Below are 72,089 nucleotides of genomic sequence, written 5' to 3' on the forward strand. Positions count from 1 at the left end.
CCTGCAAGGGACTGCTCCTGTTCACCTTCTGCCACCGGAGTCTCTGTCGCCGTCGCCTTGCCCCTGGGAGGTCCTGGTGATCATGAAATAATGAAACACAACATGGATGATTGTTTTTTGGGAAATATTTGATTTCTTTGTACTCAATCTAAAATTATGTCAGGGAAACAAATTGCATCTGATCTGGTCAAGTCCCCCATTCACACCTTCATTCATACTACCGTGCTTCCCATTAGACTCACAGACATTCCGCACCCCGCTCCAGATAGGGGCGGTGCCAGAGTTCTTGGAGCGAAAGGCAAAATTCAATTTGCCTGCAAAGAGAACCCCAGGAATTGCTATTAAAAGTTGTTTACTGCAACTACACGGAACCTCATAAGGCCTTCCCACACCTTATGGAAAGCTCCGTCCCCCCCCCACCTCAAAGTGCATCTCTCTGGTGGTCTGCGAGGTGCTGCCTGTTTTCTCCCACTGAACAACCAAACAACACATGGCAGAGGCCTTGAGAGGCAGAACTGCCGCGGCCATCCTGTAAGTCTGATGTTAGCTCAGTGCCCCCAAGTCCCCCATTCACACCTTCATTCATACTACCGTGCTTCCCATTAGACCCACAGACATTCCGCACCCAGCTCCAGATAGGGGCGGTGCCAAAGTTCCTGGCGCTCAAGGCAAAATTCAATTCACCTGCAAAGAGAACCCCAGGAATTGCTATTAAAAGCTGTTTACTGCAACGACAAGGAACCTCATAAGCCCTTACCACACCTTATGGAAGGCTCCGCCCCCACCTCAAAGTGCATCTCTCTGGCGGTCTGCGAGGTGCTGCCTGTTTTCTCCCACTGAACGACCAAACAACACATGGCAGAGGCCACGAGAAGCAAAACTGCCGCGGCCATCCTGTGAGTCTGATGTTAGCTCGGTGCCCCCAAGTCCCCCATTCACCCCTCTTTCACACCATTCATAGCCCAGTCCACAGACTGCACACACACTGCAGGCATCCCCGACTATGCCTCTATATATAGCAAAGAGGTGAATGATGTCATAAAGCCTGCGAGACCCAGGGGTGTGATGTAGTACATGATGTCACAAACCTGCCAGGGTCAGGGGTGTGGTGTAGGAGATGACATCACAACCGATTGATGGGAAATGCTGATAACACTCAAGGCTGCCTTTGGGGACCAGTGATACATTATGTTGGTAGATATAGGTCCATCTTTCGCATAACATCACGGAAGCAGAAGATTGAGCGAAGGAAGTCAGTTACAATAATCGTATTATTAAGGTTTCCTGTTTTCTCTTTATTGCATACATGTTAACAGAATCTGTAAAATCGATGGTGAGATGGGCCTAGTGTACTGCACAGGAATGCACAGCTTGTCATTCTGTTTCTTCCTATCTGCTCTGCCCATTTCACAGGTGTGATTCAGGTATTCAAATGGCAGGGTGGCATCTAAGGGTTAGAAGACACCTTACATCAGTCTTCTGCACTGACTAGCAGAGCCTGGCAGCGGTCTTATGGCTGGGCTCTGAGTCTTCGTCTGTGTTAGCCTGTCTGCTGGCCTGGCCTCCCATAGACTCCTTCTTGTGTAACTATGCACGGCTTCAAGAGCATTGCACACACACATGCATTCAATAGAAGGTAGTTCTGGATACCCTGGGGGGTCAAGGTGCACAAGGAATATGTAGTCTTGGGATGTACTGTTTTCTACTCCCAAAATCAAGATACCACACAAAGCTGCTGGCTGCTTCAACCTTAAAAAAATGAATGTTTTGTGCAAGAGGCATTCCAAATGTAGAATTTGCATTCCATACATAGTTCGAACGTTCCAAATTAGAAGCGCTGTTCCAATCTACATTCTAAAGGAATTCTTTCAATTCCAAATTAGAACTCTCATTCCAAACTTAGAACATCCTTTACAAAATAGAACTGTCAATCTTAGAACTCAAATGTTATTTGAGCAAAAAGCCTGGACATTACATCATGCCTTCATTGTGACACCAAAAACACCTTCATTAACTCTATATATACCAAAGAGGTGAATGATGTCATAAAGCCTGCCAGACCCAGGGGTGTGATGTAGTACATGATGTCACAAACCTGCCAGGGTCAGGGGTGTGGTGTAGGAGATGACATCACAACCGATTGATGGGAAATGCTGATAACACTCAAGGCTGCCTTTGGGGACCAGTGATACATTATGTTGGTAGATATAGGTCCATCTTTCGCATAACATCACGGAAGCAGAAGATTGAGCGAAGGAAGTCAGTTACAATAATCTTATTATTAAGGTTTCCTGTTTTCTCTTTATTGCATACATGTTAACAGAATCTGTAAAGGCGATGGTGAGATGGGCCTAGTGTACTGCATAGGAATGCACAGCTTGTCATTCTGTTTCTTCCTATCTGCTCTGCCCATTTCACAGGTGTGATTCAGGTATTCAAATGGCAGGGTGGCATCTAAGGGTTAGAAGACACCTTACATCAGTCTTCTGCACAGACTAGCAGAGCCTGGCAACGGTCTTATGGCTGGGCTCTGAGTCTTCGTCTGTGTTAGCCTTTCTGCTGGCCTGGCCTCCCATAGACTCCTTCTTGTGTAACTACACACGGCTTCAAGAGCATTGCACACACACATCCATTCAATAGAAGGTAGTTCTGGGTACCCTGGGGGGTCATGGTGCCCAAGGAATATGTAGTCTTGGGATGTACTGTTTCCTACTCCCAAAATTAAGATATCACACATAGCTGCTGGCTGCTTCAACCTTAAAAAAACATGTATGTTTTGTGCAAGAGGCATTCCAAATGTAGAATTTGCATTCCACACATAGTTCGAACGTTCCAAATTAGAAGCGGTGTTCCAATCTACATTCTAAAGGAATTCTTTCAATTCTAAATTAGAACTCTCATTCCAAACTTAGAACATCCTTTACAAAATAGAACTGTCAATCTTAGAACTCAAATGTTATTTGAGCAAAAAGCCTTGACATTACATCATGCCTTCATTGTGATACCAAAAACACCTTCATTACAAGTTTGTAAATTCGATTTTGCGCAGAAACTGGAGTTTCTGATCTAAGGGGTGTTGCAAAAAGAGTAACAGTACTGCACTTTGTGGGTTTCTCATGGACACATTTGGTCAGGTAAAACCTTATGAAACTTGTCCATGGAAAACAGCTCTGTGCTTGGGAAAAACCCAACAAAATCTGGGCAGAAAGGTGGACATCAGCTATAATTCTCCCGTGCTGAGAGGTAATTGCCTAGCAGTGCAATATTCTGCAACGTTGAATGTTTAAACACTACAGTATCGTCGATTGAAGTTATGACATTTCTGATGAGCTGGGCCTTCCTGCGTGCTGTCTGGGCAAGACTGGTCTAGAGCCAGGCATGAGCACCAACATCATATTTAACCTTGACAGCCTCCATGCTCAATAATGGACCCCATAATATATCTCAGATTATATAAGAAGAGTGGCTAGGGCTCATTTCCAGCCTCCAGGTACATGTCTGACTCCTATTTGTGACATTTTGAGGTGTTTGGTGTCAAATTCTTTTTTTTCCATTATAGCTTCTAGATATCAGAGTCACATCAGATTTCTAGTTCTGGACCCAAGAAGACCATAGTATACCTCAGATGACATACCAAGAGTGTCTAAGACCCATTTCTGGCCTCCAGGGGTGACTTTTTGAAGTTTTTGGGTTTAAGGGGGCAAAGTGACTTTTTCCACCCAGCCCAATGTTCTCAAAATCGGGTACGATATCAGGTGTTTCCCTTGGCTGGTAGCGGAAAAAAAACTTTATATAATATCAAAGTTATATATATCACATGAAAGCATCAGAGCTGACCTTTCTAACAAGTGTATTCGTATCTTGCGCACTCAAACAGTGTCTCTGATATCCATTCTGAGCTATTTGGAAAATTTGCAAATCTTGTCAAAAAAATGTTTTGGACGATTTTTGCTAATTTTCAGTATCAACCCACCTGACTGTTTTTGGGTCCCTGTGGCCACCAGGACCCTATATTATATCTCAGGTGATATAGCAAGAGTGTCTAGGGCTCATTTCCAGCCTCCAGGTACATGTCTGAGTCCTATTTCAGACATTTTGAGGTGTTTGGTGTCAAATTCATTTTTTCCATTATAGGCCTTAGATATCAGAGTCACATCACATTTCTAGTTCTGGACCCAAGAACACCATAGTATACCTCAGATGACATACCAAGAGTGTCTAAGACCCGTTTCTGGCCTCCAGGGGTGACTTTTTGAAGTTTTTGGGTTTAAGGGGGCAAAGTCACTTTTTCCACCCGAGGTCGTGGAACTCGGAGCTGGGTAAAAGTTTAGCTTGAGTGCCCTCCCCATGGAGGTCAAAAATGTTATTGCATCAAAATCATTTAAAAACTATATAGGTGTAATTGTAGTGCCCTGAATTCTATATGGCTGCATTTGCACCGTTCTAGGTATTTACAAAATGAATTTCTAACACTTTTGAAGTCTCCATGAAGTGAAAAATGACCAAGTCCTAAAACTTCACTGGTGCATCAAAGTGGTCAAAAAAGGTCAACATTGGGTTAAAATTAACAAAACATAGTGCTGCAGTGGTCCAATAGCAGGCTAAAGACATAACGAATGACACAGAATGAACAGTTTTACTAAACACTTTGAAAATTCGATTTTCAATTTCAGGGGGACAAGGTCATGGAAGTCATGGAACTCCGAGCTGGGTAAAAGTTCAGCTTAAGGGCCCTCCCCATGGAGGTCAAAAATGTTATTACATCAAAATCTTTTAAAAACTATATAGGTGTAATTGCAGTGTCCTGAATGCTATGTAACTGCATTTGCACTGTTCTGTGTGCCTCCAAAATGAATTTCTAACACTTTTGAAGTCTCCATGAAGTGAAAAATGACGAAGTACAAAGACATCATTGGTGCATGAAAGTGTTTAAAAACGGTCACAAATGCATAAAAATGAAAAAAACAAAGTGCTACACTGGCCCAATAGCAAGCTAAACACACAATGAATGACCCAGAATGAATATATTTACAAATTACTTGGAAAATGCTATTTTAAATTTCAGGGGGACGAGGTCACAGAAGTCATGGAACTCCGAGCGGTGTAAAAGTTCAAACTTTCCACCCCTCATGGAGGTCAAAATTTTTAATCCATCAAAATCATTTAAAAACTATATAGGTGTGATTGGAGTGTCCTGATTGCTATATAGGTGCATTTGCACTGTCCTGTGTGCCTCCAAAGTGACTTTCTAACACTTTTGAAGTCTCCATGAAGCAAAAAGTGACTAAGTCCAAAGACCATTTGGAGCATCAAAGTGTTCAAAAACGGTCAAAAATGCATAAAAACGAAAAAAAACAAGTGCTACAGTGGCCCAATAGCATGCTAAACACACAATGAATGACACAGAATGAATAGTTGTACACATTACTTTGAAAATGCAATTTTAAATTTCAGGGGGACAAGGTCACGAAAGTCATGGAACTCCGAGCGGGGTAAAAGTTCAACCTTTCCCCCCTTAAGGAGGTCAAAATTTTAATACATCAAAATCATTTAAAAACTATATAGGTGTGATTGCAGTGTCTTGGATACATCCCACATGAATTTTAAACACATTAGGAGCATCTCTGATCAAAATAACCATAAAAATCCCAAAGCTGCATCAGTGCTTCAAAGTGCTCCAAAACGGTCAAAAATGGACGAAAATGAAAAATATTCTCCATATCTGAGTTTTTATAACATTCCTTAGATAATGTATATCTTGAATTAGTTTTAAATCCTTTTATTAAAAAGTTTCTTTTCTATGCTGCACTGGTGCAACGCCTCAAGTCTGAGAAGCTGCACCAGTGCAGCCGAAGTACAAGTACGATTCGTACCGGGTTGTCAGCATACGATTTGTATGGATAATGGCCTGTATACGGGGAATGACTCGTACCGGGCAACGAAGCCAACCCATATACGCCTCGTACCCTGGTATGACTCGTTCTGGGGGTATGACTCATACCGGGGTACGGGTCGTATAGGGGTATGAGGCGTACAGGGGTCCCCCCACATAAGAGGCGTGTGTATGGTGCGTACCCGAACATCGCGCATGTACGCACCGTACGTATGCGATTTTGGGGTATGGTGCGTACATATGCGATTTTGGGGTACGGTGCGTACATACGTGATTTTGGGGTACGGTGCGTACATACACGATTTTAGGGTACATACACGATTTTGGGGTACGGTGCGTACATACTCGATTTTGGGGTATGGTGCATACAGATGCGATTTTGGGGTACACGCGATTTTGGGGTACGGTGCGTACATACGTGATTTTGGGGTACAGTGCGAACATATACGATTTTGGGGTACATACGCGATTTTGGGGTACGGTACGTACATACGCAATTTTGGGGTACGGTGCGTACTAACGGGATTTTGGGGTACGGTGGGTACATACGCGATTTGGGGGTACATACGTGATTTTGGGGTACGGTGCGTACATGCACGATTTTGGGGTACGGTGCATACATACGCGATTTTGGGTTAAGGTGCTTGTACGGTGCGTGCACGACCAGTACCCCTCCATCGCGTATGTACGCACCGTACCCCACTTTCCGTGTCATCCGTACGCACCGTACATACACACCGTACCCCTGTATTCATGGGGTGTATGACGCGTACATGAGGGGGTCTGTCTCGTACTGTTTTCGGGGCATACAAGGTTTTTCCGGCACTTTTTGGCTCTTGTAAAAAAATTAGCCGTACGGAGTGCCGTTTGTACGAATCGTACTTGCCGGGTTGTAAACTGCTGCCGGGAATACATGGGAACGCCGCGTACAGAGCAATCCGAATCGGAATCGCTTGTATATACGAGTTGTATGTTTTTTTTACAATTTGTATGGAGTGCGTCTATTTGTACGGATCGTACTTCCTAGGTTGTAGGGGCCTCCTTACAAGTACGAGTTGTATGGGGAAAACGCTCCATACCACGATTTGTACAGCGTTTTTCCAGGATCGGAATCGGCCTCAAGGTTTTCCATCAGTATGGAGTCGCTTATGGTTAGTGAGGCTGTGCCTATCAAATAGGAATTTCTGGCATTCACAGCATTGGTAATGTTTTACCCCTGTGTGCGTCTGCTCATGTAGAGTGAGATTGAGTTTAAAATGTATGCTTTTCTGGCATTCGGAGAACTGATTATTTTGATGGTGTGTTTGGCGCTTGTAACCATCTCTACCCCTGAATCTTTTCTGACATTTAGATCACTGATAATTTTTTTCACCAGTATGGATTCCCACATGTTCAGTGAGATGAGATTTTTGGCTGAAACATTTTTGGCATTCGGAGCACTGATAAGGTTTTTCCCCAGTGTGGATTCTTATATGGTAAGTGAGACTGCGTTTTTCACTGAAACATTTCTGGCATTCAGAGCACTGAAAAGGTTTTTCCCCAGTGTGGGTTCTTATATGATGAGCGAGACTGTTTTTTCCAATGAAACATTTGTGGCATTCAGAGCACTGATAAGGTTTTTCCCCAGTGTGGGTTCTTTTATGCTGAGTGAGACTTCTTTTTTTAATGAAACATATCTGGCATTCAGAGCACTGATAAGGTTTTTCTCCAGTGTGGGTTCTTATATGATGAATGAGACTGTTTTTTTGACTGAAACCTTTGTGGCATTCAGAGCACTGATAAGGTTTTTCCCCAGTGTGGGTTCTTATATGCTGAGTGAGACTGCTTTTTTCACTGAAACATTTGTCGCATTCAGTGCACTGATAACGTTTTACCCAAGTGTGAATCCTTGTATGTTTAGTGAGTCTCATTTTGTCACTGAAACATCTCTGGCATTCAGAGCACTGATAAGGTTTTTCCCCAGTGTGGAATCGCACATGTGCCGTTAGAAGTGATTTAACTTTGAAATCTTTTGGGCATTCAGAGCACTGATAAGGTTTTTCCCCAGTGTGGAATCTCACATGTGCATTTAGAAGTGATTTAAGTTTGAAATCTTTTGGGCATTCAGAGCACTGATAAGGTTTTTCCCCAGTGTGGGTTCTTATATGCTGAGTGAGACTGTGTTTGTTTATGAAACATTTCTGACATTCAGAGCATGGATAAGGTTTTTCCCCAGTGTGGGCTATTGTATGTCGAGAAAGACTTCTTTTGTCACTGAAACATTTCTGGCATTCAGGGCACTGATAGGGTTTTTCCCCAGTGTGGGTTTTTATATGCAGCGTGAGATGTCTTTTTTCATTGAAACATTCCTGGCACTCAGAGCACTGATAAGGTTTTTCCCCAGTGTGGGTTCTTGTATGCCGAGTGAGGCGGTCTTTTTGACTGAAACATTTGTGGCATTCAGTGCACTGATAACGGTTTTCCCCAGTGTGGATTCTTATGTGCCGTGTGAGAGTACTTTTTACACTGAAACCTTTTTGGCATTCAGAGCACTGATAAGGTTGTTCCACAGAATGGGTCATTGCATGTTGAGAAAGACTTTGCTTGTTACAAAACCTTTCTTGGCATTCAGAGCACTGATAAGGTTTTTCCCCAGTGTGGAATCTCAAATGTGCAGTTAGAAGTGATTTAAGTTTGAAATGCTGTGGGCATTCAGAGCACTGATAAGGGTTTTCCCCAGTGTGGATTCTTGTATGTTCAGTGAGTCTGCTTTTGCAACTGAAACATTTCTGGCATTCAGAGCACTGAAAAGGTTTTTCCCCAGTGTGTGTTCTTCTATGCCGAGTGAAACTGTTTTTGTCAATGAAACATTTCTGGCAATCCGTGCACTGATAAGGTTTATCCCCAGTGTGGGTTCTTCTATGCCGAGTGAGCATGTTTTTGTCATTGAAACATTTCTGGCAATCCGTGCACTGATACGGTTTTTCTCCAGTGTGGGTCCTTGTATGTAGAGTGAGTCCTCTTTTGTCACTGAAATATTTCTGGCATTCCGAGCACTGGTAAGGTTTTTCCACAGAGTGGGTTAATACATGTCGAGAAAGATTTTGTTTGTTACAAAACCTTTTCTGGCATTCAGAGCACTGATAAGGTTTTTCCCCAGAGTGGATTCTCATATGGTCAGTGAAATAAGATTTACGGCTGAAACTTTTTTGGCATTCAAAGCACTGGTAAGGGTTTTCTGCAGAGTGGGTTAATGCATGTTGATATAGACTCGGTTTGTTACGAAACCTTTTCTGGCATTCAGAGCACTGATAAGGTTTTTCCCCAGTGTGGATTCTCATATGCTCAGTGAGATAAGATTTACGCCTGAAACTTTTTTGGCATACTTTGCACGGAGAGTTTTTCCCCCAGTGTGGATTCTCATATGCTCAGTGAGATAAGATTTACGCCTGAAACTTTTTTGGCATACTTTGCACTGAGAGAGGTTTTTCCCAGTGTGCATTCTCTCAAATTCAGTGAGATGAGATTTATGGCTGAATCTTTCTTGGCACAGGTAACTTTTTTCTCCAACTTGGGTTATTTTGCTTTGATTAAGGTGGGTTTGAACACTGAATTTGTTCTCACAGCCCGTGTTTTTATAAGGTGTATTCCTTGAGTTACATTTAATTTTCTCTTCCTTATATGCCACGGTAAGAGTGAACCCGATTTTAGAGTCGGGCTTGTTTAGATAATGTTCAGTATTTATCTCTAAAGAAATTGTGTGTTTTACACTTGAACTGAGCAAAATATGTCTAGAAGCAGCCCTGTAACACCTGTCGAAATGTTTCTAGCAGATAATAGTCTTTTGGTTATAGCCTCTCCGGCAGCAACTTATTTTGTGACTGAAGTTTTTCTCAAATCTATTTGTATAGGTTCTTAGCAATACAGTAATAAGGTGTTAGTCTGATATTTAATTATTAAACTGAGAAGTACCTTTTTGCACTGATGTAATGGCAGTAACTGAGAACATTAGAAAATGCACAGTACTATTGTGGATCACGAGTCAAAGAGCATCAGTTCCTTTTACCCTTTTTATGTTTGGTGTAAGGTGTAGTTCTGAAGACGAGAATTTATTTACATTAGATATAGCGCAATGGTGCTCATTTAATCAGTTTTTACACATCACTCCTGCACAACAGATAATGTCGAGGCGATTTACATAGAATTACAGAACAGAATACATTAAAAAGGAAACATTCTGAGATGGTCATGAACACAATAAAGTGGTGGATTTTTAGGTTTTCGCCAGAGTGAGCAGAGTGGGTCGTGGTGTTCTATTCAGAGGCAGATAGTCTCAAACTTGCGTAACTGGTTAAAAACGGTTGTTAAACAAAGGTGATTTTCCAATATTTTGATTGTTTGCTTGTCAGCTTTGGAGTCTTCTTTTAGCGTCTTTTCTTTGATGGTCTGCAGAAGAAACCTTTTGTTACAACTTTCTTTTTTGCAGTGTCTGGAATTAGATGATGCTTTAGATGAACGTTATTCCGTCATGCTGCAGCAATTTGTCTTTCTGATAATATTTCAGATGAGGATGCTGTGATTGGTCTTTCTGGCATTATTCCTGATGCTGTGTGCACAGATATGACTTTGCTCTGGGTTAATGAAATGCAAAATTAGAGACTTCACTTACAGGTATAGTACTTTCCTCAGCTCCCACTTCCTCGCCACACCTAGGTTTTGGAAATTGTTTAAACTTAGAATGCTGGATGTCCATCAGTTTTTCCAAATAATCCTTCTTATGGCACTAACATTCAGTTGCCTGGTGCTAAATCTTGCTTTCTTCATGCGTAATTTCAATCACCTATAGTATTAAAATTAAATAGTTAATACATGTAGATTTCAACAAAAATAATTTACAAGCCAAATCAATGCAGAATTGCAGAATTTTGAAAATGTTGAGCTGTTCTTCAGACAGAGCAGAGTGTAGAATGGTAGCTTGAGAGTACTTGGATGAGTGAGGATTTGTAGAATTTATTAAGCTCAAAAGGATACATGTACCCTATGGACTTGTAACATAGAATCCCAAAGGCAGACATTAAAGTCATATGGACTGGCACCAAACAGATATTTAAAAAAGAATACTATTAATTAAGTTTTAATGTAGATTTCTGGGATGGGAATTTCTCCTCCACGGACAACAGGCGTTTTCCCCTGCCCTGAGTTACCACCTACTTGTAGCTGGTTTCCTGACTTTTGAGTTCTGTCCTCTGCCGGACGCAAATCTATTGTGTATTGCGAGGACTATGCCTAGACCTATCCCTCAACTATGGTCCAGAGTATGAATCAAGGGCAATGAAATTAAGGCATACTTTCATGTGTTCATTTTATTCCATCTGATTATCATTTGTTAGGTTTTTCTGCACCTGGATGTACCGGGTGCAAAAAAAAATAGGACACACTTTTTTTCCAGACAGAAAATCTTTACTGAAATGACGCAGCCAAGACTTATGCTGTTTTTTTACTAACTGGGGGAAACACACAATTCTTCCCTCTGTTAGAAAATGCTTTCCTCTTCCCTCCCCTGCTTCACCCATCTCCCCCCAACCAACCACATGCATATATATACCACCTGCTTAAAACAAGTGGTAAATAAAAGCAGGAAAACACTATGAAATAGTGAAGGGCATGTGGTTGAAGAGTCTGTTCCTCGTGGCAACTCCCCAGTCCTTGGCGTTAAACTTGTAACTGCACGTTACTGGGGTAAATGTACCACAAAACAATTACATGAGATTTGTCTGCCACTGCAGTACTGTGCAACTTCTAACAAGGGACTATGAGAGGTCTTGGACAGGTCCTGTGACCTGGAGGGTCACACCAAGTGTGCTCTTATTTAAGGCAGAGGACTGTCATGGGTTTAACAGCTAGAGCGGTGGTGGCAATGCACCCTGTTGTAAGGATCAATAGCCTGATGAGATCTTTGCATCATGTTCAGTGAAGTGGCTTCCTACTGACACAACCATGTAATGCTCCATTTATATACCTGTGCCCAGACTTTGCGCTAACATCAAGTGCATGTTTAGGGTGTCGGTGTGCGTAGCATAAATGTAATGTGAGAGTGCGACAGAGTAAACTGCATCTCCTGCCTGCCAGTTGTGTATACAAGTGGGACCATCTATCCCTCTTTTATACCCTAGTTCGAAGTCCTCTGTTACCAAGGAATAATGTGCTCTACAAAGTACCCAGGTGCCTGCTGTGACACCAGGGATGGTGTCAGCCTGACAGTCTATCTAAGTTGAAGGGACATCACCTGCAGGCTGACTTACTTAATGGAGAGCCTAAAAGTCTGCCTAGAAGCCTGCCTGTTTGGTAAGAAAGGGAAGGGAGTTTGACTGTCCAGCAGGAGGACAAGGCTATCTGTAGGGCGGGCCGGAAAGCCATCCAGCAGGACCAGCTAGTCTGAGGGATGCCCCCCCCCGCCCCAAGACTCTCCCAACAGTTCAAGGCAGAAAATAAAACTCTACAACAACATGATTGTTGAGGCCCAGTAGGACGATTGTGTGCTGCCAACAGGCCCATTCAAGGTTGCATTTGCCAAATTCCTAACACAACAGAGTCTGACTCTACTGACTTCCTGGAGAGCCTGTGTTGGGCTTTTAGCTGCTGAATTTCTGACTACTCTGTGTCAGAGGCCCATGAGGGACTACCACTACTCCAGTGTCGAACACCCTGTCTGAGCTTACGCCTGTGGTCCAGCCAGCCACAGTGTGGCCTCGATTGCCGACGGTCGGGCCTCCAGAGGGGGCTGCACTTACAGACAGGTCAGGTGTGAATGCTACCTTGGGACTAATGATCTTCAGGCAACTGCAATGAAAAGACAGAGTGGGTGCCCTACTGAATGCAGCACTATATCCAGGACAAAACCGCTCCACAAAAGCCTGCTGGTGGGTCACTGCTCTCTCGAGTCTTCGGGCGTGCCATTCAAGTGTCGGGAAACAGGAAAGAGACCCAGATAAGACTGACTCATCCTGTGAAAGGGTAAGACACTTACGACTGAGCATACACGCATTGGGGTGACTGGACTGACAGAACTGACCCTATACTATATTCATGATACTCCTAAATGCCCCTAGAGGGGAAGAGGGTATCAGAACCGGACGCACCTGTCTTCAGCACATGGTAGTCTGGCATGCCTGCACTATCTTTTCACCCACACTGTCCATAAAGTTGATTTTAGAGCCGCTACACACATAGCAGGGGGAATCTCAGACCGTTCGCTGGTGGAGGTGCAACTCGATGGTCCGGTTATGGACTTCATGCTACCCCCAAGGGTTGGTCCGTGATATTTAAAAGACAAGACGGTCAAAGCTCGTATGAGAGATAGAGCAGAATTCTATTTTAAGGAGAACAGGCGGCCTGTTGAATCAGCTTGCGTGCTATAGGATGAATTCAAACCAGTGATCCTTGAGGACACTGACTACAAGGGGACAGAAATAATGGGAGAGACTTCCTGAAAGACCTGACCCTGCCAATGCTAACGAATGAGGACCGAGACGCACTAGACCAAGACTTGACATTAGACTAAATAAATAAGACAATAAGAACCTTGCAAGCAGGGCAAGCGACGGGGCCTAATGAGCTCCCCATAGAATTATATAAAAGCATGATGGATAAAATCAAGGAGTACCTCCAGAGGAGGTTTCAGACTGCCTGAAAATAAGGGTGTCTCCCAGAGGACCAAAGAATGTCTGAGGTGGTGGTCATCCCAAACAAGCATTGAAAATGCAATAGGTCTCGCATTAGGAAAGTTTGAGCTATTGGTCTTATAAATTAAATTCTTTTTTATTTATGTGTTTGTTAAAATAGCTAAATTAATAGCTCTGTCATTTACAATGCTAATAGTAATAACTTTTGCAAATGTGACACCTATAACATTTGTAATGCAACATGTTTTTTATTTACGTGACTTAGATGTATTAATATTACAAATAACAATGGCTTTTATTTTTTTTGTTAAATTAATTGTTAAATAATTTATTTAATTTGTAATGGCAATATCTTAAACTTTTGTAAATAACTTTTGTGAAGATTATATTCAGTGTTTTTTATTGTGACGAAAATCCAAGAACAGAAGTGAAATATTAACATCTTTTTTGTGATTTGTAATAAAGCTTGAAAGCTTGAAAACAGCTTGAAACAGTGTCGCCTGTCGTGAACTGAGGGCTGTAACTCACTGTGTAATGCACTATGTAAAGGCGACCACAAAATACAGAAACTGTGAATTGAACTTTACAGGAAATGGGAGCCGAACAATGGGGAGAGGGAGGGCGGGGTGATTTATGCTTCCAGATTATGAGGTGGAAGTGCTCTGGCGAATACACCGCCCCCTCCCCACAGTTGCAAGTCAAACTTGAGCGAAGAGAAGAACATGCAGTGTTGCAGATCCTGAGCTAACTTTTGTTTACCTTTGTCAGTGGCAGTGTAATCCCTGTCAAAGATTACATGTTGTTTTTTATTTATTATTTACTTTGTGTTTCAGCCTGCCGCTAGTTGTGCTAGTTGTGTGCGTGTGTGTCTGAGTGGGAGTATTTACTCCCTCGCTCATCTTACATGAAACCGAGCTGCATAAAGCCTTGGGGAGTCCTCAATACTTAGGAACCTCCGCTGTCCCAATACTAAGGAAACAAGCTTGGCAATGAAGCCAGCTGGTTTAAAAGGGGGAAGGCTGTCGTTTCTCTGACATCCAAGATAACATAAAGCACAGAGTGATGTTACCATAGTGTAGCCCACTTCTTGGTAAAGTTAGTGGCAAGTAACAAGACGGTTGATGCATCATAATCCTGGTCATGGGCAAAAGCTGGATCAAGGTTATCCAGGCAAAGAACTGGTCACGGGCCACTAGTGCGTGATCGCTCATTTTAATGAACCAAAAATAGCTCCCCTTAATATACTGCTGCCAGGTGAGGCTTGCTACCTTCTTTTTGTAGCCTTTCCTGCCTGTCTCCTGACTTACGGAGACTTTTTTTTCAAATTAATTGTGAATCGGCAGCAGCTATTTGGCCATTTGTGTGGGTGCATAGCGGCAAAGAAGAAACACATTTAACTGCTCCTGGAAAAGGCAGAGAATGTCCTTGTCAAAGCTCTAGGGGAGCTAAGTATTTAATTACTCTTCTATTCTCTGAGTACTTTAGCATACAAAATTACATAAAAATACATCCTACGCAAGAGTTTGTGATATTTCTCGTATGTGGCAGAAAATATGCTGCACATGCTTTGCTTGTGATGGGAAAACATAACACTCCTTGGATGCCGCTAGTTGTGCTAGTTGTGTGTGTGTGTCTGAGTGGGAGTATTCATGTGAGTGTGAGTGTGTGTGCATGTGTGTGTGTGTGTGTGTCTGAGTGTGCATGTGGGAGTGCATGCATGTGAGTCTGTTTGCAAGTGCATGCGTGTGTGTGTCTGTGTGTGAGTGTGTGCGTGTGTGTCTGTGTGTGTGAAGAATTCTCTCATGCTGTATTTCGAGAAAGCTTTTGTGTATGCTGTCTATGTTCGTAAGCGCTGCTTTTAAAAAACAAGACGGAGGGAAGGCAGAGAAGGGGAGGGGGGAGGAGAAATGCGACACGGCGGGCAGGGGAGGATGCCGCTAGTTGTGCTAGTTGTGTGCGTGTGTGTCTGAGTGGGAGTATTCATGTGAGTGTGAGTGTATGTGCATGTGTGTGTGTGTGTGTGTGTCTAGGTGTGCATGTGGGTGTGTGTATGTGAGTGCATGCATGTGAGTCTGTTTGCAAGTGCATGGGTGTGTGTGTCTGTGTGTGAGTGCGTGTGTGTGTCTGTGTGTGTGAAGAATTCTCTCATGCTGTATTTTGAGAAAGCTTTTGTGTATGCTGTCTATGTTTGTAAGCGCTGCGTTTAAAAAACAAGATGGAGGGTAGGCAGAGAAGGGGAGGGGGAGGAGAAATGCAACACGGTGGGCAGGGGAGGGGGCGGAGCGGGTAAAAAAAAACAAGACGGAGGGAAGGCAGAGAAGGGGGGGAGGAGAAATGCAATGACAGACTGCTATAGCGCGATCACTTGCTTCAATGAGATCTTATCACTTCAGTTAATTTGCAGGAAATAAAAAGTCCAAGAAATCTACTACCACTAATCAAAGTAATCTTACAGGAAAAGGTGAAACAAAAGCATATTTGTTTGAACAAGACGGAGGGAAGACAGAGAAGGGGAGGGGGGAGGAGAAATGCGACACGGCGGGCAGGGGAGGGGGCAGAGCGGGGAGAGCGGTGATGAGGGTGTGAAGCAGCAGGGGCCTTTGAAGTGAAGCTAAGCTTCACTTCAAAGGTGTGGGAGGAGTGCTGCTGGGGAACAGATGGCGATTTGATAATATGCACGCGCATTTTAGGTCAATGCGCTTGCGCATTGACCTAAAATGCATGTGAATGTGATTCATTCATAAGCCTGGCTCTTTCGCCAGGCTTATGAATGAATCACTTAGGGGCAGGATTCCCTTGTCCGCAGCACCCTGAAACCTTGTGGTGTGCGTGCGCTTTATAAGTATTTTTAACATAACGTAACATTTAACATCGTCTAAATGGGACAACCTGGAAAGTCCATCTGCATTGGCAGTCCCAGGTCTCTGTTTCACTTCAAAGTCTATTCCCTGTAGGGAGATGGACTACTTTAGCCATTTGGGATTTTCACCTTTCATTTGTATTAACCATCAGAGAGGCCTGTGGAAGGTTTGAATTTGGAAGTGAGAGCCATACAGGTTTGAATTAAACTTCTCAAGGGACCAAACCACAGCAAAGGCACCCATCTAAATGGCACTTCGACGCTGATCCCTGGGGATTAGCCTTCTACTGATGAAAGCCAGTGGCTGATTTTGACCTTGTGGTACAAAAGGGGGTGGTGATGGACGGAGCATCTGAACCAATCAAACACTCACACCCAGTCAACAGATCTGGGTTTAATCCATCACCGTTCTTTAGCCCACTCTGCCACCCCAATTCAGACATGGCCATATGCAAATCAGTCTGAACCTGTGCCTCATGGGAACAGTCCAGCCCGAACTGCCAAGCCATGCCTTCCGTGGACCGGAATCAAGCTTCATAGGACCAGTTTCTGGCATTCCAGCCGTCTTCAGCCAGGCTGGCTTGAATCCAGTGGCAAAGTGAGCAAGGGACTCAACGTCTGAGCATACCCTGCCACACTTATGGCGGCCAAAAGCAGTTAAAAAGGGGGTGGTGATGGACGGAGCATCTGAACCAATCAAACACTCACACCCAGTCAACAGATCTGGGTTTAATCCATCACCGTTCTTTAGCCCACTCTGCCACCCCAGTTCAGATATGGCCATATGCAAATCAGTCTGACCCTGTGCCTCATGGGAACAGTCCATAGTCTGATAGGAGCTACTACAAGAAGAGCAGAGAAACAGGACCACAGACCGCCACAGAGTGACAACTGCCCAGAAGCTGAAGAAAGAACTCTGGAACAGCAAACCTACTGCACCCTGGAGATTCTCCAGGGTAAGCAAATGATGGTAATGAAATGCAAACTGCAGCATTAAGGTCACACACTACAACATCATTCCCTTTAAACAAAAGGTAACAGCCTACAAGAAAAAACGAAACAAAAAGCCACAAAAATAGAAAATGCATTTCCAAATGTTGCAAAAGAGAAACAGTTAATACAATTGAAAAATATTAAACTTTGTTGGTACCTTAGTAATGTGCTTTCTTCTGGGCTCCACTCCATCTGCAGCAATAACGCTCTGAAAGGAGAAATTACAGCTGTGAGTCTCAAAGTCTTCAGTATTACTGGTCTCAGTCACGAAGACTGTGGTGTCGGAAGATAACTTTCTTTTATTTGGCTTTATAGTTCCACCAGTCACGCCATCGCTTTTAGCAGACACGCTGCTGTCGGCAGCATCATAACTTCAGGCAGACCTGCAATGCGGACCTCACCACACACATTGGGTGAATATTCAACAAGCATGGTCTCAGCTTCCCAAGTAGAACAAAAGAATCGGGTCTCACAACATATACAGAGCCACAGTTAGCTCTGCCGCCACTTGAGCACACCCAAACACCTCAGCACTTAAGCACCAGTCCCAGGGGAGACCATCTGTGAAGTCCTTCTGAACTGGCACCACTCCTGGGTCAGCACAAGCAGCATCATGGACAGCGTCTAACAACGCTGCCACAAACATTCATGAACATCCAAATCCTCGTGACCAAACTACCCAAAAGTGGCTTTCTAGATAAGCAGCCAGCCCTGTAGTGTCTGTCTCTGTGTACTAATTTGATGCCAAAGTTGTAATTTTAAAAACAGCCTTAGCAACCTTACAGGGGCCTTACTGACACCATTAAGGGTTCAAACCAAAGGGCTGTGGTCGGTGAACTTTAAAAGATGCATGCCCCCAGACCTCTTCTGGACAATAAAAACTGATGAAACCATTCAGAGGACTTGGTATCATAAATCATGTAAGAGTTCGTAACCTCAGAAAAACATAGCGCACTCTATGAATGAGAGGTACTGCCTGAGCTTTAAGTTTGATACAATGCTCAAACCATTCACTGCACCCACTCGGGAAACATCAGGAGAATGTAGTAAAGTATTCTTAATGTCATTGGCATCAAAATCTACATTCGATACAGGCATGTCACTCAACACCGCTGGATTATCAGGAACCGGCCTCATAGCGAAACCAACTTAGTCTGATTCTGCCATTCCATCCCTTACCTTCCATTGATAGATACATACATTTTTGAGTGAATCTTTTTACCCAATCATTCCAGCAGACTAACAAAGTAATCCAGTATATATCGATAATCTGCTCACCTAAGGTGTGGGGATTTATACTGGAGCTGGCGAGCTGTTTCTCACGGCTCTAGTTTTATCAAAGGCTACATCACACAAAATCTTGATGGGTAGTCCTGAATCCGCCATTTCATTTAACAGCACCGCACCAGCATGAATGATACACAAGGGACACATTACCTGTCGCATGAAGGTGGAACGAACTATGGAATCAATGGCTAAAACTAAGTTATTCCCTCTGGGGACATTCTTCCTCATTAACATCAATTGTGCAGACTTTTACAGTAGTGCATACACTCATACTGCTTGAAAATGCCCCAACACTGCAACACTGTCCTTGATCCGGGCATTTCCCATTACTTCCCACGTGTGCCTTAAACCCACACCTGTAACTGAATTGCTTTTTTCTCCCCTGAGGCGGAAGCCGGGGGCTCTTTATGCTATCCCTGTTGCCCACTGGCATTTAATAAATTGATTTGCTGAAAATATTTTTAAAACATTATATTTTAATCGCTCATTTTTATCAGCACTCATCCCTAACCCCTCGTGGGAGAATTACGTCGTACCGAGGCCCCTCGCAGCCGTTCCTTGACCGGTAGAGCCGATTCAGGTGCTGACGCCGGAAGGCTAGGAGGGGGGACGCCATCTTGGTGGGAGGAATAGGGTAGCGGTCCAGCATTAGGACGCTTCCCGCCCGCCCAGGTTACTTAAGGGCCGTCTTGTCGTGTTGGCTTAGAATTGCTTTTTTTCTCCCCTGAGGCGGAAGCCGGGGGCTCTTTATGCTATCCCTGTTGCCGACGGGCATTTAATAAATTGATTTGCTGAAAATATTTTAAAAACATTATAAATATTTTAATCGCTCATTTTTATCAGCACTCATCCCTGACCCCTCGGTGGGAGAATTACGTCGTACCCAGGCCCCTCGCAGCCGTTCCTTGACCGGTACGGCCGATTCAGGTGCTGACGCCGGAAGGCTAGGAGGGGGGACGCCATTTTGGTGGGAGGAATAGGGTAGCGATGCCGCAGTAGGACACTTCCCGCCCGCCCAGGTTACTTAAGGGCCGTCTTGTCGTGTTGGCTTAGAATTGCTTTTTTTCTCCCCTGAGACAGAAGCCGGGGGCTCTTTATGCTATCTCTGTTGCCCACTGGCATTTAATACATTGATTTGCTGAAAATATTTGTAAAACATTATAAATATTTTAATCGCTCATTTTTATCAGCACTCATCCCTGCCCCCTCGGTGGGAGAATTACATCGTACAGAGGCCCCTCGCAGCCGTTCCTTGACAGGTACAGCCGATTCAGGTGCTGACGCCGGAAGGCTAGGAGGGGAGACGCCATCTTGGTGGGAGGAATAGGGTAGCGGTCCATCAGTAGGACGCTTCCCGCCCGCCCAGGTTACTTAAGGGCCGTCTTGTCGTGTTGGCTTAGAATTGCTTTAGGACGCTTCACGCCCTCCTCCACTGAGGATAAAAGAATGACGCTTCCCCGTCCGCGCAGCGGGCGGGCACAGCGGTCACGCCAGCGGCGCGCCAAAGGCAAGCCCGTCTGCGCCCGTCCGCACCTGGACCGGGCTTAGGGCCAACCCCCTTCATCGCAGCCATCAAAACCAAGGTATTATAGCGCAGAATCCCTTCACAGTATGAGGCCTTTAGGACCTGGTTGCTGTTCGAACCCTTTTTATGCCCCAGAGCTACCAGCGTTTTGTTCAAGGTCTAAAGAGATCCTTAAACCGATGCAGCCTCAGGAAGCGAAGCAGGACTATTGCATGCTATTTTTGAACTGTAGATCCCTTCCGAAACACAAGATAGAACTCGCCCTTCTGTTGGAAGAACGTATGCCAGATGCAGTCTTTCTCACAGAGACATGGCTTACGACGGACTCTGACCCCGATATAGCGACAGCCCTTCCCCCGGGTTTTCAAATTACGCGGCGGGGTGGCCCCGAGGGGAGAGGAGGAGGCCTACCCATTATATATAAAGAACAATATCACTGTCGAGTCATCCCTGAATAAATTCCAGACTGCGAGAGTCTAGCGTTCAGTCTGGAATTTTCCCCTAACAACTGCTTTTCCGGTACTGTTGTATATCGCCCCCCGGGACCCTCTAAACAGTTCCACAGCCACCTTCCGACCGTCCTAGCAGAACGAGCCAGAATCGCCTCTAACTTTACTTTGCTAGGGGACCTTAATTTTCATTTTGATGTCGCCCTGGACCATACTGCTATGTCACTTATAGATGATCTAGCAGCATTACAGCTAGTCCAACGAGTAAAGGCTCCCACCCATATTAAAGGCCACTTGCTGGACCCTGTGTTTAGTAATTGCACAGAGATCGCGGTGGGACTGCCAATTCCCCTCCCTTGGACCGACCATCTATTGGTGCCTCTCACCTGGACTATACCCAAGGCAGTACCTTCTAGATCTATCGTAAGGAGGGCTAGAAGCTGGGCCAAACTACCAGTCGAATTATGGACTAGTAGACTTGAGATGGGCCAGCCCTCCTACAATGAGGATCCATGTGTAGCCAACCAGGAATTTAAAGACTGGATTGCACAGTCCATCGATGCCACTCTACACCTTAGCAAAATTACATTGAAACGTTCTAAAAAAACTGCCCCCTGGTACTCAGAGCTCCTTAGGGATAAGAAACGCCAATGTAGGAAAATGGAAAGGCGCTGGCGTTTAGGCTACGCACTGGACGATAAAGTCCAATATAGAGAGGCAATTAAAAGCTATTAAGCTGAGGTCAAATCTGCGCAATCTATATACTTCGCTGATAAAATTATACAAGCTAAGTCCAAGCCAAGGAGATCTTCCAAATAGTGAAGAAGTTGACCAAACTTCCCTCCCCTATCATGTACTTGGACAAATCCACAGCCCACTGCAATAACTTGGCAGATTTCTTTTCTCAGAAAGTCACTCAAATCTATTATTTTTTCCCCTCTATAGCACCACGGCCCATAGCCCAGGACCAGACAATCTGGGAGGATATGCCATCCCAATCTCTTATTACGCTAGATCACTTTCCGCCACTAGACCCTGAATCTTTAGCTTCCATAGCCAGCAAAGTAAAATCCGGATCTCCATGTGATCCAGCACCCCCAGAAATCATGATGCTGGCACCTCAGGTTATTTTGCCGACCATCTTGAACCTTCTAAATGCCTCCATTACTTCCTGTATCGTGCCGCCTGCCTGGAAGCGGGCCATGGTGCGTGCTCTGCTAAAAAAACTTAATCTGGACCCGGTGACTTCAGTAGTTATCGTCCTATCTCTCTGCTCCCTTGGGTAAGCAAAGTTCTCGAGAGGCACATCAACGTCCATCTGGTGCACTTCCTTGAGAACAACCAACTTTTAGATGCTACCTAGACGGGCTTTAGACCCAGACATGGGACAGAGACCGCCATGCTGGCAGTCACTGAGGCAACCAGAAAGATTTTGGATCAGGGAGGGTCAGTGGCAGTGACCCTCCTTGATCTAAGCGCGGCATTCGACACGGTCAGCCATGACATCTTGCTGGGACGCCTGTCGAGTGTCAGAATAGTTGGCGGAGCATGGCTATGGTTCAAATCCTTTTTGAGTGATAGGTCTTTCCAAATTGTTGATGGGGACTCCGTATCCTCAAGCAGGCCACTGAAGTGTGGAGTCCCGCAGGGTTCCTCTTTAAGCCCTGCGCTTTTTAACATCTACATGAGACCACTGGCTGAGGTTGTTCGTCCGTTTGGCATCAAGATCATCTCCTATGCGGACGACACTCAGCTAGTGGTCTCCTTGGCGCAGGAGCAGTGCTTGCCATCCCCAGGTGGTCTGGCAAAATGCTTAGAGGAGGTAAAGGGACTTCCTCTCTCCTTAAGCTGAATGGGGACAAAACGGAGCTGATGCTCCTGGGTCCCACTAACCTTACTTCTGTCAACCCCTTGTGGCACTCATGTCTTGGTACCCCCCCCAATACCCAAGGACAATATAAAAAGCCTTGGGGTTTGGCTAGACAAGACCCTTTCTTTTAACACTCAGGCCACAAAACGTGCGGCTACTTGCTTCGGCCTCCTAAGGATGCTGAAGAAAGTTCTTCCTCTTCTGCCGGTGGAGGCAAAGCAGGTAGCCATTCAGGGTTTGATTCAGTCCAGCTTGGATTCTAACAACGTCCTCTATCTTGGCCTTCCGGAATATACACTGCGCAAGCTCAAGATTGTGCAAAATTGTGCGGCTCGCACCGTGCTCCAGCTGCCGCGCAGGCTGTCAGCCAAACCTGGTCTGCACAGCCTGCACTGGCTTCCAGTGCGACAAAGAATCGCCTTTAAGGCGATGTGTATATTCCACCAAGCTTTTTGGGACACGGGACCGGCCATTACTCGGGACCTAGCAACACAGTTTCATCCTAGCAGAATCCTTCGTTCTAGCCAGGCATGTAAGGCTATAGTCCCCAGAATAAAAAAGGCAAGAGCTGGCGGCAGGATGTTTATTTACAACGCCGCCAAGCTGTGGAATTCACTCCCGTTTCAACTCAGGTCCAATACAAACCTTTCCACCTTTCGGAAACAGCTGAAGACTTTTCTGTTTAATGCTCCTTTCTAACTCTTTTTTCTGCCTTTTAAGCAATTTTACAGCTGGTCGCTAGCGCTTGGACGCCCCAGGGCAGCAACCGCGCTTTATAAGTTGACATTTCATTTAATTTCATTCATTCGTAACAACTGCCATGATGAGCTTTCCCAGCCCAATTCCTTTTTGTTCGGTCTCTGGAGTTCACAGAACAACCCAGAGCAGTCCCAAGAATGAGACTCACTGGTGATGCGCCCTCCTCAGAGGTCAATGTTCTAGATGGAAGCGTGTAGCGCTCTATGCTTTTAGGAATGTTCACCTCTCGGGGAGAGTTGGGTTCCTGCAGCTCAGTAATCTCTCCTGCAAATTCTTAGATAAACAGTTAAACACAAACTCGTCTCTGCTACATACATCCAATCTGTTCTCAAATTTGCTTGGGGCTGTCAAAATGCAAAGAGCTGCAATATATTTGTTTTAAAAAGTTGTGACGTTCAAGCGTGAAGCTTGGTTTATCTCTAAACTGAATTTTGTAGAGGTTCTGTTCCCACATGATACTCGTCCCATATTCCAAGTGCTTCAACCCTGGTAGGTTATCAACTGCCTATTTGCAGATAATTTCTAAAAACTCTGCTAGTTTCTGCAAGAAATTGAATTATTATTTGTGGTGAAAGAGATAAAATCACAACCCCTGTCATAGTGAATTCTCAACGCCATTAAAAGTAACCTGGAGTCAACCCCCTGGTACCTAAGGCACAGAACAGGCAGGCTTAACATAGGACAATATGTAAAATATGTATGCAGAAACCAAAACAGTAAAAGTCAAAATGCAAAACAATAAAAATAAAAACACAAAATAGAAAAATAATGTAAAATGTAATGAACAAAATAACACTAAAATGACAAAACCCAATAAGCGGAATCTGAGATATGAAATGTAACGCTTCAAATAGCGATAGTGCCAAGAATCACAAGGTGCCAATGATACTCCATTGTTACACCAACCAGGTTCGTGCTGGTCAAAGATTTTACCTTTTGACTTTAGTCCTTTAAGTCTTCTTCCATAATAGGAGTGCACTTCTATAGCCTTCCAGGACCTCAGGGGAAGCACGTAGAGCCTCATATGGGCTCAGTCAAGGACCAACAGCCGGGACCAGTCCAGTCCATGCCACTGGTCAGCTGGACAGTTGCAGCAAAGGCCTTTTTAGTGTTCTGTATCCTTGTAGGTTGAACACTACACAGCACATGGGCACATCTATTGTTAGTGCAGCAGGCACAGTGGCACCAGGGCTGAAGAAGGGGTAAGAGCTCACTGAAGCCTACCCTATGCCCACACAGGAGCAGCAATCATTAGTGAAGCAGGTGCAGGGAAGCTCACCAAGGTGCTATTTCCGTAATCAGATGTAGGATAGATATATAGGCAATCACCCGGCATACCCGACGAGACTACACGCTAGTACTTATCAAAGGCAATAATCCTTTCAAGATTTTATCTGACTGGATGCGATGGCGATTACCAGCTTATTGATATTGCATCTCTTAACCCCTTCCATGCTCATGACGAGCTGAGCTCGTCATGAGTTGCGCCGCTCGCATGCTCATGACGAGCTCTGCTCGTCATGTAACGCGGCTTTTAGAAAAAAGCCGCACAGGGTAAAAATAACCGCCGCACGCATGCGGTTAATAAGAATAAGCGACTTGGTGTTCCTCAATAAGACTATTTCAATATGGATCTAAGGCATTAAATTAATCATGAATGTACCAAACTGATGCTACGTTGATTGCCTATATATGAATACTACATCTGATTACATGCTTAGGTGAAAGAACATGGACAGTGGCCCTCTACTTCAGAGGCAATCATCAGTTCTATGCCCCTTTGAACTCAGTTGGATACCTCTATCTACACTCTCCTGAGATACTGAACTGACCCACGGGGAACTCTTCTCATCTGTGCAGCACCTAACCGTAACTTGTTCACAGATACATCCCAGGTGGCAGACAGTACCACCATGGCAAACAAAAGTGATCTGGCTCAGTACACCCCTTGGATCAGACTTTTGTTCCCAACCCATGGTAAACTCTGTGAATTAAGACAGCAACCAACAGAGGCCCCTGACAGCCGGCAAAAACATCGAAGACAAACTGGTACGTGCTAATACACAGGTGAAGAGACCAAAGGTTTCATACAGACCATTCTAGCACTACCTCACATTAAAGGACACCACCAATGTGGAAATTGCATCTCATGCTTGAGTACCATCGAAGGAGATACATTTGAATACTGAGGCAAAGGTATCATACATGAAGAATTCACAAATTACAATAGTACCAACTTAATATATTGTGTAATATGCCTATGACTGGTTGCATACGTAGGTAAAACAACTCAGGCAGTAAAAAAGAGGATCACTCAACACAGATCAAGAATTAAATGCAAAGTCCATAATGCACCCATGGTACGACATTGCGAAGAAATAAAGACATGGGACACAAGACATAAAATGGACAGTCCTAAAACACGTAAAAGGATGTTGCACTAATTCCATACTATCGCGCTTCGAAGTAAAAACGATCCTACGTCTGGGCACAACCGACTATGGACTCAATGAGAAGAGCGAAATAATGCATTGCATATGAGGAGCCAACTACATAACACACAGCACAATATGCATGTAACATACGAACTGATAGTTTTTCACTAGGTCCTGATGAATCGCCACTGATCCTCCAGACTATGAGGCAACAAACATGTCGACCCCTCAGGAGTAGAGCGCAGTTATCCCGAACCATTAATTCAGAGTCGTCACTCTTCCTTTTAACCAGGTGGTGAGCCAACCTGAATAAAAGTCAGTCTTTGGACTACCCAACCTGTTTGAATCACTTACCATTACATCTCATCTACACATTATAGGTCACTTACCTCCACTGTACCAAACGCCAAAGAACAAAAGATCTCTGCCAAAGAGCCCCTCTTTGGGTGCCCGTCAGGTATTGCAGCGCCGGCCCAACGAGGAGCAGGCCCAAATGATGGAGCATGGCACCTAGCTGGCTGGGGGTGTGAGGGCCCTAGTTCCGAAAGGAGGAATTCCCCTCCCGACGATTATTTTAGGACTGCCATTTCTCCTTGTGACAATACACATTGTTTATCTCTCTTTACTTCTCTTGACCCACCTAAGGAACTGCGTCCCCTCTTCTCTAGTGATGGCCTGGGCATGTATGCTGGACCTTCCAAAAGCCCTTCTGTCCCCCTCTTGTTGAATAACATAAGGGGATTGCCTCCCTACTGTCAATGTTCGTCTAGAACCTTCCTCTGTGCCCTCTGTCGATGCTGCTCTCCTGCCCGCTCTTAACATTCCTTGCATCGCACCCTCGACGCGCGCACCCCCCTCCTTGCGCCTCACTCTCCCAGCCCCCACCGCCCCTGTCCTTGCGCCTCACTCTCCCAGCCCCCCTCCTTGCGCCTCACTCTCCCAGCCCCCCTCCTTGCACCTCACTCTCCCAGCCCCGCGCCGCCGCCCGCCTGCTGCCCCCGCCTCACCTCTCCTCGCACTCTGTCGACGCCCGCCCCCCCCTCGACTCCCTCCTCTGTGCCCGACAAGATGTTCAAAGCTCGTATGAGAGATGGAGCAGACTTCTATTTTAAGGTGAACAGGCGGCCTGTTGAATCAGCTTGCGTGCTATAGGATGAATTCAAGCCAGTGATCCTTGAGGACACTGACAACAAGGGGACGGAAATACTGGGAGAGACTTCCTGAAAGACCTGACCCTGCCAATGCTAACGAATGAGGACCGAGATGCACTAGACCAAGACCTGACAGTAGACTAAATAAATAAAACAATAGTAACCTTGCAAACAGGGCACGCGACGGGGCCTAATGAGCTCCCCATAGAATTATATAAAAGCATGATGGATAAAAGCAGGGAGTGCCTCCAGAGGAGGTTTCAGACTGCCTGAAAATAAGGGTGTCTCCCAGAGGACCAAAGAATGTCTGAGGTGGTGTTCATCCCAAAAAACGATGAAGCAGCAACTGAGTGTGGGTCTTATAGACCTATCTCCCTGCTTAATTTTGAGACTAAGGTCCTTGCGTAGGCTCTGGCGATCTGCCTGCGGACAGTAATTGCAACAGTGGTTCATCCTGATCAATCGGGATTTATGCCACACCAGGGAACGCGCTTATATCTCCGACACATTAATGGCATACCACATGCAACAGGGGAATCCTTTGCTGAACCAGTGGCGCTGCTGTCAAGCTCTTGTATGTGGCCCCTCTAGCGCGCATGCGCGCCAATAAAACAGTCTCCCGAGTCTTTGCCGTCCGACAGGGATGTTCCTTGTCTCCTATGTTCTTCTCACGTGCGTGGGTTCGCCAGGACCTCTCATAGGGGGTATTCCAGTTGATCAGGAGTGGGATGAGAGAATCTCCCCCTACGCTGACGTTTTGCTGTAAGACACGTAATCAGCCTTCTCGAGTGAATGAATCCTACACATTTTTCACATATTTAGAGATTATTCAGGATATAAGATCAATTTATAAAATGACACTTGGTTAGATTTATTTTGCGGAACCACAGAATTTCATCTTGAGTAAATAAGTTTTGCTATAGAAATTCTGGTCAATATAAAAAGTGGACAATTAGTGCAATTTTCAGACTTTGCAATGTTAACCTATGGGGTGAAGAAAATATTCAACAAACGTATAGCCAACATCTACTTACAAGGCCATTCTTCATAAGTTAAGGTCAGTATTGGACAAGGTTCACTTCAGAACCAACAGTACACCACCAACGGCACGTGGGAGCCCGGGTGCAGGTGCAAGTTCAAGGTTGGAAACCCAATACAAATGAAGGGGGTCTGGGGCAATCGGACAGAGGCTCCTTACAAGTAGGTAACAGCGGCTTAGGGGAACTAGGTGGTCAGGAACTGAAGTTCAGGGACTGGGGATGCCACCTGAAAACTTGATTTAAGGGCGATGCAAGAAAGTGACAAGTAGTGTCCAATGGGCCCTTTGCCTGGGTGTCTAGGTCCTCTAACATGCCCACCTTGTGTGAGAGGAGGCCACAGTCCTAGCCATAACTGAACATGCCCCACCATCTTCAAGATGGTGGGCACTGAAAAGTGTACTTGACCTAGCCTCCAGCACCCGAGGGCTGGAGTTGACAGAGGGGGGGCACATCTCCTATTCTATCAAAGGTTTCCCACCTGTCCTGCCGCCAAAAAGGGGGTGAGGACGCGACGGAGGCCCGCTCCTTCGAACAGGAGAGGCTGGGGTCGCATTACAAAGGGGGCAAGACCTTTGAAGCTCGCCACCACGGATGGCTCTTCCTGTCCAGGGGAGAAGTGAACACCTCCACCCAGGAAAGGCATTGTTCTCAGCCACAGAGTGCGCAGGCACACTCCCCTGACTTGGGAACTGGGGATACGGGTTTGAGTCTCTGCTTCAGTGCAACTTTCTGTGATTCTGGGCAAATCACTTTATCACCCCGTGACCATAGACAGCATCTAGAAATCATCACGGGTGATGAGCCGCAATATATAAATCTGTGAATTTTAACTCACTGCCCGAGATATGCGTAAGACATCCCTAGAGCAGTGTTCATGGGAATGGCACAAAGTGATGTGTGCCAGGTCGGCTCTTCAGTTTTGTCAGTAGATGACGCAGTCTGAATTTAATAATTGTCCCACTCAGTAAGGAGGGATCTATCACCCACTCCCCTTCTTCGCTGTCATCGTCAGTTGTGTGTGTGTCCTCAGGGAGATGAGACATCGATGCCGCCGGAGGTGGCGGCCTGATGATCGATGAAGGCAGAGGAAGAGGCATCTGTGGGACAGATGAGGCCGACTCCCAGGGAGGAAATCGGCAGTAGTAGTCATCAAGCACATGTTGCAAATTAGAGATGAGAGACATGGGCATCTGCACAGTTGGCTCACAAGTGGTGGTTGAGTATTGGCTCAGGGTAATAATCATATCCTTGGTCATCATCAATATCTTGTCATTTGATGAGAAGCTCAGAAGGAGTACAAGCAGCACGGAACCGGTCATTCTCTTCCGAAACCTCCTCATTAGCCCCATAGTCAAAAAGCTCCACAGAAAGATTTGGAGATGGTTGAATCGGCAATAGATCCAAAGAAGAGTTCCTACGTTGAAGAAAGGAAACATCCGACGTTCCTGAAGGCGGCAAAAGTGTTGCTGAAGATTTCAAGGGGACTAGAGACATCAAAGCTGAAGGTGGAACCAAGGATGCCGCCACCGACTCAGCGGTCGACGACGAAGAGAGGGGTTGAAGTTCCATAAGGAAAAGCTTCTGTGCTGTCGACGAGGCAACCGTCGACGAAGCAGGTGGATCCTTGAGAGCCATCGACCGTCTCGTCGACGAGAAGGCATCCGTCGACGACTGACCAGAGACAGACCTCTTTTTTGTCGATGACGAAGTGAAGGAGGTGGCAGACGAGCGAGGCTTCACCGACACCATGACAAATGTCGACGGAGAGGACGCTGACAACATAATCATTGTAGGTTGAGGAGAAGAGAAGGTGGAAGTCTTCGTTGTAGCAGTGGCGACGGAAATCATCGTCGATGAGGAACCCATTTTTTAGGCAAATTCGTCTCAGGAAGAGACTTAGACGTCTGAAACTTAGATTTCGGAGGCGTAGAGGGCATAAGTAGTCACTTAGAAGGAACAGGAGCCCTTTTTGAGGAAGAAGTCTGGCCTTCATGAGTAGAGGTGTGGTCTTTTTGAGCACCTTAGCCTTAGCAGATATCATCTCCGCCTCACAAGCCTTCTTCTTAGAGATGACAGTCCTGAGAGAGGAATCACTCTCAACATCCGATATCCTTAGTCTTGAGTTTCTGTAACCACAGAAGTTGACCTCCCTCTCCGTCTCTTAAAGTCTTTTGAGGAAAAGTCCTGCAGATTTTACAATCTCTCACCTGATGTTCAGGGTGGAGGCAGTAGATACACTTTTTGTTGGGGTCTTCGGAATGAAGCCAGAATTTCCCACAAGACTTTTGTTCACCATATGTTGGCAGGGTATGCTCAGACGTGAGTCCCTTGCTCACTTTGCCACTGGATGCAAACAAGCTGGGCTGAAGACGGCTAGAATGCCAGAAACCGGTCCTCCGAAGCTTGTTTCCGGTCCAGGGAAGGCATGGCTTGGCAGTTCGGGCTGGACTGTTCCCATGAGGCACAGGGTCAGACTGATTTGCATATGGCCATGTCTGAACTGGGGTGGCAGAGAGGGCTAAAGAACGGTGATGGATTAAACCCAGATCAGTTGACTGGGGGTGAGTGTTTGATTGGTTCAGATGTTCCGTTCATCACCACCCCCTTTTGTACCATACTGGCATAGAGATGGGCATCTTCTTCTACGGCAGACGCTTCTATCTCGTCTTGGTCAGATTCTTCCCAGAAGATATCCAGAGTGTGTTGAATGCTCTGATGCTGACTCTCTCGCCGTCGAGCCTGATGATCAGCTAGAGTCCTCTTGGACCGAAACGACTTACAAGCGTCGCAGTCTTTCTCCTTGTGCGCTGGAGAGAGGCACAATTTACAAACTTGATGTATGTTTTGCGAGGGTACTTGGCGTGGCACCCAGGACAGAAATGGAATGGAGTCCGTTCCATTTGCAGTTGACTGGCCCTAAGCAGCAAGGCCCGACGGTTGCCCATGAGGTTTTCTATCGAACATGGAGAGTTTGTTGATCTATTTGAAACACGGAGAACAGGAAAACGGGTACTGAAACAATACAGTTGAGGGTAGAGTTGACTGCGGGAAACCCAAAGAGCGGTTTCGGAGCGCAGCAATACACATCCGAACCAATTTGGGGTAAAAAACAATCTAACAATGGAGTCGATGTCCATGCCCACTATCACCGAAAGGTAGAGTCACCTTTCCTCGTGATTGGAAAGACTTCTTCATAGAAAAACAACTTGCAAACATCCAGACCCAACACAAGATGGCAGGAGTATGCAAAGCGTGTGCATCTACAGCATACATGCCTCGAACAGAGGATTAATGGCCCCAAATCCCTGCCGTGGTATCTTGTCATGTTGTGGCTGAGTGTGCCATTAGATGTGGCAGGCTATAGTTCTTGGTGTGATTTGGTCATTTTTGACAAGGTGGAGTGCTGAATGGTTAGACAAATTTTGATTTTCTTTGTTTTTGGGATGGTGTGAAATAGTGCGGTACCTACCGTATGATGTAAATGAATTACGTTGCTAATATACCATAAGGACGTGGGGTGAGTGTTATTAGGGCCAAAGCCTTGCTGATTATATGCAGAATAACAAGTCTGGGAGGTCACTACTGACTAGGGCAGGTTAGCAGCTGCACAGGCCTTGGGCATTGATCCTATTGAGGATAATATGTGATGGGCACTGGTGACTGGAGCTGGCTAGCAACAACGCTCGCCTCTGTTATTTATTACAAGCAGGGTAACAATACATGTCAATATTGACTGGAATTGGTTGGCAGTAGAGTTAACCTCTGGTTTTGAATATTTGCAGGATTTAAGGTACAGGGGTCACTACTGACTGGAATTACTTAGCAGGATAATAGGTCTCAGGGGGCCAATACTGACTGAAGCTGGTTAGTATGATCACTAGTCCCAAGGTGCTACTAATGACTCAAGCTGGCTAGTAGGCTTACATACAGGTCAAAGGGGCCACTACTGACTAGCTAAAAGAATAACAGGTCCAAGGGTGGTGTGGGTGCGAGTGGCACCAGTGACCAGAGTTGGCTAGAAGCATTGACGACCTTTGGTATTGATTAAGTGCAGGATTCCAGGTCACAGGTGACACTGCTGAATACAGCTGGATAGCAGCAGTGGTGGCCTCTAGGAAGAAGGAATTGAGAAAGCATAACTGGATATACTGGTTTCTTTAATACCGATAATTGTTTATACATGAAATTTATAACGTGCATTGATATATTACATTACCAAATTACACAATATTCTTATATTAATTTATATTAATTTGATGTGAGTGTTCGCCTTAATATGCCTGCAAAGTTACATGATTCTATTAGGGCCCAGAACCATTTTATTTAGGTATGTCTGTAGGAAGGTGGCTACCTGACTATGGTTACCCCAGATTTTTTTCCTGTGTTTAGCTGGTTTTTTGACTTAGTTGACCTGGTTCCCTGCTAATCAGGGCCCCAGGCCATCTGCTCTCTCTGTAAAATGGATTCCATGTACCCTAGGTACATACCAATTGGAAATGGACTCCTTGTCAGCCCCTGTAGAATGCACTATAGGTGCACAGGGCATAGGAGCCACTAAGGCCTACCAGGGGCTGCAGCATATCTTTTGCCACCCCTGGCTGGTTCTTAAATTGACACAACTGGCTGATCACTCAGCTGGGGTAAGGTGGTGTACACACCCCTTGCTTAGATATAGTATACCTATGTCTAAACCTATATCTGGACACATGTAAACCTGTGAGCCACTCCTATAGACAGGCCTCACCAATCCTGGAGGCTGGGTGCATGGTTTTTATGTGAGATGGAGCTCTAGCATGAGCTGAGCCTGTCTGCAGCCGTCGGGAACAAATCCCTAAGCTGTTTCAGGATAATGCCATACCATATACTATTAAGTGCCTTATAATCCTCGCGGTTATTTAGCAACTCTGGTTTGGCTTTATCAAAACATGTCGTGTAAGGTGTCATACGCTTTGGAATACCATCCCCTCGCCAGTTCTGGCGACGGGGATGGCATTCCACCCCTCTAGAGGGGTAAGACATGTTACTTCACTTTAATGCGGTTGATTTCTCCAAAGGCCTTAAGATCCACAAAATGGATGCCTCTGCCACAGACAAATGTCTGGACCCCTGGAGCTGACCGAAACCCAGTCAAGGGGGTCCTGGACAAAGGGTTTCCTGTCACAGGAGGGTGTCACCGCCCTCCAGACAGGAGATAGTGTATTGTAGCAGGGAGGTTTGAAAGAAACCAGACACTGCCTGGGGCGCACAAGGCTGCCCCTTGCATAATCCGGCCAAACCGGTTCTGGGGCACTCCAGCCCTCGTGCCAGGGCGGCCTGGATCAAAGGAAGGGGGTGTATCCACCCACTTCCTGGGTCCCACCCATAGGAGGGGACCTAGCAGGTAATCACGCCCACCAGATTCGAATAAGAGTGGGAACAGTGCCAATGCACATCAGATTTCCTGGAAGAAACATTTGAAACGATATTCTGGACCCTTCGCCCTCCATCTCAACGTGGAAGCCCGAAGAATCTCCCTTGTGGTCAAGGAGTGACCACCCTGCAGCAGCAGGCACCATCCAGCCCTCGACGTCTACTTAGTTGCAGTTCCCGCCGGAACTCGAGCGACTGAGATCGACGAGATCAAGCCTGCCCAGCTTCTAACAGCCCGATCCACAGTCCCTGCAAAGCTGAGACCCGTGGAGGCGACCGGAAGCGTGGGGCACGCCATCTTGAAGTGACCACGAGACGCTGACCGTGCAGCCCACGAGTGACCCTCGAAGCTGTACACCGGGGTTTGAGAAGCCCCCACCCTGAGCTACTCCTGAGCCGAAGTTCAGCCCTCCACACTCGACGAGTGCTGCGTGGGGCCCTTTGGCACGATTTGGCTCAACGCGTTGGCCCGGTCACTTGCCAGCTGGCTTGTGGTCCCTGTGCCGACGAACTACAAAAGAAGACTCGTGATTCTGGTTGCTCCAGATCCACACCAGCTCCCCTGAAAGGGAGCCCCGACTCTGACCTTCCCGGTCCGAGTGAGACGCCATCTTCCAATCCCGCGTGGATTGCTCTTACCAAGGCTTGTTTGCTCCAAACCGGAAGCCGACTGCACCGACGGTGAGAGCCTGCGTGGGACAGATCGTGACCTGCTCCTGGACGTCGCAGATGCCCCAGAGCCCACGTGACAGCGAAGAGAAGCGCCTCGACGACCACCTGATTGCGCCCGACATTGCCTGGTTCCGTCCTGGTTCCACCCTGGTCACTGCTGAGTGACCCAGACTCTGTCCCCTCTGCTTTCAGGTACTCTACAACTTGAGTCCACCCTTGGACTCCACCGGACACTTCGTCTTCACCCTGCCTGCAGCCCTTTCAGCTTCAAGCACCAAGAGCCTGCGTGTCAAAACCCGACGCCACTTCGACCCTGTGCACCCACTTCCTGTGGGTGAGGTAACTTTGCTCCGCCGGTGTTCCCACACTGGTGCACACCTCTAGGGTCTGTGTGTTAAGTTTTGTTCCTCTAGGTTCAGCGGAAGTGTCCTTAAACTTTAACTATTTGACTTTTACGCACCATTGGTTAACATTGGTGCATGCGTGCGCTTTCCGCACATCTCCCGAATCCCGAGGGCCATTCCCGACTTCAGCATTGCTTGTCCCGACTGCTCCCAGCGATTCCCTAGGCCCTAGGCCTAACCACTGTTCGAGTGGCCTCTCTTATACCACTTGTTTAGTATATGGTTTGAGTGGCCCCCTACCCTCATCCATAATTGTGCAACTTTGTATGTTTAAACAGTGCTTTTGATTTAACGCTTGTGCCCCTTTATTCATAAAGAATACTGGGGATTGTTTTTAGTAATAAACACATATATTTTTATAATATATACTTGTGTGGTGTCCTTTCATTTGGTATTACAGGATTGTATGTGGTAAAACAGCTCGCTTAACATGACCTCTTAAGTTAAGCCTTTAGGCTGCTTAGTCCATGCTACCCCTAGGATAGCTTGTCTAATAAGGTTGACTTACAACCAGACACCATAAGGGATTGTTTGGTCAGGTAGTAGGTGGTTCCAGAATTGGAAACATCCCCTACCAGGCCAACTTCTCACATTGGTGAGCAGCGGTGCGGATTTGAGCTTGCTGTTGTTTTACCATTGCAATCTTTATATCAAATTGAAAGATCACATCAAGTACCTCTAGGTACATATAAAATCAAAAGCTTAGCATATTAAGTTCTACTGAACTTAGTAGTTGTAGGTTGAAGGGATTAGCACACCCTGACTACAACTAACTAGCAAGGTACAGTAGGAAAACACTTAGTGTAGGTAAGTGCACCACTTACACCTCACTAGTAACCATGTCTGACACAGGAAAAGCCTCAGGGTCTGCTCCTGTGACAGTTGACCCTACCCAGGCAACTTTTGGATATGACAAACTAACCCGCAGAGACTTGATTGCCTTGTGCAAAGCAAGAGGGTTAAAAAGGGGCAGAAGCCCCACCTGCCTAATCCTGGTAGAAATCCTAGAACAGGATGACTTAGAGAAGGCAAAAGCAGCTTCCCTAGATACAGGAACTGGAGGGAACCCCCCTGTAGTTGATCCCCCTGAAGAGGAGGATGATGATGACTTGGATGAGGACTCAGATGGTGGGGACTCACAAGTACAGGATCAGGGTAGCCAGGTTCCAGTTGGTAGGCTTAGCCAGGCCAACTTGGACCTACTGGGGAATGGAGAGGGCCAGCACCTCCCCAGAACCCAACATATGATTCTCCCAGGCAACAGAAGAGTGAGATCTCCCTCAGGGGACTCTCATCTTTCTAGTGCCTCCAGAGAATCAGAGAGAGGCATGAGTGCTTCTCAGAAAGCTGAGCATAGGGCTAGAATGAGGGCTGTCGGACTCCAGATAGAGAGAGAGGAGGTAGCCCTGAGTCAAGCTAAGCTTACCTTAGCTCAAGCTAAACTTGCCTTGGCAAGAGAGCAAAAATTGTGTGGCTTAGATGCCACTGGTGGCAGCAATATTCCTAAAGAGAAACCCAGGTCCTATGATAGTAGAAACCTGACAAAGATTGTGCCCCCCTTCAAAGAAGGGGATGACATCCACAAATGGATGACTGCTCTTGAGAGAGCCTGCATGGTACAGCAGGTTCCTGAGGAACAGTGGGCAGCAATCTTATGGTACTCCTTTTCAGAGAAAGGGAGGGACAAGCTCCTCACTGTCAGACATGAGGATGCAAACAATTACAAAGTCCTGAAGAGTGTTCTGATAGATGGGTTTGGCTTAACCACTGAACAGTACAGGTTCAAGTTCAGAGACACCCAGAAGACACAGACTCAGGACTGGACTGATTTTGTAGATTGTGCTACTAAGGCTCTGGAGGGTTGGCTACATGGCAGCAAAGTACATGACTTTACAGGATTGTATAATTTGATTATGAGGGAGCAGATCCTAAGTAATTGTCAGAACCAGCTCTTACACCAGCACCTGGTAGACTCTGATCTGACCTCTCCCCAAGAATTGGGAAAGAAGGCAGACAAATGGGTCAGAACCAGGATTAGGCCTAAGAATCAGGACAGTAACCAGAAGAAGGAGTCTACCAAGCCTCAAGATAAGGGTGGGGATAAAAGTAAAGAAAAGACTTCCCCAGGGCCCCAAAACTCCAAGGATGGGGGTGGGTCCCAAGACACTTCTTCAACTGAGAAAAAACCCTATTGTTATCCCTGTAAACAGGTGGGGCATTACAAAACAGACAGCTGTTGTCCCAAGAATAACAATAAAGAAAATATACCTCCAAAGCCAGCTTCAACACCTCCTGTTACTGTCAGCAGTAATCCCCCAGGAAGTGGAAGCACACCCAGGAATCTGGGTGGGTTTACTTTTGGAAATCAGGTGGACCCTGGCCTATCCAGGTCCCCATCACCCAATGATCTTGTTTATGAGGCTGGCATGGGGTTTGCCAACTTCTCTGCTTGCCCAAATACTTTGAGCAAGTATAGACAAGAACCCATCATCAATGGTTTAAGAGTTGAAGCTTTTAGAGACACAGGGGCTAGCATCACCATGGTGGCTGATGGCATAGTCCCCTCTAAGCAACTTTTACCTGGTGCCACATACCAGGTAATAAACATTGATGGCATCCAAACAAATCATCCCATGGCAGTAGTAAGTCTCAGCTGGGGAGGTGTCACTGGCCCAAAGAGAGTGGCAGTGTCCCCAAACTTGCCTGTAGACTGTCTACTGGGTAATGATTTAGAAATCTCAGCCTGGGCTGGGGTTGAACAGGAAATCCATTCTAGAATGGTAAATTCCAATGGAAAGGTTAGTGGGGCTGTAATGGCTACAGCCCCAATTCAAGATGTCCTTCCTGAAAAGGTTGGTAGGGCGGAGATACTCCCTGCCCCATCTTTAGCAAAAGCTCTTCCTGAACAGAATAGCAAAGCTGTTATGATAACAGCAGAAACCCAAACTGAGTCTCCTCCTGAAAAGGTTGGTGGGGCTGTGATGGCCACAGCCCAAACTCAAACTGACACGTGTGTTGTGAAACCTGAAATGATGGATAACTCCACACAAACTGAGAGCATGGAGGAGGAAGAGAAATCTCCCCCTCACCAGACTTTAGGACAGGATCAGCCTCCTCAGGGAACTGATCTTACCCCTGATGAAGGAGCTGCCCCAGAGGTGGTTGGGCCTAGCCTGACAGAACCTCTGATGTCAGTGGACCCTTCTCAGGTGGGACCCAGTCTGGAGCAGGTAACCTGCCCCTCTCTACCTTGCCTTAGCCAGCCCAGGGCTGCAGAGGACAAGAAGGACAGTGAGACCCAGAGGGCCCCCTGTCAAATAAAGCACCCCCATCAAAAGATTAGGTGCACCAAAACTAGTAGCCCTAGTAAGGTGAAAACTTTAAAAACTCCTGAGGGAGCCCCCTTAAAAACAGTTAGGGACCTCCCACAGATGGATTCTGTTGGGCACAGCCAAACCTGGGACCCAAGGGGCCCAAACCTGAACTGTCCCTCCAGCAAGCCAAACAGAGGGACCCAGCCTCCAGCTTTAGGTAGCCAGAGGTTGACCCTGAGAGCACAGTGCAACTCAGTTAAAGAGAGAAAGGCACACTTGGTGGAAGATAATTGGAGGAAGCTAAGCCCTAAATTAGTAGAGCCTCGCTTCAATACTCCATATCCAAACCAGCCTTTACCTTTGCATAAACACACCCAAGGTAGTGATTCCCTATGGTGGAGACCCTCTAATACCCAAAGGGTGAGGGACTGCTTAGTGGACCATGAGACAGGGGGTACCCATGCTAGTGCAGGTACTTCCTTATATGGCCACTCAGGCAATATAGGCTTACCTGGCCAAGGATAGCCTTATCTCCTTTCGTTTGGGGGAGGGTTATGTAGGAAGGTGGCTACCTGACTATGGTTACCCCAGATTTTTTTCCTGTGTTTAGCTGGTTTTTTGACTTAGTTGACCTGGTTCCCTGCTAATCAGGGCCCCAGGCCATCTGCTCTCTCTGTAAAATGGATTCCATGTACCCTAGGTACATACCAATTGGAAATGGACTCCTTGTCAGCCCCTGTAGAATGCACTATAGGTGCACAGGGCATAGGAGCCACTAAGGCCTACCAGGGGCTGCAGCATATCTTTTGCCACCCCTGGCTGGTTCTTAAATTGACACAACTGGCTGATCACTCAGCTGGGGTAAGGTGGTGTACACACCCCTTGCTTAGATATAGTATACCTATGTCTAAACCTATATCTGGACACATGTAAACCTGTGAGCCACTCCTATAGACAGGCCTCACCAATCCTGGAGGCTGGGTGCATGGTTTTTATGTGAGATGGAGCTCTAGCATGAGCTGAGCCTGTCTGCAGCCGTCGGGAACAAATCCCTAAGCTGTTTCAGGATAATGCCATACCATATACTATTAAGTGCCTTATAATCCTCGCGGTTATTTAGCAACTCTGGTTTGGCTTTATCAAAACATGTCGTGTAAGGTGTCATACGCTTTGGAATACCATCCCCTCGCCAGTTCTGGCGACGGGGATGGCATTCCACCCCTCTAGAGGGGTAAGACATGTTACTTCACTTTAATGCGGTTGATTTCTCCAAAGGCCTTAAGATCCACAAAATGGATGCCTCTGCCACAGACAAATGTCTGGACCCCTGGAGCTGACCGAAACCCAGTCAAGGGGGTCCTGGACAAAGGGTTTCCTGTCACAGGAGGGTGTCACCGCCCTCCAGACAGGAGATAGTGTATTGTAGCAGGGAGGTTTGAAAGAAACCAGACACTGCCTGGGGCGCACAAGGCTGCCCCTTGCATAATCCGGCCAAACCGGTTCTGGGGCACTCCAGCCCTCGTGCCAGGGCGGCCTGGATCAAAGGAAGGGGGTGTATCCACCCACTTCCTGGGTCCCACCCATAGGAGGGGACCTAGCAGGTAATCACGCCCACCAGATTCGAATAAGAGTGGGAACAGTGCCAATGCACATCAGATTTCCTGGAAGAAACATTTGAAACGATATTCTGGACCCTTCGCCCTCCATCTCAACGTGGAAGCCCGAAGAATCTCCCTTGTGGTCAAGGAGTGACCACCCTGCAGCAGCAGGCACCATCCAGCCCTCGACGTCTACTTAGTTGCAGTTCCCGCCGGAACTCGAGCGACTGAGATCGACGAGATCAAGCCTGCCCAGCTTCTAACAGCCCGATCCACAGTCCCTGCAAAGCTGAGACCCGTGGAGGCGACCGGAAGCGTGGGGCACGCCATCTTGAAGTGACCACGAGACGCTGACCGTGCAGCCCACGAGTGACCCTCGAAGCTGTACACCGGGGTTTGAGAAGCCCCCACCCTGAGCTACTCCTGAGCCGAAGTTCAGCCCTCCACACTCGACGAGTGCTGCGTGGGGCCCTTTGGCACGATTTGGCTCAACGCGTTGGCCCGGTCACTTGCCAGCTGGCTTGTGGTCCCTGTGCCGACGAACTACAAAAGAAGACTCGTGATTCTGGTTGCTCCAGATCCACACCAGCTCCCCTGAAAGGGAGCCCCGACTCTGACCTTCCCGGTCCGAGTGAGACGCCATCTTCCAATCCCGCGTGGATTGCTCTTACCAAGGCTTGTTTGCTCCAAACCGGAAGCCGACTGCACCGACGGTGAGAGCCTGCGTGGGACAGATCGTGACCTGCTCCTGGACGTCGCAGATGCCCCAGAGCCCACGTGACAGCGAAGAGAAGCGCCTCGACGACCACCTGATTGCGCCCGACATTGCCTGGTTCCGTCCTGGTTCCACCCTGGTCACTGCTGAGTGACCCAGACTCTGTCCCCTCTGCTTTCAGGTACTCTACAACTTGAGTCCACTCTTGGACTCCACCGGACACTTCGTCTTCACCCTGCCTGCAGCCCTTTCAGCTTCAAGCACCAAGAGCCTGCGTGTCAAAACCCGACGCCACTTCGACCCTGTGCACCCACTTCCTGTGGGTGAGGTAACTTTGCTCCGCCGGTGTTCCCACACTGGTGCACACCTCTAGGGTCTGTGTGTTAAGTTTTGTTCCTCTAGGTTCAGCGGAAGTGTCCTTAAACTTTAACTATTTGACTTTTACGCACCATTGGTTAACATTGGTGCATGCGTGCGCTTTCCGCACATCTCCCGAATCCCGAGGGCCATTCCCGACTTCAGCATTGCTTGTCCCGACTGCTCCCAGCGATTCCCTAGGCCCTAGGCCTAACCACTGTTCGAGTGGCCTCTCTTATACCACTTGTTTAGTATATGGTTTGAGTGGCCCCCTACCCTCATCCATAATTGTGCAACTTTGTATGTTTAAACAGTGCTTTTGATTTAACGCTTGTGCCCCTTTATTCATAAAGAATACTGGGGATTGTTTTTAGTAATAAACACATATATTTTTATAATATATACTTGTGTGGTGTCCTTTCATTTGGTATTACAGGATTGTATGTGGTAAAACAGCTCGCTTAACATGACCTCTTAAGTTAAGCCTTTAGGCTGCTTAGTCCATGCTACCCCTAGGATAGCTTGTCTAATAAGGTTGACTTACAACCAGACACCATAAGGGATTGTTTGGTCAGGTAGTAGGTGGTTCCAGAATTGGAAACATCCCCTACCAGGCCAACTTCTCACAATGTCCATCTGCACACTTTCCTGCATCTTGTAGTAAATTGAATATTGACAAACAGAAGTGTTATTTCTAGAAAACAGTGAATTCTGCAGCTTGTCATTTTATCTTTTATCTGCACCTCACAGACTCCTCACAATCCACTCGAGAGAAGATCCTGCCTCCTACTCATTAGTGTTGTTTCAGTAACTGTTTCTATCATGTGTTCATGTTTCACTGACTTGTATTAGGAGAAAAGTTTATAAAAAATACATTGTGTAGCATTAGCATTATATACTCCAACTTGCTTTAAGGTGGATGCTCTCGTCCATTGCAAAGATAATTGTCACTTGTTAGTTTACTTGGCCTTTTGCAAACAAAAATTGAATTAGTTTTTGTCTGTTAGCACAGTGTAACCGTTTCAAGCACAAACATATAGCTGAGCATTGTATCTTACCATCAGAGACATTTTCTATTAAGATAAATTCAGAAGTGTACATTTTTATAGCATTCGGGAGTGAACTTTGTACAGTTATACTATGGACCTCAGTCTTCTTCTGAATCCGTACTGCTGTGATCTTGGTCCGGTAGCGGCTCTCAAATATTTCCTCTGTATTTGTTCCACACCCCCCAAATTTTGGTCCATTTTCTTGGACAACCCCTGCTACTGAACACCACCCTCTCCGCAATCATGGCTGCGTCCATGTCGTTACTCCATGCTGTTAGAGCAGGTCTTTCTGCTCTTCCTCACCTCTGTGCTATATTTCTCTTGGCCACCATCATACCCATTGTAGCCCAACTCTGCCCTGAACGTGTAAGGTCATTTGGTTCCCATATGTTTAACAGGCAACGCCTGGGCTCAGGTAACATCAGGACCCCCTGCCTTTTGCTAATTTTGCATTAAATGTATGATAGATTTGTTGGTGTGTTGTGTTTTATTTTACATATCACATGAAAAGTCCAGGAAAATGACAGTCCAGTATAAACATTCTTCATATACATCAACTCACAGTATACTGTTCTGGAGGTTCAGTCCCATAGACATTACCTCTAACTGAACGCAGGCACCCTAGGAAGCATGTGCTTTTCAAACCAGTTTCCCTCTGATGCGGCGTCCTTGCTATTGGATAAGTCAATATGTCCTGAAGTTTAAGAGGGTTACCGTATCTAGTGCACCCTGTAAGACAGCGCTCACCTGTGGCAGTAAGATGTTAATAGGCACCTTATCACCTATGCACAGTGCAGGGCTTTGAGTTACAGAGCTCCTCATGCTGTGGAGAAGATTAGGTCACATTTACCTGTTTTCCCATATTTGGTGTTGATGAAATGCCAACAGATTGCTCCATGACTACACAAGGCATGAAAATGTTTAACTGAAGTATAGACCCCAGCTTACCAGCAGGTCCATAGGTGATCGACACTTTCACACAGTGATAGGGGCAAGTAGTTCCTCAATTTAACTGCCACTGTTTTTAATCTCAACATGGACCAGGATGATCACATTAACTATATTGCGGCAACTGGCTGATAGTTGATCTTATATTCAGACTTCACCAATCTCACATCTTATGACACAAACATCCTCTGTTGTACTATGCTCCTCCGGCGTACTTAATAAAAGATCTCCGACAAAGTGCCCTCTTGTGGTGCCCACCAGGCATTGTAGCGCCGGCCTGGTGAGGAGTATTGCCCAATGATGAAGCATGTCACCTTCAGGTGAGTGAACGCAACTTGACTTAAAAGCACATGCTTCCTAGGGTGACTGCGTTCAGTTACAGATAATGTCTCTGGGACTGAACCTCTGGAACAGTATACTGTGATTTGATTGTGTTTTATTTTAACAAATGTACATAGTAAATATTGGTGCTTGCTTGTTTCACAAAAATGATCGAATACCTGCCTCAGAGCGCACTTCTTACAGACGAGTATGGGGTTATCATGTTGCTGCTACAAGCTCCTTACCTGTGCGAGTTATCGGGAATGAAGCAGGGGCAGACCCAAACCAGCCACACGTGGAGATCAATGACAAATACTGAAGAATTAACTGAGCTTCCAAGCTGGAGACGATTACTTAATTGACCCTGAAAATAAAAGACACGTTTTTAGTATTCTGTTGACTCATTGCCATAAAAACAACGGATATAAATTCAATATTGTGTCAAAATGGAACTGGATATGCTGAATCGGATGTTGCGCCAGGTCATGTGTGACACACTCCACCACTATTGCCTATGGGACTTGTAGTTTTGTTTTTCTCATTAAAAGGGTGGGCTCTAAAGTCCCAGTGTTCTAAGCAATGTTGGTTAAAATCAGAGGCCTGACGGAGGGTGAAGCATGACACTGCTCTGCTTAGCAGTGAGATGACTGACAGTTCCCCAGCCCTTCCATTCTTTGACAGACAGAGGCTCGTCGGCCATTCATATTTTGTTGCACTGACAAAGAAACCTTTTTTGCAGCTTGTGTCACTGAAGAGATAAAACCCCTGGGCGTGTTTAATTAACTACTGACAAACATGAACAATCAAGAACATGAGTTTTTGGAACAAAAGCACCCAGCTGCCCGAGTGCCCCTGACAGTGCAACCTGTACCCTATCCTACTTCCCCATTTGCCCTGAGCAAGTGACCAGGAGCCCAGCTCCCACAGTCGCGTGGCCTTCTAGTCAGAAGCCACCAACCTGAGGTAGCCTAACTACCCCTGCACCCGGCTGCCCCTGTGCCGCTGCGGGTGAACGAACTGAACCTACCTGACCCTGGTGGACCCCCGAGTCAATGCCCAGAACCCTAACCTCACCAGTCGAGTACTCACCTGGAAACCGGTAACTAACTTACCTGCCATTGGATAACATAGACTGGGTTGACTCGAGAAATTTTCTAAGTGTGAAGTTTTGGAAACTTAAAATATTCCCATAAAATCAACTGCATTCCGAATTCCGATGTACTCACCTGTGCTCAGGAGAGAAGCCAGTACTGCATCTTGTAGCCCAGTACTGAACCGCAGAAGTAATCCCAGCCGGGGTTACTAGTAACTTGAATTTTCGCCATAGGACTCCATTGTGTGCTTTTCTGTTAAATTTCTTCTAAGTGTCTACTTTTGAAAACTTGAAATATTCTTTAGAAATCATACCGAATACTGAAACTTAATTACTTACCTGTTTGAAGTTGAGACCCCAGTGCTGTACCTAGGAGCCCAGTACTGGATTACAAAAGTAACTTGATTTTACTCCCATTGGATAACATTGCCAGATTTTCATTGAAAGTTTTCTACGTGTAAACTTTTTAAATAGCTTTATATTTCTTCAAAATCATTGCAATAGCCAAATCGTTTTTGCTAAACTGTTTCCAGCTTAGACCCCAAGACTGAATCTAGGATCCAGTCCTGGGATTACAAAAGTAATCGATAAAGTTATTAGCTGCATTTATGTAGAAAAACCCATTGAGCTCAATGCTAAATTGTATTTAGAATTGTGGTGCCTACTGCAACCCCTGTACCTATTGTGTCTACCAAGTTTATTGCCTCTTTGCAAAGTAATTACATGAGAGAACACATATCGAGAAAAGTATATTTTTATACCTGTTGGTTCTAAAAATAAAACAACTATATCTTTTGATATAAAAACAATTGGCCTGGAGTTCAGTCCTTGAGTGTGTGAAACCCCTTGCTGACTGAGTGTGTACAACAAATGCTTTACACTGTCCTCTGGTACTGCCTTTCTGCTCGACCCAGCTACCACTTTAGAGAGTAAGGTCACACCTGGCTTCAACCTCTGTTAAGGAGAAGTGTAGCTCAATGGTTAGAGCGGCAGACCCTGATGCAGAGGTCTGGCCCGGGACCAGGGTTCAATTCCCGCCTCGCGGGTCTTGGGCTCAATTTCCTCAGACCTGATAATTCACGCCTCTGTGCCTATTCTAATCATGGGTCCAACTCTGCAAATCTCCGCAACGGCCCCAACAGCGCTCGGATGCCTGGCTTCACCTTGGGGGTGCCCAGGAGTGGGCATTTAACAGGGAAAAGACAGGAAGGGTTCCACAGTGGTACGAATTACAGCGCCAGGACACCCCAGTTGGGGTATTAGTACGTTTTACAAGTACAAATTACATTTACATTTACATTATACCTCTGGGGTCTGTGGACTCTATACACACTGTACCTTATTCTGGTCCAGTATATATAGAGCCACTTTCTCACAGTGGTGGATCAGCGGTGGGATACAAACTTGCATTTGTTGGACTACTTGGTTACCATCTGATCACACGACAGAACTCATTAATTGCCTTTAGAATTCTGAAATAGTTTTTTCCAAAATACTAAAAGTCTGGCAGGGCCCAGCAACCCCGCTATCACCAAAATAATCATAGCACCGGGTGGCCTACCAGCTCATACAAAAACTCATACAAAAACTACACCGACCTTGCCTAACAACAACGCCGGCTTTAGTAACTCAACAAACCTGGGACACCCAAAGGGTTTTTCCAGCCGATGGCTCGACTAAAGCACAGCAGGCAACAGGGCTGCCCCACAATAAGGGGGTTGGCGAAACTCGTACCTCAGCGCTCAGTGCATACGCAGAGCCACTCCAAAACTCTGCAACATCCCATTCAACCCTAGTTAGGCCTGGATTTGACCATAACGGCATTAGATACAATCAACAAGACCAGGGGGCGGACCACATAACGGAGAAGCAGCCGGCTAAACTGGATCATCACCGTGTACTGATTAATGACGTCTTGTCCTCAATGGTAAATGCAGCCATAATGCACGCTGACCAGTTAGACGTCCAGATAAGCCTACTTCACACAGTCGCCGGCCTGATATCAGGCATAGATTCCAAACTAGAAGCCTTGAACTCTTTAATTCAACGCGCCCAAGCAAATACCACAGCCACATTCAAGCCACAGGACTGTGGATGTTGTCCGGTGCTGCTCTGCATGGAAAAACTGCCAGTAATAATGAATACACTGATTGAAGATCTAAAAGCAGAATCCAGCAGGCATAGTAGCAACGAAAATTTGAAGTCGGCAAATATAGATAACACTCCATCCGGGACACAGACGACTGTCGACTCTAATGGTAAAGACCCCCAGCAGGACATCACAAAGATGTCGGCAGCTGAAGCAAGCAGGACACTACAAACAACTACAGACAAATGCAGCACCGCTGCCAAAGAACAAGCAAACTTAAACAGCTTGCAGGTGACAAGCCTTGAAACTGGCCACCTATCCCGGAAAAATAAGAAAAAATTAAAAAAGCTAAATAAACAAAAAAAAAGCAATCATAACCAAAACAGCTCAATTAGGCTGTGGTTACTACCGGAAACGAATGAAAACCCTATGCACAGTATAAACAACGTTGTGCCTACCACACAACAAAATCCTCCAACCCTAGACGGAAAAGCTATTTGGCCGAACAATTCAACTAAAATCAATCTTGACCCACCCCTTGGCAATACGCACGAAGGCCTAGGCCAATGCTCTAAAAATTGGGATAGAAGTGCCGCAATACCCAGCGGGCATCCCAAACTTCATGAGGAACAAACTACTCGGGCAGGCAGCCAGACACTGCCTGAATTCCAGGTACCACATCGAGACAGCCCAACGCCAATCAACGCAATGGATAAAGCCTTACATAGCCAAACCAGAACCTCACCAAAGGAAGACAACCAGAGAATACGCTGGAAGGACTCCAATGACTTCAACAAGATAGCAGTAAACGAAACAAGCGAAGTTCTGCCGCCGATAACAAAAACGGGCACCGCAAACTATGCAAACGACGAAGTCAATGCTGTGTCACGGCAAACCCGTCAGGATTTAATTAGACAAGATTCATCCATAAAAGGGACACATAAGTCACATATCCCACATACACAGGATGATCTCCAGCCAGAATATGCCTCACAGGGCAAGTGGGACATACTCAACCGCAGCAACCTACTAAAACTCTATGCGAACATTCCAGGCCTGGAAAATATAAAGTCATCTGACATCGACACTGTTTCCTTTTTCATGCAAGGACCAGGTGACACTAACGAATCAACAGAACTGCTTTTTTCAAACCCAGACATAATCCATACACTAAAAAGAAACTACCAATTATTGGAAGATTGGGGCATAAAGATCACGAGTCTGCCGACAATAAAATACCCTATGCCTTTGAAATATGCCCACTTGCAGTATCAAATTGACCCTAGAACACCGGACATACAAAGAGAGAACTCAAAAGCAGAGTTGCCACTCCCACCCTTAAAAACACTCTCTATACTCCATGAGAGTGAAAGTGGAACGAATACAAAATTGGCAAGCAATGGGTTACTCAAGGTCACTACAAACATTAGCAAAGGTACCCGGAGCCGCTCAATTCAGAACAACTCAAATGAAGATTGGTCTTGGGTGCCTCGAGCCTTAGCTCATAATTCCTAAACTCCGCACTGTTGCAATTAAGACTACACCACCGCATTGGCAGGCAGATTTACCAGGTATAAAACAGAAAAGGGAGACAACTGGGAAACAGAACTTATCTATTATGTCCTGGAACGTAGCCGGGATACTAAAATTAACACAATATCCCGCAACACCCCAACTCTTCACAGATATAGATATAATCTGCATGCAAGAAACGTGGGCTATTAAACCAGTTTCGATCAGGGGATTTGCGGACTATCACAAACCAGCTCTTAAAGAAAACATCTTCGGCAGACCGTCAGGCGGCATCTCCATATATATCAGGCTCTCACGGAAGATACAATTTAGGGAAATTACAACAACGTCAAATTTGTATATGGCCGGCCTTTTGAAATGCCTTTCATCAAGTAAGGGCACATTGCCTATATTACTGATCAATGTTTATTATAACCCTAATGGACGGGGAAAAAAGGAAAAATTCTCAGAGTTATTAGAAGACATCGAAAATCTCCTCTTACAATTTGCCCAGATGGACTCAATAATTCTCGGGCATTTCAACACACATAACATTGGAGATAAATCAGTAGAAAGCTACAGTTCCCCCGCGACGGAAGCATTCAACGCTATCTTGCATGCCTATCAGTTGGCATCAGCCCACTCCCTACTCAGAAAGGATTCTCCAGGAAACCCCTGTCCGCCAACTTACAACAATCTTACCACAATTGACTATATCCTTTTAAGCTCTCGGCTACAGAGCCTAATGCCAGGGTATAAAGTAGCACAGCCGAAGGAAAGTGATCATGTGGCTCTAATAACAACCTTAAACCTGACAGCAGACAACCACTACACACTTAAACAACTGGGATCGACAACCGGTATTGAACAGCACATATTGATAAGAAGGATTAAATGGGACGCAGGCCCTATACATAAGTTTGAGGAATGGAAAAAAGCATGGGTGGACGGCACATTAAAGGAAACAAACAGGGGCATAATTAAAGAATGCGACCAGCTTGCCCACAATCTAGTAATACTCCTACAAGAAGGGAAAAGAAGTAAAACTAACTATTACCCGAGGCACAACCTTGGTGATATACTTGCAATCCGTGAAAGCACAAAACTAGTGCGCATCAAACAAAAGACTTACCTGTAAACCGGTTAAACTAAAGGTAAACAACTCCTGCAGGAAACAGCAAAATCACACTCAAAGCAAGTTTGGGCGGAAAAACGGAAACAAACTGAAGCAAAGTGGCTAAAGATCTTCGGACTGTTAAGTCCCAGTAAAACACAAGAGTTCTGGCAATACCTTAATACTCTAAATCAAGGGAACATGCAGAGAGAGAACTCAATTGACTCCGACATCTGGATAGCCCACGTGACATTTTTATACAAAGAGGAAGGCATCCTAAATCATTCAAACACAGAATTATACAACGTAACACAACTGACTAACCCAAAAAATTCATACACATGGAAAAAAAGTTAGTCAACACAATATTTTAAAAAATCACACCCAATGGAGCGCCAGGACTCAACGGCCTGCCGGGCTCCCTTTTCAGGCAAGACACAGACTTTTGGTCCGAAAATCTGTCCGTGTTATACGCCGAATGTCGATTGGCAGGGAACGTACCGGATTCTTGGCGTGGGTCGCTCCTGCATCCCATTTATAAGAAAGGGTCGAAATCAAATCCACAAAACTACCACATGATTGCACTCCTTGATATTGAGGGAAAGGCCTACGCCACCACCCTATTAATGGAACTCGCAAACTGGATCAGTAAGGAAGGCCTCCTGCCATTCTATCAAACAGGGTTCAGACCAGGAGCTTCAACAGTGGATAACATCATAGCGCTCTCATACCTAAGTTACAAGGCAGTGGCACGAAAATCTCTCCCAATCTTTGCCTGTTTTATTGACTACACTGCGGCCTTTGATGGTGTCGACCGCTCTATTCTTTGGCAGAAACTGGCTACCTGGAATATCGACACACATTTACTAAAATCAATTATATCCCTATATTCAAGCACATGGGTCAGAATTAAACTGTCAACTACGTCAGCCTCAGAGAAAATTTACACCAATCGCGGCTTGAAGCAAGGATGCGTACTAGCCCCGATGTTATTCAACTTATACAGCGCAGACATGGGCAAAGCCTTGATGGGAGCATCACTAGCAACTCCCCGTCTTGGCCATACCAAGATTCAATTACTGCAGTACGCTGATGATCTGGTACTACTAAAATTGGGCTTCAAAAAGCCTTAACGGCCTTGGGAATCTACAATGCAAAAAACAAACTGACCGTGAATGCAGCCAAATCAAAAATAATAATATTTGGTCCTTTTCCGAAACAAAAAATGATAAAATGGAAGATAGGACAACGGACGTTGGACTGCACACAACAATACACTTACTTGGGAATTTGGCTTTGCGAGACAGGGCGGCCAGGAATACACCTAGAGAAAATACGGGCAAAAGGGAAAAGTATCTCGTATGCCCTGGGGAAGCTGCATGCAACTCTACATAGCCCTACGACAACAGCAATTCAGAGAGTATTAAGGGCGAAGCTAATACCATCATTAAATTACGCTCAGCAGGCCTTTCCAGGTAAACTATCAAGCACCCTGGAAAAAATCCGCTGCTCGACCTATAAAAAAACTATTCCACCTACCCTCTAGCACCAGAAACCCTCTGGTGCGGCTCGAATTCGGCTTGACACAACAAAAGCTTGAGGAACTGGCCACAATTAGCAAATACTTTTATCTCACAACGTGGCCCCAGAAAACTCGCTGAAATCTAGCATAAAGAGCATTTTCCTAGAAGAAAAGGATCCGTGGTCAAATATTCTCTCCTCCGCTAAAGAAACTCTGAACCTTGCTGTGGATAACTGGGACCCTGAGTTACTCAATTATGCCGCCATTAAAAGCGCAACGAAACGACAAGTCCGGCTCTGCTCACGGATCACTGACCTGGAAGCATTGGAACTAAGAGGCTTCCATGAATCGCTAATACTCCCGCAGCTGGCACAGACCTCGAAACCGCACCTTATCCAAGCAGTGGGCAAGGCGGCAGTTAATAGGATTTTAGCGCTCCGACTACACCCTCTGCCCCTTAAAGAGCTTTACTCCACGAGTAGACTTGAGACAACGCACTCTGAATGCCGCTTATGCAAGTATAAACAAGAAAGCTTCGCTCACATCCTGTTTTGCTGCCCGGGGCTTTCCGCTGAGCGTAACCGCTATTTAAAAGCCAATTCTACTCAGACAAGGAATTAGAACGATAAAGGAGGCGGTCAACTATCTATTCACAATGGAAACAGTGAAAGACATGGCTGTGTTCAGCAAATTTATTCAACAGACACGCCGGAAGTTGATGGCCCTGCACAATTAGGCCAGCGGACGCTAACTGCTAAATCAATGAGACATTTCAGCTTACGAAGAAACGGACTAATGAACTTAGTTTTTTAATCATGTTTTTATTTATTTTTAAGTGTTTTCCTTTTTCATCTTTCATTATTTTACCTCTGACATGATAACAATGTTTACTTAAAGTTTGACGTCTTATTTAATGGTTTTGAGTAACCAAATAAAGTTTTATTCATTCACCTAGCTGGCTGGGGGTGTGAGGGCCCTAGTTCCGAAAGGAGGAATTCCCCTCCCGCCAATTATTTTAGGACTGCCATGCCTCTTTGTGACAATACACATTGTTGATCTCTCTTTACTTCTCTTGACCCATCTAATCAATCAATCATTTGTAAAGCGCACGACATACATAGTAGAAGGTAAATATCATGCCAATGGAGCGTGGAAACGGGGATTGCTGCAGCCAGGCTCACGCGCCGTGCAGCTGAGCCTGATTTTGTGCGCACTCACGGACTGTATGTGGCAGAACGACAGGACTGTGTGACTGCCTAAACCAGTGGTTCCCAATCTGTGCGCCGCGGCACCCAGGTGCGCCATCAAAAGTAGCCACGGGCGCCGCAAACAGTTTGGGAACCACTGACTGATACACAATAAAAGTAATACCTGCGGTGAAGGGCAAGATGCTTCAGACACTGATTTGTGTTTGTGGCAGTTTTGTTTATTCTTTCAGTAATGCAGTTCAGGAGCTGAGAAACTGGAGTTCAGATTCCGCACGGAAATGTGTAAGCACTGCAGCAGCGTGATTAGGAGTTCAGGCAGAGCCATTCAGGGGAGGAGGATGGGGCCTACGTGGGGCACACAAGGTCAGCAAGTTGGTAGACAGGGCTGCCAGGATTTAGGTTAGAGGTGTTACTTAAGAACAGTGTTTAATGTGTAGAACATTAAGTCCTGGTGCTCAAAAACGGCATAAGTGGCGCCCTTGATTTTACCATTGTATATGTACTGGGAGCTATCGCCAACACCTAAATGCTAAAATCTGCAATATCTAAGCAGACACAATTTGCGCCCAGCTCTCACGCACTACCATTACTGTTTTGTGCCCATTTTATTCTATCACCGAGGCAGGCGACAGGAATGCACATTTGGTAACTTCTGCGCGAGAAGCCTGTGAAATATGAATGTGCACTTGTGAAAACTAGAGTGGACATCCTCTGCACTATAAGTTCACTATGATGTCAAACTTGATCACTGACTGCAGTGACAAGACAGAGTGTGTAGTTTGACACAGCTTCAGTATAAGGAATCTCCTCTTAGCAGGGACGTGGGAGGAATCACAACTGTACACAGCGGAGTGGAGGTCTGTGGGGTTATAAGAGGCACCTCACATCTCCTCAGACAGGTAAAACTAGGCCCTGTGCAGACAATGCGAAGCAGAAGGGGCACACTTCAGTTGCACGAGGGGGCCATACGGTGGCGCTTTCATGCAGCCAGGCCTCTCGGTGCCAGCAGTCAGTCTAGCGCAGCCACCAGTCTGATGGAATCCCCCACCTGCTCCTAGTAACCGTCATCCGACTGGGAGCCAGTACTGGAACACATGCAGCAGCTGGCACCGGGGTGATGCTGAGCTTGCTGGAGTGAGTAGAAACAAGCATTTGCAATGCAATAGGTCTCGCATATGCAAGAGTTTAAGCTATTGGCATTGTAAAGGATAATACCTTTTATTGATCGGTTTTGTTAACTAGCACAAAAAAAAGGCATTGTCATTAACAATGCCAATAGCTCAAACTCTTGTAAATGCAAGATCTGTTTCACTTCAAAGAAGCGACTGCCATTGTCCTGAGCAGCTTGTAAAGTGAAAGTGCGCATGGCACGCTGAACGTTGCAGGAAAGCATGTCGTGCCTGAAGTAGGAAAAACTCATTAAAGAAATTAGTGCTTACAGACTAAATAAGACATACCGTGTAACAGATGCAAAAGGGTCAGTCCTCGTAGGAGGTTACAAATGAAGACAAGGCGGTACTAAGGAGGGACTAGCAAGCCTACTGATGAATCAGAAGGCCGCATTTACAAAACAATGACAAGCCAATGAAAAATACAGCTGGAGCTTCAAGTCCATACTCTAATACAGTATGCCTCGAAGAGCTGCGCATGCGCTGCCCAGGCTTGACCTAAAAACAAAAGAAGTATTCAAGTTTTTGTCTTTGTTTTTCAATCTGCAATTATGGATTAATAGAGACAAACTGCACAGTTTATGCAGTCTTCGCTTTCAAATGACGTTTATACAGTGAAGTACTAAGACAGATGTGCTGAGGACATCAAAGTGGCAAGAACAATACGGGCCATGCCAGCTTGTTTGTACTGACCCTACACATACCAGCCTTCCCTGCTATTTTAAGATTTTGGCTGAAGGTAGTAGGATTGTTGTAGAGGAAAGACTTTTTTCAGTTTAGGCTTGTGAACCAGCCCTATCATTTTTCAGGTCATTGTAGGTTGTAGAATTCTAGATATATGGTTGGCACTATTTATTAATCACTCAGATGAGCTAAAACTTGATGCTATGGAGAGCTACCATTATGAGATCATGCTGTTATGAATGAGTTCCAACCACCATTTTATTTTTAGAAATTATTGCAACATGCCCATTTCAAACTAAATGCTAGACCATCCACCAGTTCTAACATTCCACAAAACCCCATTCACACTGAAGAGAGACATGAAAAATCTTTTACATAAGGCAGCATAACATTCAGACTTGTGTCTTAGACACTAATTTAGCAGAGTGCACGAACGTTAGCATAAGGCACTACATGAAATGTACCGTGAAAGAAGATAAAACAGAAGTTATTTACAAGGATTAAGGATTATCAAGGATTATCTCATATTTTCCCCATTAACCACAGAGGAATCCGGCTCTCTTACATGCACACATAGAGAAGGTGAAAGAGTGTGGGTGGAGGGGGGAGAGTAGTATGAAAAGGATTTTTTAGATTTCACTCGCACACACAGACACACACACACACCTAAAAACACACAAGCACCTTTGCATTCAGAGACTTTCCTCAGCCCACTCAGATTAATTATGTGAGCTACATGGTATCATGAAAGCAGAACACCATAGAAGCTCTACCAGCACAGCCAAATACATCAAAACTGTATTTCAATTCAATATCAGTCAGTCAACAAAAGTGCCATCACTCAAGTTACACGAACTGCACTGACTCTGCCCCTGATTTTAAAACACTAAGACTGCATTTATATTGTGTAGCATTCACAGACATAATAAGCTCAGCACGATCTCATGTTACGAAGACCGTACAGTCTCAGGGCAGACAGCAGAACTAGGCCTCTAAAAGGTCAAAATAAACAGATACCAAAGAGTTCAAAGATCAAAAACTATCACGAAATTGAACAAATAAATAGTGGAATATTAAAATGTGCAATTTATAGCTATTTACAGTTCGGCTACGGAGTGTCTGCAGTCCCAGCTTGTCCATCAGCTTGCTTACGGCCATGGCATTGGGCAAATCTTGTTTGTTAGCAAAGACCAGCAGAACAGCTTCCCTTAGTTCATCCTCTTGTAACTAAAAGAAACAAGTAAAACCCAGATATTACCTTGATTTGCCCCCATTCAGTTCATCCTATTACAATGCGTCCCCGTCTTCGAACAATGACGTACCCATGGCTAAATCCCACATCCGGGTACCGGGGGTGGGGAGCCTGCTGGAGTGTTTCCGGGTCAGCAGAGGCGGCTGCTACAGGCGCTGGGGACGCGGCGTCCGCTTCCACTCGGTCTCGGCGCATGGCTGTTGGGTGTTATGTTATGTTATGTTATGTTACTGGATTTCTAGTAACATAACATATCAATCCAGGCCAGGTGATGCGGCGGAGATACCAGGGTAGTCGCGACAAAAGATCCAGGTGAGTGGTGTGTGAGTGTGCGTAAGCACGCGTGTGTGTGTGGGAGAGCGGGTGTGTGAGCGAGAGCGCCCAGGAGAGTCAGCCCGCCAGCAAAGCCGGTCTTCGAGGTTAAATCGCCAAGGTAATGCGTGTATCCACCCTCTCTCAGCCATTCCCAGGAAACCCACAACAATAGGTTTTTTGCTGGAGTAGCGCTATGCGCTGCTAACACCAGCGAGACCTAAAAATGCATAGTTCCGGCCCTATAAATTAAGTGCCGGTGCTGAGCATTGGAAACCAGTAGCACAAATAAAGCACTGCTTAAGAAGGAAATAAAATGTCCTGTAGCCCTCAAAGCGAAACAAAACATTTGCAGAGAACCTGCTTTTACACACAACGCACCTTGAAAAATAATGATTCACAGCAGCGGCACTCTTACACCTAGCGGTCATGCAAATGGTGCCAATGACAAAACGTTTTTTTATCCCTCGCCCATCTCCCCAAATTTGGTTTCCAAGAGTGTGCCCCACATCAATCATTATAATACCTTTGTCAGCTTCATCCCAATTATTTTCAGGGAGAAAAATGGAAGCTGGGTTTACATCCACCCACCGCCCCAAAAAAATACCATATTGGGGAGCCGCAGCCAAAGGCCAATAAGGCAGGGGAGCCGCAGCCAACGGCCAATAAGGCAAGGGAGCCGCAGCCAACGGCCAATAAGGCAAGGGAGCCGCAGCCAAAGGCCAATAAGGCAAGGGAGCCGCAGGCAAGGGCCAATAAGGCAAGGGAGCCGCAGCCAACGGCCAATAAGGCAAGGGAGCCGCAGGCAAGGGCCAATAAGGCGAGGGAGCCGCAGGCAAGGGCCAATAAGGCAGGGGAGCCGCAGGCAAGTGCCAATAAGGCAGGGGAGCCGTGGGTTGACAAAGTTTGGGAACCACTGGCCTAAACGAACACCAGCAATCAGACACCAGCCGTCACCCATGGGGAATGGGATTTTGTGGAATTGTTTGACTATGGCGATTTCATTGTCTCCTATTGTTGTTCATAAAAAACAACAAAAAATATTTTTTAAAAAACCTTAAAATCCAATAAAAATATTATTTAAAAAAACACACACACATGGTTGGGCGCTTTGAGGTCTCCTCACCTCTGCTTGAGCGCTGGTCAGTGGGGGCTGCAGGGCCTGGGAGAGAGAGGGGGCACCGGGGGCCCGGCCCGCCTGAGTCCGGCTGCCTGTGAGGAGTGGGGCCCGGTGTGTTCTTCCCTCCCGAGTGACGCGCGCGCTCACGCCGCTGCACGAGCCACCATCGCGCGCGAGAACAAAACATCCATCACAGGTATGCATGCGCAGGACCACGCGTCGCAGCTGCGCATGTGCGGAACGAAGACACTACTTCCTATCGCAGAGCAATCACAGAGGGTTGGGGTCTTGCACGGGGAACAGACTGTGAACTGCCCTGGACAGAGGACGCTTAGTCTCACTGCGCCTGCGCAGAGGAGAGACACTTACCCCCAATAGAGGAGCCGAACCGAGGAGCTTTGCACTTCAATACCTCTCACCCTGTGCTGTGGCGCGAGGCGCCTCGTGCTCCGCGGCGGGAGCCAGTTGTTGTATCTCATTCATTGTGTCCCCGAGCGGACACTGTCATTGAATTGTCTTAACGGGCTGTCTGTCCTCTGCGCATGCGCAGGTGTTCACTCATCATGCCCTCTTTAACCCACGCTCCGCTGCAGGGAAGTATCTGTCCTCAGCGCATGCGTAATTAATTCAAGGCCTTCCTTTAATCAGCGCTCGCAGTTGATAATGCAATAGGCCCTCCTTATTCCGCGCTCCGCCGTGGGAGGCAAACGCTCTCCTCAGCGCATGCGCACTTGTTCATCCATTAGGCCCTCTTTAACTAGCCCTCCGCTGCAAGAAACAGTGTCTGTCCTCAGCGCATGCGTACCTAATTCAAGGCCTCTTTAACCTGCGCTGTGGGAAGCAGTGTCTAACCCCAGCGCATGCGCAGTTGTCCATGAACAGGCCTCCTTTTAACCCCGTGCTCATGGTTCGGTCCTGGCCTCAGGCTCAGCAGGGAGCACAGCACCCAAACCACCCAGGTGAGGTATTTATTTATTTACTTATTTTATTGAATGCATTTTTATAAAGCACGGACTTTACCCGACGGTGTCAGAGCTCTGTGCAATAGAACCAGTTACGTTACAGGAATAGAACAAACAAAGCCATAGAGTCAAAAGGAAGACAATAACAAACACAGAATGTACAAATTAAAATATATGAGTATATATGACAAATTTACAATGACTAAAGAACTTCTTGGCGAAAAATAGAATGCCATAGAATCAAAACAACGCAGGCAAAAGGAACACACTCTCAAACGCAGCAAGCACAGGATGTACAAACACAAATATACATATGTATGACAAATTACAATGACTAAAGAACTTCCTGGCGGGGTCTGAAGGAGAGAATTAGTTCTGAAAGTGTCTTTGGAATAGAAGAGATTTGAGGTCTGCTTTGAAGATCTGGATGGAGGTGATGGCACGGAGCGAAGGAGGAATTTATTTATTTCTTTATTTTATCCATTTGTAGGGCGCAACAGCTACCCAAGAAGGGTTTCCCGGCGCCTAGACACAGCTAGTATGAGGACAGAGGAGAGGGGTGATGGCTATAAAGTTATTATTGTTCAAATAGCCAGGTCTTAACAGACTTTCTGAACCTGGCGTAATTTTCCTCCTTTCGGATGAAGGGGGGCAGCGTGTTCCAAAGTGCTGGTCCCAGATGGGCGAAGGATCTACCACCTACTCTTGCCCGTTTGAACCTCGGTACACAGAAAAAAGCTGCCGACTGCGACCGGAGGTTACGCTTGGGGGTGTAGGGGTGGGCGAGGGTCAGAAGATATTTAGGTGCAGTGCCCGCTTTAATTTTGAACATATAGTTCAATGCTTTAAAGCGGATTCTGGTTTCAATCCTGAGCCAATGGAGTTCCCGACGGTGGTTCGAAACTCCGGCGAATTTGGGGATATTGCATAGTAAGCGAACTGCTGCGTTTTGCGCCACCTGTAGTCGACCTACTACAGATTTATTTGCGCCCAGATATAGAATGTTGCCGTAGTCAAGCCTAGATGTAATAAGGGCATTGACTACGGTCTTTTGTGTGGAAACAGGCAGCATCCAGAGGATTTTCCTCAACCATTTGACTATGGTGAGGCATAGACCAGTAACTTTACTGGCCTGTTGATTCATGGATAAGGAGTTATCCAGAATAAATCCTAGATTTCGAACGTGGGTCACTGGAGTGGGAAAAGCGCCCATCTGGTCAGGCCAGTGTACGGGATTCCACAGATCTTGCTGTTTTCCCAGGACCAGAATCTCCGTCTTGTCGCCGTTGAGTTTTAACTGATTTTTGGTCATCCAGCTCAGAATATATAGGAGTCCTTCTTTGAGTAGAGAAGGGGAATTGGGACAGGATTCGGATAGGGAGAAAATGATTTGGGAGTCGTCGGCATAGCTCATAAGAGTGAGACCCGATTTTTCAACAAGGTCGGCCAGGGGTCTGAGATATAAATTAAAAAACAGAGGACTAAGAATAGACCCCTGAGGCACTCCATGGGGTACCGACAGGGTCTCTGATGAGGCTCGTGAAGAGGTAATCTGGAAGGTGCGGTTTGTCAGAAAGGACCGGATCCAATCCAGTGCCTTACCACGTACACCGTGTTTGTACAGTTCTTTAACGAGTGTTTCGTGGGAAATGGTGTCGAAGGCCGCGCTCAGGTCTAATAGCACGAGCGCGACCGTCTGACCATGATCAAGTAGTTTTCGGATATGTTCCGTGACTCCGAGCAGGGCGGTTTCCGTAGAGAAACCGGTCCTGAAGCCGGATTGAGAGGGGTGCAATAAGGAGTTTTCTTCTGCAAAAATGGCTAAAGCAGAATGCACATGTCTCTCCAAACATTTAGAGAAGGCCGGAAGCAAGGATATGGGTCTATAATTGGCAAGGGTATCCGGGTTTACAGTAGGTTTTTTTAGAAGCGGCGTGACCATGGCATGTTTCCATAGAGCTGGGACAGTGGCGAGATCAAGGGAGGAGTTCAAAAGGTTAGTAACAATCTCCAAAGCACCGTCACCAAGTTGTTTAATGATTTTGATGGGAATCGGGTCCCTAGGGACGCGAGTTCCAGATTCTCACCGCATTACCTGAGAACGATTGTCTGGTGCTGGTTGGGTCTCGAGCGTGCTGTCACGGCATTCATTTTTTTTTGTTGTTGCCTGCATCGATCATTAGACATGATTATTTTGTATCAAAAATGTTCATTGACACTCATTGGTGTGGTTGGGTAACTATTTTGAAGGCCTCAGCAAACGTTGACTTTTTTTTGCCTGAAAAGTCTGTGTGATGAGAAGATCGACTTGAATTCCGTTTTTAGCTTTCACCAGAGTAAACGGGGTCAGCCCCGTCAATTAAAAGTAGCACAGTTTAAAAAAAAAATGTGCAGAGTTTTATATAACTCGAACTTGACCCAAATCAGGTATCAGAGCGCTTTACATAGCACCAGTTACGTTACATGTGGACACACATTCATTTTTGTTAGGCACGGGGAGATTAAGTGATTTGCCCAGAATCACAGGATGTTTAGCGTCGTTACCAAGACTCGAACCCAGATCCCCAGGTCCGAGGTTGAGCGCCCTAGCCGTTAGGCCAACTCCTCTCCCCACAGTGAAAGAACACACTCAGTCAGCACTAACAACTGTGCTTCATTGCTACCTAGGCTTGGGCATGCACGGCAGAATCTGATTTGGCTAAAACTCCACCAAATATGTCTCAACCTCACTAGTGCCGCAGTAACCAGGTAGCGGTCAGCCAATGCCCAACAGGTAAACAAGCATTGGCATAGCCAGTAGGTCTCACCTTTGGGACCTTATAAGTGTTTAGTTAGCCAGCACAATATCCTTGGTGCAATAACATCAACTGTTGCATGGGTAAATACTTATAAGGTCCCAAAGACAAGACCTATTGGCTGTGCCAATGCTTGTTTTCATTGGTTCCTGTTTGTGCCGTTTAGAGATGCATGCTTCTGTTTACTCCTCGTGTCTAACTACTCCCGCCTTTTGTTGATCTAGATCACGGATACTCACATTTTCCTGGGGGGCGCAAAGTTTGGTCTATGGTGCGAACGAAGGCCGCGGGCCGCACTGATGCCAGTGGGGTTGTTAAGTCTGGGTAGGGCAAACCCGAGTAGGACCCTAAGGTCATCAGAGGATCTTCTTATGCAACACAGCAGAATAAAAAGAGCAAGATAGGGAGAAAGGTCCTTCAAGCACTTGGTTCCTAAAATGTGGAACACACTACCCAGGGACATGCGCATGATAACCAACGAATTAGCATTCAGGAAAAGACTCAAAACATTGCTCTTTCCCTAAAAACTCCCGATCTCAGGCAACTTCACTTAGTCCACCGTAGTTATGTTTCTCTTAGCGCTGGGAAGCCTACGGGCAGCTATGCACTTTACAAATACGTAAACATCTTATCTGAGCCTAAAAAACATTATTAATTGCAGATGAGCAGCCCCTCCCTCTGAAAGTCGTTTGGGGGAGGGAGCATTATCTTTTGTAGTTGCATCAATTTCTATAACAATAATTAAGTTAAGGGTGTTCAAATGGTCCATTAGCTCTCTACCCCTATTGCATGTTTGTCTGCTGCTGTGTGAATATTCGCTTGACCATGAGTAAGATAGCTTAGCATTAAAATTGACCCAGACAGATTCCTACTGACTTGAAAGAGTCTTTGGATTTTCCAATAGATGCAATAAATGTAATCACATTTATAAAATGCATATTTGGAACAGAATGAAAATCATTGTTATAAAAATTAATTATCCAAAAGGAAATTCCCCTATTAAATAATATGCCTAGAAAATTATTGTTATCTGTATGTACAGTTTTTATGCATCCTCCTGTCGTAATATTGACCCAGATTGATAAAGTCCCCCCCCCCTGCTTGGGGGTTGTTGCTAGGATAATATGGCATTCAAACCCCTCAATATGCAATTCTTGTGTGGCCCATGTTTCCTAACACAACAGGATATCTTGGTCTTCAATGAGTTGTACCCAATCTGGCTGGTGAAGTTTAGAGTACAACCTTGCAACATTCCAGCTTAAGATACGAAGGTCTGAACTTGCTGAGGCCTTCGTTTGCATAGGGGGGATAAGTGGGTTGTGGGAATAGTACAGTCAGTTACTGGCAGGGCATGAGGTAACCTAATAGCAGGATCAGTATTTTCCCCAAAAGTTCATAGTCAGTCTTGTGTCTCTAATCCAGACAAGGCCTGGAACCTATTAGAGGTAGTAATTCAAGAGAAATTGTTTGTGAAAGGAGCATGACTTGGTTTGAGGAAATAACCAAGGGGTAGTGCGCATATTTTAGTGCTATTAGGTGTTATGAATTTGCAACCCCTTAGTAGGTGTCTCACCAAAGAAGGTCTGTGAAAGTTAATTATAATGCTGTCCCCTTTGATATTTTTTGTAGATGCACTGACTCACCCAACTCTGCGTGCCATAATAATATCCTTTATTTCGGATACATGGACGCTTCTATGCCTTGATAGCCAGTCCGCACATTTCATGCGTAGCTGGTCTCATGACTCATGCTGATCCCTCTTTAAAGTAGGTACTCCTGCCAGTACCAACACATAGGGCAAGCAGCGGGCGGCAGACTCAGGACATCCTGATTAGCCATTCATACTTGGGGCGGCAGGAACATTAATGCACGAGGTACTAGACAACCTGTTCTGATTCGATCCCCTGGGCCTGTTTAACCTATTAGCACCATGCCTTGTGGGGTTGGTATTTGAAATGGTTATTGGTATAGAGGGGTGGGGGAGGACCCGTTTATATCTATAGGCAATTGAGGCAGCCCCTGGATTGATCGTATATCAGGTGAAGGGTGATTGCAGAAGCAGTATCTGCCAGTTTGCGACACAATTTCGGCATCTAAAATACTCATACCAACACCTACGCTATCGAAGGCCCTGCTCCCATCAACCTCTTTGATTTCGGCCACCTTTTCCCCTACTGTCCCCTTCAAACGCTTGGCTACTAAAATAGCCACCCGCCGTCTTATCCAGGGTAGATGAAAAGAACTGCTGGGGAAAGAGTTGTGACCTCATTCTATGCCAATCTTTGGAGAGGAGCTGTGTCTCCTGGAGGAAGCACACATCTGCCTCCATGTTATCCAGGTAGGAAAGGATGGACCTCCTTTTATTGAGATTGTTGAGACCTCTCGCGTTGAGAGTGAGAATTTTCAGTGTGGGCTGGGAAATAGCATGTCATAGTGAGTGCATCAGCTTTGGCCTGTATTTGGGTCCCTGTGATCCCTCTTCCCCCGGAGCTCCCAACGTCTGCCCGGCCTCCATTGCCCTGTGATCCTCTCTTCAACTCCATTAACCTGCTTACCAGTTCTCCACCCTCCCCTCCCTAACCCCAACTTAGAAACCCATTAACCTCAAATTGTCCAGTGCCTGCCATTCGTGCGTGCACGTCCTTGGAAGTCGGAATAGTTGGGGCCGTGTGTGGCCTGTTCCCTGTGTCTCTATACTCCCCGTGTCTCTACGCTCCCCGCAGACTTCTTCACTGCCCACCCAGGCTTGCAAATGTCACTTGTTTGTCCCTCAGTCGTTCACGGTGTCATCATGGGGGAATGTCTCCTTCGACAATGTCTCCAGCACTGCCAGTCTTTCTTGTGCCATGGTCTTGGGGTCCGGTCTCGTTGCTCGCTCTGTGCTACGCCTCCCGTAGACCTTATGTCATCTTTCTCGAGGAGTTTTGGTCTGTGGGCCCTCTGTCTCCTCCTGGATTGGATTCTCGATGCCTAGCACCTGGCAAGTGTCCTGCATGGATCTGAGCTGGAGGAGGTTGCCCTGCCATATGAAAATCATCCGGAAAGGGTGACCCAAAAAATACGGTATTCCTTGATTTCGAAGACGTGGGGTTGCCACTCGGAACTCCCTACACTTTTGAAGGGGTATTAGTGCCAGGTCCTGGTACAAAGCTATGGAGTGGTCCTGATATCTTAGTGGTTGCTTGTCCCTGGCAGCACGTAGCATACACTCTTTTAGTTGAAAGTCTGGAATGTAAGCCAAAATATCCGGTGGGGGCGCCCAGAGACCCTGCAAGTATTGTGTGATGTCTGGCCCTTCTTCTTTAGGTGGAACTCCCTTCACGCAAATGTTGTTTCGCCGAGACCGATTCTCCAGGTCTTCTGTGTGTGCCTTGAGATCGATCTGTTGAGCCTTGAGCCGGACTATCTCTTGCTGTAGATGCTCCACCTCCTCTTCCCGGGCTTGCTTCTGATCCTCAATGGAGGCCATACGGTCCCCAACGGCATCAGCATCGCGCCTTATCAAAAGGCGGGACGTTGATGCTGTTTGGGAACGTGTGGCCTCCATTGGTTATCTCCTTCATCTCCCCCGCTATTTCCCTTTTCAGCACCTGCAAGTCGCCTTGTAATGCACCGAATAGCGACTCTAAAAAGGCGTGGGTAACTGGGGCTTCAGAGGTGTCTACATCTTGGCTGATTTGTGTCGTTGGGGAGAGCCTCCCTTCTCCGCTGCCGGTCATCTGGAGCTTGGTCAGCATATTTTTTAGATTCTGATCCTTCTTGCTTCTCGCTGAGGACATGGCTGCTATATCTCTTACCACATCACCAGACCGGCCTACCTTTTCGTGGGGGTCACAGCCCCAGTGGGTGGCAGTCACCGGGTTGACCTCCCGCTGAGCTCCACTATGCTGTTGCTTGATGGTGAGGGCCCGAGGTGTCACTCCTTTCAGTCTAGTCCGGGCCTTGCTGCGTTCGACCGTCTGCTATTGCCCTGCTGGGCATCTGCTGCTTGTTCTCAATTCTCTAAGCACTTTGCGCCCGAACCTGCTGTGAATCCCCTATCTGAGCCTGGAGCACTAGATGTCTTCTAAGACCACTGCGGCTAATTCCTGCACCATGTGCTTGCAGCTCGTGGCCTCCGGTTTCCTCTGACTTGGCAGTCAGCTCCAGAGAGACTAATCCATGCCCGGGCCCCTCATCCATTGGCACCTTGTGATTCTTACAGCGTTACAGTTCATATCTCATTCTCCTTATTGGATTTTGTCATTTTAGTGTCATTTTGTTCAATACACTTTACTTTATTTTTCTATTTCGGTTTGGGTTTTTTATTGTTTTGCATTTTGACTTTTACTTTTTTGGTTTCTGCATACATATTTTACATACTACCTTAAGTTAAGCCTGCCTGTTCGGTGCTTAAGTACCAGGGGTTGATCCTAGGTTAATTAAATGGCTTTGAAAGTTCACTCTGACAACGGTTGTGATTGTTCCTCATCTATCGCAAATAATAATTCAGTTTTCTTACAGAAACTATCTAAAATTATCTGCAAAACAGGCAGTTGATAACCTACCAGGGTTGAAGCACCCTGTGGACAAATTGGAATATGGGACGAGTATTGTGTGGCAATAGAACCTCTAAAAAACTTCAGTTTACAGGCTAACCAAGAATCGCGCTTGAATCTCATAACTTTTTAAAACAAGGTAGTCAGGAAAGTGTGGCGAATATATTGCAGCTCTTTGTATTTTGACAGCCACAAGCAAATTCGAAAAAAGAGTGCATGTATGTAGCAGAGACGAGTCTGTTCACCCAATGTGAGTGGTGATATCCGCTTTACTGATCTGCCTGAAGTTATGATGCTGCTGACAGTAGCGTGTCTGCTAAAAGCGATGGCGTGACTGGTGGAACTATAAAGCCAAATAAGAGAAAGTTATCTTCCGACACCACAGTCTTCATGACTGAGACCAGTAATACTGAAGACTCTGAGACTCATAGCAGTAATTTCTCCTTTCAGAGCGTTATTGCTGCAGATGGAGTGAAGCCAGAAGCAAGCACATTCCTAAGGTACCAACAAAGTTTAATATTGTTCATTTGTATTAACTGTTTCTCTTTTGCAGCATTTGGAAATGAATTTTCTAGTTTTGTTGCTTTTTGGTTAGTTTTTTATTGTAGGCTGTTATCTTTGGTTTAAAGGGAATGATGTTGTAGTGTGTGACCTTAATGCTGCAGTTTGCATTTCATTCCCATCATTTGTTTATCCTGGAGGTTTGCTGTTTCAGAGTTCTTTCTTCAGCTTCTGGGCAGTTGTCACTCTGTGGCTATCTGTAGTCCTGTTTTTCTGCTCTTCTTGTAGTAGCTCCTATCAGAGCTTCATCCTCCCGCCAACGATAATAAGATGCCAGGCATCACCCAGCCTACAACACAGCCTATGTTGGGCTACGTCCATCTGCTCGGCACAGTTAGAGCGCGGATAAAGTTCTCTGGACCCCTCAGGCTGTGATTGTAACCTAAGGGCTTAAGATGAAATGTAGAGCTTACCTCCTCCCAGAGTGGCTCCAGTCTGCTGTGTGCAGACCCGATAGCTGGCAGCACCCTGGAGTATGTATGTATAAATCAGATTATGTTGGAAGTAACCTGCAATATGGTGGCAGGCAGCACCCTACCATAGAGTAGGATTTCTCATAGTATTTTATTTCCTGACACATTAATGGAGATTGTCTTTTAACAGGCAGAAGAACAACACTGACCATACATTTTTCTGGGTTTGTCTTTAAAATGACGTACACATTAGGAATGGCATTTCGTTCTGCTGGAATAATAACACAAGTTATCTTGCACTCTGCTATGATGTTGCATAGATTGTTGGCTGCAATGCATTCCATGTTTCATTCAAACGTGCTTTCTACAAGGCGCATACAAGGGAAAATTCCCTTTTACATCGTCAATTATTGTTTTTTAAATATCCGGAATGGTAGCTAGTTTGCTCATTAGTGGGGCACAACTACACTCTGCATACGTAGATATTGGCTGAGATTGTGCCCTTACTATTAGATTATTTTGCGTTGTTATCTTCTGCTCAATTCCGGCAACAGAGGAGGCCGTAGCACTCAAGATCTATTTGGACCTCCTTTTTGTTGGACTGATATGTGAAAGCTTCCAGAGTTAATTGCGAGGTTTTGAAGAATAAATCCCAAATTGCTCCCTCGTTCCCACTTCCTGGTACCTGAGTACCTGGGCTATGATGTTGCCCATTTATGAATGATAGGTCCTTATACTCCTCTTTTTCTTGTCCTTGAAAATCATGTCCTCGTCACAAGAATTAATGAATTGTGAATTACTATTGAAAACGTCTTTTTGATACGGAGTACTCCAACGCTGCAGAGTTTCTGGGTTGCTGTTGTATTCGTCCTTATTAATTTGAGATCCGTTATTTTGATTACATTTGATTACATTTCGGCTGGTCCTGTTTTTACCTGAATTTATTTTAGACGAGTAAGATCTGATTTCAGTGGGGTATTGGCTTCCCTTATGATTTTCACCCCACCATTTAGTTCATTTGGAGCTTCTTGCTCTCGTTGATTTATTTGGCCCAAATTAGATGGTTCCCCTATACCGTTAGCTTTTCTGATTTTTACTTGCACTTCTATTGGCATTGGCTGCCTAGTTGGTAGTAAGTGCTGAGTATCTCCCATTGTTATATTTGTGCATTTTGTGTCCTTTTGTTGTGAATGACCAGTAAGTGGAATAGTTAACATCTCTAGGTCCATTATTCGACCCCAGTGGTTGACTTGGTCCTTAGTTGAATTTGACATTCGTTCGACTTCAGCTTCAGACTCAGGGTGGCCTCGTTCACTTACTCCTTGCTTAGGGGATATAATTTTTGTTCTACTCAGTGGTTTAATTGGAGTTTGAAGAACACATGGGTTAGTTAGCAATGTTAGCATAGCACCAGTTGGATCTTTCATAAAATCAAACTTTGACAGCGACTTTCCCAGTTCCCCAAATGTATAGACCTTAGATGATTTAAAGGACTATATGTCACCTGCCTGTTCTATTTTAAACGTATCTAATATTGGTGTTTGTTGTATTTTTCTTTTCCTTTTGATAGGAGGGAAAGGTGGCTGCTCCTTTCCTGAGCTCATAATACACCCTCTAAGGTAAAGAAGTCTTGCTTCTGTCAGAGAATCAAACGGGCCAGTGACAAGACCATAGGACAAAAACACCACCAAACACCTCCAAGGGAAAACACCCAAAAATCACACCTCCGTACAGAATCTGCCGGTACTGCTGGTTACTTAATTAATTAATTAATTAACCGATTGATTAACATCCGGGCACCGGGTAGGGCTGTAGTCTAGGCATGCGGAGTAATTCAGGGGCCGAGGGGTGCTTCAAGAGGGTCTAAGTCTATTGTCACTTTCCTCTTTCTATAATTTCTCAGATTTTGTATTACAGACTTATTACAGACTCCAATGGCTCAGCGACTTAGGGACCGATCAATCTTAGCTACTCGCCACCCGCCACACACCTCTTGCCACTTGTCACTCACCACTCACTGTTCATTGCTTGTTCGTTGCTATTCATCTCTGAGAAGAGTACAAGGGAGAATGCTGGCAATCGTTCAGGAGCAAGAGCAGAATCCAGAGCTAGTCCCACTACAGACGGCAGATGTGGGCACTTCCCTCCACTCCTCGGCTCAGCTCTGTCTACTCTGCTCAATGCTTAGTAAATACGTAAAATCAGGCGGCAGGCCAAGGCTCCTCTGTGCTCCTCTATTCTCCTCTGTGCTCCTCTATTCTCCTCTGTGCCCTTCTGCAGCCACCGCACCAGCAGCACCGCAGGCCTAGGCTCCTTTGACCTCTGCAGCGGCCGCCGCACCAGCAGCACTAGCAGCGCCTTAGCACCGCGGTGCCGGCAGCGGCCGTTCCTGCCCCCACAGCAGATCCATAGAACTTAAAGCGCCCGCATAACAGGACGCGAATGAAGCGGGAAAAACCTTTGGGAGCAGGAACCGGTCACAAAGCAAATGCGGGCAGTCGTCCCAGGCTCCGCTCCGCTTGCTCGTCAACTCCCCCTCGGCTCGGCCCCTCAGCAATACTCGGTACGCTTTCCACTCAATGCCGAATCACAGGCCGACAACGACTGTGAACACCAACAGAGGGAAGAATTGTGTGTTTCTCCCAGTTAGTAAAAAAACACAGCATAAGTCTTGGCTGCTTCTGCTGCACCCAGAGTCTTATGCGTCTTTGCAATCTAATTTTTCTGTCTGGAAAAAAATTGTGTCCTGGTTTTCTGCACACAGTAAATCCAGGTGCAGAAAAACCTAACAACTGATAATCCAGTGAAATAAAATAAACACATGAAAGTACGGCTTCATTTCATTGCTGTTGATTCATACTCTGGACCATAGTTGAGGGATAGGTCTAGGCATAGTCCTCGCAGCACACAATAGATTTGCTTGAGGCAGAGGCCAAAACTCAAAAGTCAGGATACCAGATACAAGTAGGTGGTAACTCAGGGCAGGGGAAAATGCCTGTTGTCCATGGGGGAGTCATTCCAGTCCCAGAAATCTGCATTACAAATTAATTAATAGTATATATTTTTATATTAGCTGTTTGGTGCCAGTCCATATGACTTTAATATCTGCCTTTGGGGTTCTATGTTACAACTTCATAGGGTACATGTATCCTTTGTGAGCTTAATAAAATGTTGAAAATTCTACAAATCCTCCCTCCTACATCCAAGTACTCTCATGCTACCATTCTACACTCTGCTCTGTCTGGAAAAACAGCTCAACATTTTCCAAATTCTGCATTAATTTGGCTTGTAAATTATATGTTTGGAAATGTACATGTATTAACTATTTAATTTTAATACTATAGGTGATTGAAATTACGGACGAAGAAAGCAAGATTTAGCACCAGGCAACTGAAGTCTGTGCCATAAGAAGGATTATTTTGAAAAATTGAAGGACATCCAGCATTCTACGTTTAAATAATTTCCAAAAATCTAGGTGTGGCGAAGAAAGTACTATACCTGTAAGTGAAGTCTCTAATTTTGCATTTCATTAACCCAGAGCAAAACCATATCTGTGCACACAGCATCAGAAATAATGTAGAAAGACCACTTCAGCATCCTCATCTGAAATATTATCAGAAAGACAAATTGCCTCAGCATGGCAGAATAACGTTCATCTAAAGCATCTTGTAATTCTAGAGAGGAAGCACACACTACATAAAAGAAAGTTATAACAAAAGGTATCTTCTGCAAACCATCAAAGAAAAGACGCTGAAAGAAGACTCTGAAGCTGACACATTGAGAAGCAAAAGATTGAAAAATCACCTCTGTTCAACAACCGTTTTTAACCAGTTACACAAGTTTGAGACTATCTGCCTCTGGATAGAACACCACGGCCCACTCTGCTCACTCTTGCGAAAACCTTAAAAATTCACCACTTTATTGTGTTCATGACCATCTCAGATTGTTTCCTTTTTATTGTGTACTGTTCTGTAATTCTATGTAAATCGCCTCAACATTATCTGCTGTGCATGAGTGATATGTAAAACTGTTAATTATAAAAATGGATTAGATGAGCACCGTTGCGCTATAGGTAATGTAAATAAATCCTCGTCTTCGGAACTACAAACCTTAACCTTACATCAAACATAGAAAGGGTAAAAGGAACTGATGTTCTGCGACTGGTGATCCACAATAGTACTGTGCATGTTCTAACACCCTCAGTTACTACCTTTACGTCAGTGCAAAAAGGTACTTATCAGTTTAATCATTAAATATCAGATCAACACCTCATTACTGCATTGCTAGGAACCTATACAAATAGATTGGAGAGAAACATCAGTCACAAAATAATTTACTGCCGGAGAGGCTATTACCTAAAGACTATTATCTACTAGAACAATTTCAACAGGTGTTACAGGGCTGCTTCCAGACATATTTTGCTCAATTCAAGTGTTAAGAAGATTACACGCAATTTCTTTTAGAGATAAATGCTGAACATTATCTAAACAAGCCCGACTCTAAAATCAGGTTCACTCTTACCGTGGCATAATAGTAAGAGAAAACTAAACATAGAGATATTAACCCTAGGAATACACCTTCTAAAAACACGGACTGTTAGAACAAATTCAGTGTTCAAACCCGCCTCAATCAAGGCAAAATAACTGAAATTGGGGAAAAAAGTTACTTGTGCCAAAAAAGATACAGCTATAAATCTTATCTCACAGAATTTGACAGAATGCACACTGGGGGAAACCACTCTCAGTGCAAAGTATGCCATAAAAGTTTCAGGAGTCAATCTTATCTCACTGAGCATATGAGAATCCACACAGGGGAAAAACCTTATCAGTGCTCTGAATGCCAGAAAAAGTTTAGTATCAAAGCGAGTCTATATCGACATGCATTAACCCACTCTGTGGAAAAACTTTACCAGTGCGCTGAATGCCAAAAAAGTTTCAGCCGTAAATCTTATCTCACTATTCATATGAGAATCCACACTGGGGAAAAACCTTATCAGTGCTCTGAATGCCAGAAAAGGTTTTGGAACAAACCAAGTCTTTCTCGACATGTAATAACCCACTCTGGCAAAAAACCTTACCAGTGCTCTGAATGCCAGAAATGTTTCAGTCAAAAAAACATTCTCACTCAGCATAGAAGAGCCCACACTGGGGATAAACCTTACCAGTGCTCTGAATGCCAGAAATCTTTCATTTACAAACACAATCTCACTTTGCATAGAAGAATCCACTCTGGGGAAAACCCTTATCAGTGCTCTGAATGCCCAAAACATTTCAATTGTAAATCACTTCTAACTGAACATTTGAGATTCCACACTGGGGAAAAACCTTATCAGTGCTCTGAATGCCACAAATGTTTCAGTACAAAAAGGATTCTCACACATCATATAAAGATTCACACTGGGGAAAACCGTTATCAGTGCACTGAATGCCACAAATGTTTCAGTGAAAAAAGGAGTCTCACACATCATATAAAGATCCACACTGGGGAAAACCGTTATCAGTGCACTGAATGCCACAAATGTTTCAGTGAAAAAAGGAGTCTCACACATCATATGAAGATCCACACTGGGGAAAACCGTTATCAGTGCTCTGAATGCCAAAAATATTTCCGAGACAAAAGAAGTCTTTCTCAACATATAATAACCCACACTGGGGAAAAACCTTATCACTGCCCTGAATGCCTAAAAGATTTCAAACTTAAATCACTTCTAACTGCACATGTCAGATTCCACACTAGGGTAAAACGTTATCAGTGCTCTGAATGTGACAAATGTTTCAGTGTAAAAAGCAATCTCACTCAGCATATAAGAACCCACACTAGGGAAAAACCTTATCAGTGCTCTGAATGCCACAAATGTTTCAGTACAAAACACAGTCTCATTCATCATATAAGAACCCACACGGGGGAAAAACCTTATCAGTGCTCTGAATGCCAGATATGTTTCATTGAAAAAAGCCGTCTCACTCATCATATAAGAACCCACACTGGGGAAAAACCTTATCAGTGCTCTGAATGCCAGAAATGTTTCAGTGAAAGAAAGAATCTCGCTCGGCATATAAGAACCCACACTGGGGAAAAACCTTATCAGTGCTCTGAATGCCACAAATTTTTCACTGGAAAAAACAGTCTCACTCATCATATGAGAATCCACACTGGGGAAAAACCTTATCAGTGCTCCGAATGTCAAAAATGTTTCAGCCGTAAATCTCATCTCACTGAACATGTGAGAATCCACACTGGAGAATTTTTTCTATCAGTGCTCTAAATGTCCGAAAAGATTCAGAGGTAGAGATGGTTACAAGCGCCATAAGAAAACACACCATCAAAATAATTCAGTGCTCCGAATGCCAGAAAAGCATCAATTTTAAACTCAATCTCACTCTACATGAGCAGACGCACACAGGGGGAAAACATTACCAATGCGGTAAATGCCAGAAATTCCTATTTGATAGGCACAGCCTCACTAACCATAAGCGACTCCATACGATGAAAAACCTCATGAGTGTTCTGAATGCCAGAAAAGCTGCAGAGAAAAACGCTATCTCACCATGAGAAACTCCACACTGGAGAAAATCCTTATGCCATAAAAGCTTGAATCTGAAAGACAGTGTTATGCTTTATGAGCGATCTCACTCTGGGGAAAAACTTTATGAGTGCTCGAAATGCAAGCAAAGTTTTGGGTACAAATTACTTCTCACTTGACATGAGCGAACTCACACGGGACAAAACTCCTTAGTCTTGAATACAATGTAATTTCACATGAGAGAATTTACACTGGACTAAATAAAGCCTTATACAGGAGGGGAAAGCCAGAAACGTTATACTCAGAAAAGAGATCTCAGTGTAGCCATGTAGTGTTTTGAGGGTAGGGGTCAGTGTGGAGGAGTATTTTAGGGCAAGCAGAAATGGCCAGTGTTTTGTGGGAACGGATGATGGCAGTGTTTTGGGGAAAGGGCCTATGGTTTTCAAGGCTATTGGGGGGGGGTTGGTGGCAGTGCTGTGGGGTAGGGTGACATGCAAAAGGGCTAGGCTATT

The 72,089-nt window shown here is 45.6% G+C and overlaps 1 protein-coding gene across 3 annotated transcripts; it reads right to left on the reverse strand.

The window, feature by feature from the left end:
- Nucleotides 1-5,878: 5,878 nt before the first annotated feature.
- Nucleotides 5,879-56,255, reverse strand: LOC144805830 (uncharacterized). Of its 3 annotated transcripts, none has more exons than XM_078672309.1 (5): nt 56,155-56,255; nt 54,203-54,328; nt 42,956-43,074; nt 17,565-17,615; nt 5,879-10,712 (listed from the first exon to the last, which is right to left on the reverse strand). In XM_078672309.1, the coding sequence occupies exon 5, from the start codon at nt 9,211-9,213 to the stop codon at nt 7,246-7,248; it is 1,968 nt and encodes a 655-aa protein (XP_078528435.1). In that variant the 5' UTR covers nt 9,214-10,712; nt 17,565-17,615; nt 42,956-43,074; nt 54,203-54,328; nt 56,155-56,255; the 3' UTR covers nt 5,879-7,245. The 3 variants fall into 3 exon arrangements, with proteins under 3 accessions (XP_078528435.1, XP_078528434.1, XP_078528433.1); XM_078672308.1 differs by lacking the exon at nt 56,155-56,255 and adding an exon at nt 55,792-55,956; XM_078672307.1 differs by lacking the exons at nt 54,203-54,328; nt 56,155-56,255 and adding an exon at nt 55,792-55,956.
- Between the last annotated feature and the right edge of the window lie 15,834 nt (nt 56,256-72,089).

This window comes from Lissotriton helveticus (assembly GCF_964261635.1).
Source record: "Lissotriton helveticus chromosome 1_1 unlocalized genomic scaffold, aLisHel1.1 SUPER_1_unloc_29, whole genome shotgun sequence".
NCBI classification, from domain to species: Eukaryota; Metazoa; Chordata; class Amphibia; order Caudata; family Salamandridae; genus Lissotriton; species Lissotriton helveticus.

Bases quoted from the DNA above. Each gene is read 5' to 3' on its own strand.
- LOC144805830 (XM_078672309.1), bottom strand. From the start codon at position 9,213: ATGAGAATCCACACTGGGGAAAAACCTTATCAGTGCTCTGAATGCCAG.